The sequence below is a fragment of the Elephas maximus genome, chromosome X, assembly GCF_024166365.1.
Source record: "Elephas maximus indicus isolate mEleMax1 chromosome X, mEleMax1 primary haplotype, whole genome shotgun sequence".
Classification (NCBI taxonomy): domain Eukaryota; kingdom Metazoa; phylum Chordata; class Mammalia; order Proboscidea; family Elephantidae; genus Elephas; species Elephas maximus.
The window spans coordinates 110,237,528-110,309,616 of record NC_064846.1 but is presented as its reverse complement, the minus strand read 5'-3'; positions in this window follow the sequence as shown (position 1 = coordinate 110,309,616).

The following is a 72,089-nucleotide window of genomic DNA, read 5'->3' as shown; positions in this document are numbered from 1 at the left end:
CCATCTGGTGACAGGACGTTAGAGCTTCAAAGGCGAAAATAATCAACCTAGCTCACTCAAGCAGCATATTTGGGCATATCAAAACAAAACAAAGCAAGAATCTAGGACACAGTAAGAAACATAAAACAAACTAATACAATAACTCATAGGTGGATCAGAGACAGCAGTCAAAATCAAATCACATAAAGAAGCAGACCACAATTGCTTCAACAAACTCCCAAAACAAAGAATCAAGGAATCTTCCAGAAGAAGGTGTCTTCCTGGAACTACCAGATGTAGAATACAAAAGATTAATGTACAGAACTTTTCAAGACATCAGGAATGAGATCAGGCAAAACACAGAACAGGCCAAGGAACACACAGATAAAGCAGTTGAAGAAATTTAAAACGTTATTAAAGAACATAATGAAAAATTAAATAGGCTGCAAGAATCCATAGAGAGACAGCTACCAGAAATTAAAAAGATTAACAATAAAATTAAAAAATTTGACAACTCAATAAAAAGTCAGAGGAACAGAACTGAAGAAAAGGAAGGCAGAATTAGTGAGATAGAAGATAAAACACTTGGCACGAATACATTCAAAGAAAAATCAGGTAAAAGAACTTTTAAAAATGCAGAAAACCTAGAATCATGTGGAACTCTATCAAGAGAAATAACCTAGGAGTGATTGGAGTACCAGAAGAGGGAGGGATAACAGAAAATACAAATAGAATTGTTGAAGATTCTTTGGCAGAAAATTTCCCTGATATCATGAAAGATGAGAAGATATCTATCCAACATGCTCATCAAACACCCCATAAGGTAAATCTCAAAAGAAAGTCACCAACACATATTACAATTAAACTTGCCGAAACCAAAGATAAAGAGAGAATTTTAAGAGCAGCTAGGGTTAAAAGAAAAGTAACCTACAAAGGAGAGTCATAAGAATAAACTCAGACTACTCAGCAGAAACCATGCAGGCAAGCAGGCAATGGGATGACTTGCGTAAAGCATTGAAGGAAAAAAAAATGCCAGCCAAGAATCAAATATCCAGCAAAACTCTTTTTCAAATATGAAGTCAAAATTACAACATTTCCAGATAAACAGAAGTTTGAGGAATTTGTAAAAACCAAACCAATACTACAAGAAATAATAAAGGGAGTTCTCTGGTTAGAAAATCAATAATATCAGATATCAATCCAAGACTAGAACACAGGACAGAGCAACCAGATATCAACCCAGAAAGGGAAATCACAAAAATAAATCAAGATAAAAAAACACTCAAAACAGGGAACCAGTGATCTCATTATGTAAAAGATGACATTATAACAATAAAGAAGGACTAAGAAATGTAGTCATAGATCTTTCATCTGGAGAGGAAGTCAAGGTGATATAAAAAAATAACAGTTAGGTTTAAACTTAGAAGAAAACAAAAAAATACAAGAAAAAAACAAAGACTCAACAAAACAAAATCAACAACAATGAATAAGAGAAGACAATATATGAAGATAACTTACACAGCACAAAATATTAAGTGGAAAAAAGTAACTGTCAACTGCTCACAAAAAAAGACATCAAAATGACAGCACTAAACACACACCTATCCATAATTGCGCTGGATGTAAATGGACAAAGTGTACCAATAAAGAGACAGATAGTGGCAGAATGCATAAAAAAATGATTCGTCTGTATGCTGCCTACAAAAGACACACCTTACACTTAAAGACATAAACAAACTAAAACTCAGAGGATGGAAAAAATAATATCAAGCAAACAACAATAAAAAAAGCAGGAGTGGCAATATTAATTTCTGACAAAATAGACTTTAAAGTTAAATCCACCACAAAGGATAAGGAAGGACATTACATAATGATTAAAGGGACAATATACCAGGACAATATAGCCATATTAAATATATATGCACCCAATCGCAGGGCTTCAAGATATATAAAACAAACTCTAACAGCATTGAAAAGTCAGATAGACAGCTGTACAATAACAGTAGGAGACTTCAACACACCATTTTTGGCGCAGGACAGAACATCCAGAAGGAAGCTCAATAAAGATACTGGAGATCTAAAACCCACAATCAACCAACTTTATCTCATAGGCATATACAGAACACTCCACCGAACAGCAGCCAAGTATACTTCCTTTTTCAGCGCACATGGAAAATTCTCTAGAATAGGCCACATATTAGGTCATAAAGCAAGCGTTAACAGAATCCAAAACATGGAAATATCACAAAGCATCTTCTCTGACCATAAGGCCATAAAGCAGATATCAGTAACAGAAAAAGCAGGGAAAAGAAATCAAACAATTAGAAACTGAAAAAAAACCCGACTCAAATATGACTGGGTTATAGAAGACATTAAGGATGGAATAAAGTAATTTATAGAATCCCATCAGAATGAAAACAAGTCCTATCAGAACCTTTCAGACACAGTTAAAGCAGTGCTCAGAGGTCAATTTATATCAATAAATGCACACATCCAAAAAGAAGAAAGGGCCCAAATCAAAGAATTATCCATACAACTTGAACAAATAGAAAGAGAGCAAAGAAAGAAACCCTCAGGCACAAGAAGAAAGCAAATAATAAAAATTAGAGCAGGGTTAAATGAAATAGAGAACAGAAAAACAATCATAAGAGTTAACAAAACCAAAAAGCTGGTTCTTTGAAAAAATAACAAAATTGATAAACCACTGGCCAAACTGACAAAAGCAAATAACCCAAATAAAAAATGAGATGGGCAATATCACAACAGACTCAACTTAAATTAAAAGTATCATAGCAGATTACTATGAAAAATTGTACCCTAACAAATTTGAAAACCTAGAAGAAATGGATGAATCTCTAGAAACACACTACCTACCTAAACTAACACAAACAGAGGTAGAACAACTAAATAAACTCATAATGAAAGAAGAGATTGAAAAGGTAACTTAAAAATTCCCAACAGAAAAGCCCTGGCCAGGATGGCTTCACTGGAGAGTTCTACCAATCTTTCAGCAAAGAGTTAACACCACTACTAATAAAGGTATTTCAGAGCATAGAAAAGGATTGAATATCCCTAAACTCATTCTATGAATCCAGCATAGCCCCGATACCAAAACCAGGTAAAAAAAAAAAAAAATTTTTTTCCACCAGAAAAAAAGAAAATTACAGACCTATATCCCTCATGAAAGGAGATGCAAAAATCCTCAAAAATTTCTAGCCAATAGAATTCAACAACAAACCAAAAAAATAATTCACCATGACTAAGTGGGATTCATACCAAGTATGCAGGAATGGTTCAACATTAGAAAACAATCGACGTAATCCATCGTGTAAATAAAACAAAAGACAAGAACCACATGAACTTATCGATTGATGCAGAAAAGTCATTTGACAAAGTCCAACACTCATTCATGATAAAAACTCTCAGCAATATAGGAATACAGCAAAAATTCCTCAACATAATAAAGGGCATTTATACAAAGCCAACAGCCAACATCATCCTAAATGGAGAGAGTTTGAAAGTGTTTCTCTTGAAAACGGGAACCAGACAAGGATGCCCCTTATCACCACTCTTGTTCAACATTGTGCTGGAGGTCCTAGCCAGAGCAATTAGGCTAGATAAAGAAATAAAGGGCATCCACATTGGTAAGGAAGAAGTAAAGTATCTCTCTTTGCAGATGACATGATCTTATACACAGAAACCCCTAAAGAATCCTCAAGAAAACTATTGAAACTAATAGGAGAGTTCAGCAAAGTAGCAGGATAAAAGATAAACATGCAAAAATCATTTGGAATCCTCTACACCAACAAAAAGAACATAGAAGACGAAATCACCAAAACAATACCATTTTGAGTAGCCCTCAAGAAGATAAAGTATTTAGGAACAAATCTTACCAGAAACGTAAAAGACCTATACAAAGAAAACTACAAGACACTACTGCAAGAAACCAAAAGAGACCTATATAAGTGGAAAAACATACCTTGCTCATGGATAGGAAGAATCAACATTGTAAAAATGTCTATTCCACCAAAAGCGATCTATAGATACAATGCACTTCCAATCCAAATTCCAACAACATTTTTTAATGTGATGAAGAAACAAATCACCAACTTCATATGGAAGGGAAAGAAGCCCTGGATAAGTAAAGCATTACTGAAAAAGAAGAAAGTGGGAGGCCTCACTCTACCTGATTTTAGAACCTATTATACAGCCACAGTAGTCAAAACAGCCTGGTACTGGTACAACAACAGGCACATAGACCAATGGAACAGAATTGAGAACCCAGATATAAATCCATCCACATATGAGCAGCTGATATTTGACAAAGGCCCAGTGTCAGTTAATTGGGGAAAAGATAGCCTTTTTAACAAATGGTGCTGGCATAACTGGATATCCATCTGCAAAAAAAAAAAAAAGAAACAGGACCCATACCTCACACCATGCACAAAAACTAACTCCAAGTGGATCAAAGACCTAAACATAAAGACTAAAACGATAAAGATCATGGAAGAAAAAATAGGGAAAACTTTAGGAACCCTAATACAAGGCATGAACAGAATACAAAACATTATTAAAAATGACGAAGAGAAACCCGATAACTGGGAGCTCCTAAAAATCAAACACCTATGCTCATCTAAAGACTTCACCAAAAGAGTAAAAAGACCACCTACAGACTGGGAAAGAATTTTCAGCTATGACATCTCCGACCAGCGCCTGATCTCTAAAATCTATATGATTCCGGTAAAACTCAAGCACAAAAAGGCAAACAACCCAATTAAAAATTGGGCAAAGGATGTGAACACACACTTCACTAAAGAAGATATTCAGGTGGCTAACAGATTCATGAGAAAATGCTCGCGATCATTAGCCATTAGAGAAATGCAAATTAAAACTACGATGAGATTGCATCTCACTCCAACAAGGCTGGCATTAATCCAAAAAACACAAAAGAATAAATGTTGGAGAGGCTGCGGAGAGATTGGAACTCTTGTACACTGCTGGTGGGAATGTAAAATGGTACAACCACTATGGAAATATATCTGGCGTTTCCTTAAAAAGTTAGAAATAGAACTACCATACAACCCAGAAATTCCACTCCTCGGAATATATCCTAGAGAAATAAGAGCCTTTACACGAACGGATATATGCACACCCATGTTTATTGCAGCCCTGTTTACAATAGCAAAAAGTTGGAAGCAACCAAGGTGTCCATCAACAGATAAATGGATAAATAAATTATGGTATATTCACACAATGGAATACTATGCATCGACAAAGAACAATGATGAATCTGTGAAACATTTCATAATACGGAGGAACCTGGAAGGCATTATGCTGAGTGAAATTAGTCAGTTGCAAAAGGACAAATATTGTATAAGACCACTGTTATAAGATCTAGAGAAATAGTTCAAACTGAGAAGGACACATTCTTTTGTGGTTACTAGAAGGGGGAGGGAGAGAGAGTGGGAGAGGGCTATTTACTGATTAGACAGTAGGTAAGAACTACTTTAGGTGAAGGGAAGAACAACACTCAATACAGGGAAGGTCAGCTCAACTGGACTGGACCAAAAGCAAAGAAGTTTCCTGAATAAACTGAATGCTTCGAAGGCCAGCGGAGCAAGGGCGAGGGTTTGGGGACTGTGGCTTCAGGGGACATCTAAGTCAATTGGCAAAATAAATTCTATTGAAGAAAACATTCTGCATCCCACTTTGAAGTGTGGAGTCTGGGGTCTTAAATGCTAACAAGTGGCCATCTAAGACGCATCAATGAGTCTCAACCCACTTGGATCAAAGGAGAATGAAGAACACACTAAGGTCACAAGGTAATTATGAGTCCAAGAGACAGAAAGGGCCACATGAACTGAGACTTACATCATCCTGAGACCAGAAGAACTAGATGGTGCCTGGCCACAACCAATGACTGCCCTGACAGGGAGCACAAGAGAACCCCTGAGGGAGGAGGAGAACAGTGGGATGCAGACCCCAAATTCTCATAAAAAGACCAGACTAAGACTAGAAGAATCCCTGCGGTTATGGTCCCCAAACCTTCTCTTGGCCCAGGACAGGAACCATTTCCAAAGACAACTCATCAGACGTGGATTGGACTAGACAATGGGTTGGAGAGAGATGCTGATGAGGAGTGAGCTACTTGTACCAGGTGGACACTTGAGACCATGTTGGCATCTCCTGTCTGGAGGGGAGATGGGAGGGTAGAGGGGATTAGAAACTTGCAAAACGGTCACGAAAGGAGAGAGTGGAAGGAGGGAGCGGACTGACTCATTAGGGGGAGAGTTAAGTGGTAGTATGTAAAAAAGAAAAAAAAATTTTTTTGATGTAGTAAGGTGTATATAAGTTTATATGTGAGAGACTGTCTTGATTTGTAAACTTTCACTTAAAGCACAATAAAAATTATTTTACAAAAATAAAGAAGAAAAAAATTCCTAGAATCAAACGAGAAAGAAAGCACATCATACTTTTGGGACACAGCAAAGGAAGTTCTCAGAAGTCAATTTATAGCAGTAGATGCATAGATCAAAAAAGAAGAAAGGAACCAAATCAAAACATTAGCTGTATAACTCAAACAAATAGAAAGAGAATAGCAAAAGAAGCCCACAGCAACCAGAAGAAAGGAAATAAAGATCGGAGCAGAAATTAATGAAATAGACAACAAAAAAACAATAGAAAGAAACAGCGCTGAAAGTTGGTTCTTTGAAAGGATCAACAAAATGGACAAACCATTGACTGAACTGACAAAAGAAAAACAGGAGAGAATGCAAATAACTGAAATAAGAAACGAAGTGGGGGACATTACAACAGACCCAAATGAAATAATGAAGATCTTAACAAAGTACTGTGAAAAACTATACCCAACAAATTTGAAAAACAAGAGGAAATGGACGGATTTCTAGAAAGACACTATCTACCCATCTAACACAAACTGAAGTTGAAAATTTGAACACACCCATGATAAGAGTTTGAAAAGGTAATAATAACAAAACAAAACCCAACAAATGAAAGCCCTGGCCCAGATGGCTTCACTGGAGAATTCTAACAAACTTTCAGATAAAAGCTCACAACAGTACTACTCAAATTATTTCAGAACATAGAAATGGAAGGGATACTTCCAAATTCATTCTATAAAGCCAGCACAACCATGATACCAAAACCAGGCAAAGGCCCCACAAAAAAAAGAAAAGAAAATTACAGACCAGTATGTCTCATGAATATAGATGCGAAAATTCTCAACAAAATTCTAGCCAATGGAATTCAGCATCACAACAAAAAGAATACAACACTATCAAGTAGGACTCATTCCAGGTATGCCATTTTCTCTTGGCTCTCTAGAAGATTTGCACTGCTTTCTGCTAAATCCTGAAACCCCTGTTAATTTAATAGGAAGAGATATTTTATCTAAATAGAATTGCCATTTAAAATTTAATGAAAAAGGGGAGGTATTATTAACATTGTCTGATAATAAAAAATTAGGAATGTTGTTGTTGTTAGGTACTGTTGAGTCGGTTCCAACTCATAGCAACCCTATGGACAACGGAACAAAACACTGTCTGATTCAGCACCATCCTCACAGTCATTGCTATGTTGGGGCCAATTGTTGCAGCCACAGTGTCAATCCATCTCATTGAGGGTCTTCCCCTTTTTCAATGACCTCTACCTTATCAAACATGATGTCCTTCTCCAGGGACTGGTCCCTCTTGATAATATGTCCAAAGTATGTGAAACGAAGTCTCTCAATCCTTGCTTCTAAGGAGCATCTGGCTGTACTTAGTCCATAACAGACTTGTTTGTTCTTCTGACAGTCGATGGTATATTCAATATTCTTCACCAACTCCATAATTCAAAGGCGCCAATTCTTCTTTGGTTTTCTTTATTCATTTTCCAGCTTTCAAATGAATATGAGGCAATCGAAAACACCATGGCCTAGGTCAAGGGCACCTTAGTCCTTAAAGTGACATCTTTGCTTTTAAGCACGTTAAAGAGATCTTTTGCAACAATTTCAATTTTCCTAGAATCATACTTTGTATTTTACACATTACTATTATTAATGGATGTTTGCAGCTGTTTCTTTTCATTTTGAGTTATGTCACATCAGCAAATGAAGGTCCTGAAGCTTCACTCCAACCATGTCATTAAGGTTGACTTTACTTTGAGGAGGCACCTCTTCCTGTCATATTTTGAGTGCCTTCCAACCTGAAGGGTTCTTCTTCTGGCATTATACCAGACAATGTTCCACTGCTGTTCACAAGGTTTTAATTGGACAATTTTTTTCAGAAATAGACTGCCAGGTCCTTTTTCCTAGAATGTCTTAGTCTGGAAGTTCTATTGAATCCTGTCCACTGTGTGTGACCCTGCTGGTATTTGAAATACTGGTGGCACATCTTCCACCATCACAGCAACATGCAAGCCATCACAGTACAACAAACTCACAGACGTGTGGGAAAACTCAGGAACAGACAACATTCGAAAGGAAGAGATTATCTGCCACAGCAAGCCCTTGCTACACCTCTTCAAAATTTTGTTCCAACAGATCCTCTGCCCCGAAGTAATTTCTCGGGTTCCCAAAACTTTGTGGCCCATGACTTCTATAGATTTTAGCAAGGTTCTGTCTGCTTATCCTATCAAAATTCAAGTGGACACATCTAAGCCTTTGCTTAAGATTCTACAATACCCACTAAAACTGAGAAGCAAAAGAAGGAATAACTCCTATTATTCAAGATTTTCTTTCTAAATGGTTAAATGCCTGCTGCACTAGCCCTTGCAACACCCCTATCCTTCCAGTTAAGAAGGCTCATGGTAGAGGTTGACGTTTTGTTCAGGACTTATGTGCAATAAATTGCATTGTTATTTCTAAGTATCCCGTTGCCCGTAACCCATACCTGTTACTTTCCAATGTTCCCTCTGAAATAGGATGCTTTACTATTATAGACTTTTGTAGTGCATCTTTCAGCATTCCTGTGGAACTTGACGGTAGATATTTGTTTGCTTTTACTTGGGAAAACAACTGGCTTAGAATGTCATGACCCAGGGTTTTACAGAGGCTCCCAGTTTTTCTTCTCAATTTTGCGTGCAAATTTGCAACCTTTAAAATTTTCAGATAAATCAATATGTCAACAATCTGCTGGTGTGCTCAACCTCTCAACAGAGTTGTCTTAAGGACAGTATTGCATTGCTAAAACATTTAGCCTTTCACAAACATGAAAAGAAAAACTGCAATTAGTTCAGCCTTCCGTTAAATACATAAGTCATTTTATCTCTGCAGAAGGCATTTCTACTGACCCCAAGAGAAAAGAGGCTATTGCCACTTTTCCCTTTCCTGAAACAAAGAAATAATTAAGGGGATTTCTGGGTCTTTAGAGTTATTGCCAAGCCTGGCTTCCTAATTATTCTCTCATGGAACAGCCTTTATTCAAATATTTGAAAGCTTCTGATCCTGATCCATTCTATCTTACCCCAAAAGATCAAGGGGTGATAATTTAGTTAAGAGAAACTTTGATTTAAACTCCTGCTTTAGGATTTCCTAGCTATCATTTGGACTTGGCACTTTTTGTGCATGAAGTTTCTGGTAAATTCTGGTAAGAAATTAAGTGTTCTTACACAGAATTACGAGGCACAAAATAGGCTTGTGCGTTACTATAACCTGCAGCTGGACCCTGTCTGTGGTCAGGGCCTACCCCCTTGCCTTATGGCAGTGGCTGCTACAGCAAAATTCATAGAAAACACGGCTGATATAGTTTTGGTAAACCTTATATGTACCAGTGCTGTGTCTGCATTGTTTAATTCTGCTTTAACTCAACATTTATCTTCCAGGAGACTCACTTCTTATAAAGTGCTTCTTCTGGCAGTCACTAATACTAGGTTACCTATGGTGCTTTAAACCCAGCTACGCTTCTACTTACAGCTGATAAGGATGACTGTGCTTCCCGTGATTGTTTAGACTTAATCAAGCAGCTTCTGACTCCTCAGAGTGATTTAAAGGAAACTCCCTAGACAAATCCTGATACAATATTATTTATAGATGGCTCTTATTTGAAACCAATTCCTAGCTCTCACTACCAGGTTTTCCATGCTGTTAACAACTTCTATTGAAGTTCTTGAAAGCCATCCACTCCCCAAAGCTACACTAGCTCAGCAAGCTGAATTTACTGCTCTTACCAGAGCATGTAAACTGGCTAAAGGAGAATCCTTAGCTGTTTTTACAGGCTTGAAATATGCATTTGCGATTCTACGTGATTTTAGAATATTATGGAAACAAAGAGGTTTTTTAACCTCTTCTAGTTAGTAACACTATTAAAAATGGGGCTTTAAACTCTCCAGATAGGGATTGGACTGGACTATAAGATAGATAATGATACTGGTGAGGAGTGAACTTCTTTATTCAAGTAGACACATAAGAGTGTGGGCATCTCCTTTCTGGAGGCAAGATGGGAAGGAAGAGGGGGACAGGAGCCGGTTGAAGGGACGGGGGAACACAGGGTAGAGAGGAGGAATGTGCTGTCTCATTAGGAGTAGAGCACATAGCAAGGCGTATATAACTTTTTGTATGAGAGACTGACTTGATTTGTAAACTTTCACTTAAAGCACAATAAATAAATAAATAAATAAAATTGAATGGTTAGAAAAATAAACCCTTTAACATATTAAAAGGGGGGTGCTTTAGTAACAGATGTGTTGGATGCCTTACTGCTCCCTTCTGAAATTGTTGTAATTAAAATAGAAGCACACCAGCCAAAAGGAGTGCCCCAAACTGAGGAAATTAGAGGAAATAATCTCACTCATGCAGCTGCCAAAAAAGCTGCTTCCTAAATTATTGTTGCCCCTGTAATAGCAAAAGGGCATGTAGAGGGGCTTTTGAAAGAACCTACAGAAAGCTATTCTCACGAAACCACTGGTACATTCACACCCACCAAAGAAAAGCTTTTAAAACATCAGCAATTTGCTCAGTCTAAAGAAGCTGAATATTTTTTCTATAAAGAAGCTGAAGTATGGAAAAAGTCAGGCTGTTATCAAGAGACAGACACTAAACTATGGTTAGGACCTACTGCCAAAATTGTTGTTCTTAAGCTTTTATACGTCTCTATGAAATTTTTTTTTTTTTATGATGAAGAGTCTATGTGAGAATAATTGTCTAGGGAGAGATAAAATGGTTGAAGTTTTAAAGAAATACTAATGGGGAAATTTTTCTGAAGCAAGTGAGCATGTGGCCGTGCACTACTTTTTCTGCCCTTGTTATAATCCTATCATTATAACAAGGCATCCCTTTGGACAATATCCTTTGCCTTCTGGGCCTATGCTCGAATGACCTTTGGATTTTATCCAGATTCCACCTTCAAGTGTTTACAAATATGTCTTAGCAATAACTTGTAGATTTTCACATTGAGTAGAAGCTTTCATCTGTTGATGAGCCCTGCTTTTTTGTGGCAAAGAAGCTCCCTGAAAACATAACACCTACTTAGCGAGCACCCAAAATTCTTTGCAGTGATCAAGGAAGTCATTTTACTGGACAAAGTATTCAAAAATTGTGCCAAGTTTTCCCTATATACTAGAGATTAATTGCCCTTACCATCCATAATCCTCTGGGCTTGTAGAAAGGACTAATGGTATAATAAAAAACTCAACTTACCAAAGTTTCCTAATCCTTAAATTTGCCCTGGACTGAAGTTCTCCCTTTAGTCCTTCTGAACTTAAGAAACACTCTTTTCAGATCTCAAAAAATTACTCCTTATGAAATAATTACTGGAAGGCCTGCGATCCTTCCCTACATTGCCTCAATTGATCTTAACTTAGTACAACCTGAATTATTAAAATATTGTCAATCTTTAATGCAGTGCTCTAAGAATATTTTTCACAAGTTAAAGAGGCATTGGAGGAGCAGAAATACTACCCCAGTAAATTATGTTTATTGCAAAAGGACACCAACTAAAAGATTCTTTGGAACCCTGCTGAAAGGAGTCTTATCTTGTCCATTTAACCAGGCTTTGTACAGCTTTTTTTTTTTTTTTTGTACAGCTAAACTAGAAGTAATTAACCCTTGGATTTGTATATCACTATTGAAAAAGGCTAAAGCGCCCATTTGGACTTGCCAGCAAGCCGGAGAGTTGAAACTCAGACCGAAGCAGTGCCCTGATGACCAGAAGCAAGTCACTTCAAAGTCACAGAGCGAGATCACATGTGAGCTGCTGAAATCTACAGACTCTGCTCCTTACCTGTTGGTATTTTAATGGTTTTGACTATTTTTGCTCACCTGTGGAATTATTTCTTCTTAGTAACTCTAGAAATCATTGAATATCTTTAATCCCAGAAGTTTAACATTTTTATTCCTTATACTAGTAATTGGAAGAGTTTAATGCTTGTAACCTTTTTGAAATAGTTTTATTTTACCTACTTGTATCCATCTCTTAATGAATTACCAAAAAAATGTGTTCTATACTCATTAATTTCCTTTTGCTTTACAGTATTAAGTAACTTTTTTATTATGACATTTATAATAAATTTTTTCTTTGTGTTTGTTATAACCACCACTGATGTCTGGGAAGAAAATGCTTTTATCAGGTCAGGTCAACCAGTTGCCAGCACCAGCAATTTAACAGAATGTTGCGTGTGTCACCCTACCTGTGATCCACACAGGAACACACAGATCCTCTCACTCTGACAGTTTTAGATTATAAGTTCACATCTAATTTTACTATTGACTTTGAAAAACCATGTAAATATACCATCTGTGTCAAACTATGGCTAACCCCAGAATTGTCCACTTACTCATCAGCTCCCTGTTTCAATCTTTCCCTGCATGGATAGAATGCTCTACTCTGTCCACACTATGTGAAGTTTTTGTTAACGATACTCGATATTACCACTCAATAATAGGTAACAGTATCAGATTTGATCCAAATCTCCCTATTTGTGCTTCCTTCTGGAATCCCCTAAATTTTAGAGAATTGTCCATTTGTACTGACTCAATAACTGCAACCTGGCTTGAGAGGGCCAATCGGCCCACTCCGTTTCCAATATTCAAACTATATATATATATATATATAAAATATATATATATATATAAAATATACCAAATCTAGATGCATCTTTTTATACAAAAGACCAACTTATGCAAAAAAAGAGTCAAATGATTTACCTTATACTTGGGCTTTGCCATGTTTAGATGGTTGGGGTATGATAGGCCGATGTACTTTAGGAATATTAGGAATTCCCATGACTAACCATTCATACAATAACAGTTTACAAAAACCAAAAACAAACTCATTGCCATTGAGTTAATTCCTACTCATAGCAACGCTATAGGATGGAGTAGAACTGTCCCATAGGGATTCCAAGGAGTGGCTGGTAGATTCAAACTACTGACCTTTTGGTTAGCACCCAAGCTCTTAACCACTGTGCCACCAGGGCTACATTATTATTATAAACCTGTTGCTGTCGAGTCAATTCCGACTCATAGCGACCCTATAGGACAGAGTAGAACTGCCTCATAGAGTTTCCAAGGAGTACCTGGTGGATTCGAACTGCTAACCTTTTAGTTAACAGCTGTAGAATTTAACCACTATGCCACCAGGGTTTCTGGTTATTATTATAGGGCTTGTTAAATGTATAATGTGTTTTTCTCATTGCCACAGCCAACCCTTGAGATATGGCCATGTGACGAATTATATATTTAGAAGAAACTGATTTTCCTAAAGAGGATGAGGTTTAGTTCTGAAGTCAAAACTTTTTTGGGATTCCAGTTATTCTTCTAATGCAGCCCTGTTCACAACACTCATCCCAATCAGAGTTTGTCCAGCCTGAAGATGAGAACCATAACTATGGCAAGGTGAAGTTGCATGGTACCCGGCCAGCTGCTAAAAGTCAAGCGGTGTCCAAATGCTAAAAGGCAACATCCAAGGTCTTAAAAACTGCCAGAAGAACAGCCCAGCTGGAGCAAAACTCCCAGATCTAGAGTTTGGAGAAAAACATAGTAGATCCAGTTCCCTGCAAAAATCAGCCACCTGAAAACAGCAGCTTAAAGACTCACACAGAGCAACCATGCCAGAGACTCCAAGTCCTTGCCAAAAATGGATAATTCTTTTAGGGGTGATCTATCACCCTCTAGCAGTGGCTTAATCAAAAGGGGAGATGTATTATTGAAGTTTAGAATATAAGGTGCTGGCATAACTGAATTAGGTGACTTCACACCTAAATAATACTACTTAAAATTAAAAAAACTCCACTCTGAATTTAACTAAGATTTTCATTTATACTCTTCCAAGAAACCACTCAGCCTTTTGTCAAGGTTTTATTGCTTGAAAAACAAAAGTCCAGTATCTGTTAAGAATGTTTACGCAGCTGACCCCAGAGAAGGTGCATTACTAATATTGTTAAATGAAGTTAGAACCTGTAAATAACTTCATAGCCAAAATAGGTATATGTCTTAGTTATCCAGTGCTGCTATAATAGAAATACCACAAGTGGATAGATTTAACAAGGAAAAAATTTATTCTCTCACAGTCTGGGAGGGTAGAAGTCCAAATTCAGAGTGACCGCTCTAAGGGAAGGCTTTCTCTCTCTGTCGGTCCTGGGCGAAGGTGGTTCTGGAAGAAAGTCCTTGTCATCAATCTTCCCTTGGTCTAGGGGTTTCTTTGGCCAGGAACCGTAAGCCCAAATGATGCACTCTTCTCCCAGCACTGCTTTCTTGGTGGTATGAGGTCTCCTTGTCTCTCTGCTTGTTTCTCTTCTATATCTCAAAAGAGATCGGCTCAAGACACAATCCAGTCTTGTACATTGAGTCCTGCCTCATTAACATGACTGCTACTAATCCCATCTCATCAACATCATACCCACAGCTGTCGAGTCGATTCTGACTTATAGCGACCCTATAGGGCAGAGTAGAACTGCCCCACAGAGTTTCCAAGGAGCACCTCGTGGATTCGAAGAGATAGCATTTATAACACATAGGAAATTCACATCAGATGACAAAATAGTGGACAATCACACAACACTGGGAATCATGACCTAGCCAAATTGATATACATATTTTTTGGGGACACAATTCTGTCCATGACAGTATATATCAAGCCTTATCCCCATTATGAGTCCCCAACTAATCTTCACTCATTGGGTGTTTTCTACTGAAGTCTGCTAGTTCTTTGTAAATTGGCAACTAGGTAGAAACTAAATTTGTTAAAATAAGGAAACAGCAGGTGTAAAAGTCTTGACTACCTGCAACACAGAGTGCAGAGATTTGAGCTTTAACTTATGTAAATAAACTAGCTGTCTTAACTGCTTTTAGGTAACTCACCCAGTGAATTTCTGGGTCCTATTTCACTCCCTCTTTTTTAGATGGATGGACAATGTTCACTTTTCAAAAGACTTTAAATTTAAAGCTGATTTAATCTTCACTTTTTAGGTTGTAAGACTCCAGTTAAGATTGACTCAACTTACAAACCACCACTAAATTCCCATACCAAGGATATTTATACATCTCACTTTAAAAATACTGCCTTAGTCAAATTGTATCAGGAATAAGATGTTTTTGTTAGGCTAGAAATCGACGTTAAGAAAATTTGTAGTTTAACTACCGTTTGTAAATTTCCCTTCCTTCCTCTGCAATTGCTTTGATGTGAACTGGTTGGCATTTGTTTACTCTGCTTGTTAAATACCCCACTGTTCAGCCAGCAAAGCAGAACTCGAGCTGCAGTCTATTTGAATGCCACATGTTCAGTACCCCGTGCTAAATTTTGTTTTAATATCTATTAGAGTGTTGATTCAGTGTTTTCACTAGGAAAACACTGTTATGATGTTTTTATAATGCTTTTAAACACCTATGTATGTTGTTGCTATTGTTAGGTTCTATCGAGTTGTTTCCACCTCATGGTGACCCTATGAACAACAGAATGAAACACCACCTGGTCTGGGGGCATCCTCACAATCTTTGCTACTTTTGAGCCCTTTGTTACAGCCACTGTGTCAATCCATTCATCGAGGGTTTCCTCTTTTTTGATGACCCTCTACTTTACCAAGCATAATGTCTTTCTCCATGGACTGGTACCTCCTGATAACATGTCCAAGGTATATTTGACAGAGTCTCCCCATCCTCGCTTCCAAGGAGTACTCTGGTTGTACTTTCTCCAAGACAGACTTGCTCATTCTTCTGGCAGTCCATGGTATACTCAATATCCTCCCCAACACCATAATTCAAAGACATCAATTGTTTGGCCTTCCTTATTCACTGTCCAGCTTTTACATGCATATGAGGCAATTGAAAGTACCATGGCTTGGGTCAGGTGCACCTTAGTCCTCAAAGTAACATCCTTGCTTTTCAACATTTTAAAGAGGTCTTTTGCAGCAGATTTGCCCAATGCAATGAGTCATTTGTACAGATTCCTCACGAGCACAATCAAGTGTTCTGGGATTCCCATTCTTTGCAATGTTAACCATTAATTTGTTATGATCCACACAGTCAAATGCCTTTGCATAATCAATAAAACACAGGTAAACATCTTTCTGATATTTTCTGCTTTTGGCTAAGATTCGTCTGACATTAGCAAGGATATCCCTCATTCCATGTCCTCTTCTGAATCTGGATTGAATTTCTGGCAGTTCTCTGTTGATGTACTGCTGCAATCATTTTTTAATTATCTTCAGCAAAATTTTACTTGTATGATATTAATGATACTGCTTGATAATTTCTACATTCTGCTGGATCACCTTTCTTTGGATTGGGCACAAATATGGATCTCTTCTAGCCAATTGTCCAGGTACCTGTCTTCCAAATTTGTTGGCATAAACAAGTGAGCACCTCCAGTGCTGCATCTGTTTGTTGAAACATCTCAATTGGTATTCCGTCAATTCCTGGATCCTTGTTTTTCACCAATGCCTTCAGTGCAGCTTGGACTTCTTTCTTCAATACCATTAGTTCTGGATCATATGTTACCTCCTGAAATGGTTGAACGTTGACCAATTCTTTTTGGTACAGTGACTCTTTGTATTCCTTCCACCTTCTTTTGATTCTTCATGGATGGTTCAATATTTTGTCCATGTTGTTGTTGTTGTTAGGTGTCATCAAGTTGGTTCCAACCCTGTGTACAACAGAACGAAACACTGCCCCATCCTGAGCTATATTCACCATCGTAGTTATGCTTGAGCCCGTTGTTAAAGCCACTGTGTCAATTCATCTCATTGAGAGTCTTCCTCTTTTTCACTGACCCTCTACTTTACCACGCATGACGTCCTTCTCCAGGGACTAATGCCTCCTGATAACATGTCTGAAGTATATGAGACGAAGACTTGCCATCTTCGCTTCTAAGGAACATTCTGGGTGTACTTCTTCCAAGGCAGATTTTGTCTTCCAAGACAGATTCTGCCCATACAATACTTAAAACTTGCAACTTGAGGCTTGAATTTTTCCTATCATTTTTTCAGTTTGAGAAGTGTTCTTCCCTTTTGGTTTTCTAACTCCAGGCCTTTGCACATTTTTTTATAATACACTTTATTTTGTCTTTTCAAGCTGTCCTTCAAAATTTTCTGTTCAGCTCTTTTATTTCATCATTTCTTATATTCACTTCAGCTACTGTATGTTCAAGAGCAAGTTTCAGAGTCTCTTCTGTCATCCGTTTTGGTCTTTTCTTTCTTTCCTGTCGTTTTAATGACCTTTTGCTTTCATCATTTCCAATTTTCCTGGATTCATACTTCGTACATTCTAGGTTCTGACTATCGCTGGATGTTTGCTGTTGTTTCTTCTCATTTTGAGTCGTGCCACATCAACAAATGAAGGTCCTAAGAGCTTTATTCCATCAGCGTCCTTAAGGTAAACTCTACGTATAGGAGGCAGCTCTTTCCCAGTCATTTTTTGAGTGCCTTCCAAACAGGGGGCCTCATCTTCCAGCACTATATCAGACAATGCTCTGCTGTTATTCATAAGGTTTTCACTGGCTAATGCTTTACATATGTAGACTGCCAGGTCCTTCTTCCTAGTCTGTCTTAGTCTGGAAGCTCAGCTGAAACCCATCCTCCATGGGTGAGCCTGCTGGTATCTGAATACTGGTGGCATAGATTCCAGCATCACAGCAACATGCAAGTTCCCACGGTATGACAAACTGACAGACAACTGAATTTAGAGACCACCTGAAGAATAGATTTGATGCATTGAACACTAGTGACCAAAGACCTGATGAGCTGTGGAATAACATCAAGGTCATCATATATGAAGAAAGCAAGAGGTCATTGAAAAGACAGGAAAAAAAGAAAAGACCGGAAAAAAAGAAAAGACCAAGGTGGATGTCAGAGAAGACTCTGAAACTTGCTCTTAAGCTTTGAGCAGCTAAAGCAAAAGGAAGAATTGATGAAGGAAAAGAACTGAACAGAAGATTTCAAAGGGCCTCTCGAGAAGACAAAATAAAGTATTATAATGACATGTTCAAAGAGCTGGAGATGGAAAACCAAAAGGGAAGAACACCCCCCGGCATTTCTCAAGCTGAAAGAACTGAAGAAAAAATTCAAGCCTCAAGTTGCAATAGTGAAGGATTCCATGGGGAAAATATTAAACGACACAGGAAGCATCAAAAGAAGATGGAAGGAATACACAGAGTCATTATACCAAAAAGAATTAGTGGATGTTCAACCATTTCAAGAGGTAGCATATGATCAGGAACCAATGGTACTGAAGGAAGAAGTCCAAGCTGCTCTGAAGGCAGCTGGTGAAAAACAAGGCTCCAGGAATGGATAGAATATCAATTGAGATGTTTCAACAAACAGATGCAGCACTGGAGGTGCTCACTTGTCTATGCAAAGAAATATGGAAGACAGCATCCTGGCCAACTGACTGGAAGAGATCCATATTTATGCCTATTCCCAAGAAAGGTGATCCAACTGAATGTGGAAATTATAGAACAATATCATTAATATCACACAGAAGCAAAATTTTGCTGAAGATCATTCAAAAATGGCTGCAGCAGTATATCAACAGGGAACTGCCGGAAATTCAGCCCGGTTTTAAAGAGGACGTGGAACCAGGGATATCATTGCTGATGTCAGATGGATCCTGGCTGAAAACAGAGAATACCAGAAGGATGTTTACCTGTGTTTTATTCACTATGCAAAGGCATTCGACTATGTGGATCATAACAAATTATGGATAACATTGTGAAGAATGGGAATTTCAGAACACTTAATTGTGCTCATGAGGAACCTTTACATAGATCAAGAGGCAGTTGTTCGGACAGAACAAGGGGATACTGATTGGTTTAAAGTCAGGAAAGGTGTGTGTAAGGGCTGTATTCTTTCACCATACCTATTCAATCTGTATGCTGAGCAAATAATCCGAGAAGCTGGACTATATGAAGAAGAATGGGGTATCAGGATTGGAGGAAGACTCATTAACAACCTGCAGTATGCAGATGACACAACTTTGCTTGCTGAAAGGGAAGAGGACTTGAAGCACTTACTAATGAAGATCAAAGACCACAGCCTTCAGTATGAATTTCACCTCAACATAAAGAAAACAAAAATCCTCACAACTGGACCAATGAGCAACATCATGATAAACGGAGAAAAGATTGAAGTTGTCAAGGATTTCGTTTTACTTGGATCCACAATGAATAGCCATGGAAGCAGCTGCCAAGAAATCAAAAGACACACTGCATTGGGTAAATTTGGTGCTAAGGACCTCTTTAAAGTGTTGAAGAGCAAAGATGTCACCTTGAAGACTAAGGTGTGCCTGACCCAAGCCATGGTATTTTCAATTGCATCTTATGTATATGAAAGCTGGACAATGAATAAGGAAGACTGAAGAAGAACTGATGCCTTTGAATTGTGGTGTTGGAGAAGAATATTGAATATACCATGGACTGCCAAAAGAAGGAACAAATCTTGTCTTAGACGTGCAACTAGAATGCTCCTTAGAAGCAAGGATGGCGAGACTGGGTCTTACATACTTTGGACATGTTGTCAGGAGGGATCAGTCCCTGGAGAGGGACATCATGTTTGACAAAATACAGGGTGAGCGGAAAAGAGGAAGACCATCAACAAGGTGGATTGACATGGTGGCTGCAACAATGACCTCAAGCTTAACAATGATTGTAAAGATGGTGCAGGACCGGGCAGTGTTTCGTTCTGTTGGGTATAGGGTCTCTATGAGTCAGAACCTACTCGACTGCACCTAACAACAAGAAAAATAGTCAGGCCTTGGCCACAGCTCAGGTTCAAAGAAAAGGAACCCCAATTTGCTGGCAAACAACTTGTAATTCAGCCCACAGAGTTGATTATTTCCTACCAGTGTTTTTATGTCTGCTGGTAATTTCCTTTCAAATGCAAATCTCTTGCTTCAAAATTTCATCATTCTTTGTTGTGTAGGGTTCATAGGTTTTCTGCCTAAACCCCAATCTTTTCTCCATACAGGGCTAGCGTATTGAAATGAGCAATCTGTGGGTTCAGGCAAGTGTTACCAATTGTTCCCCTTTTAGTATATCAAATAAAATCTGGCCTAAGGCTGGACTTGCATGCCTTAGGATTTTACACAATATCAGGGAGGGTAAAATTTCCAGTTAGAAACAATATTCCTTCTCATTCCTTCCAATACATTCAGATAAAGTCAATCACTTCACATAAAACCTTTTAAACATTTCAGTTTTCATCCAAATCTCTTTTTTTTCTTATGCTCCTGATCACTTTATTCATTCGTATGTCTATGGCCTTGTTTAGGGGTCCCAGGCTAGCGTCACATCAGAGAACAGTGTCCCTTTTTCATCCATCTTCACTGACTTGTCAGGTCCTTGCCCTAAGCCATTCCAGGTAGGGCTTCTCATCTTTACCTCTGCCTACTGGTTTTTAAAATTCTTCTTGACTGGGGTAAATAAAACGAAATCGTTTAGGCCTTTTTTTTCTTTTTTTTTAACATTGAGGAACCAGCAAGAGTTTCTGTTGGTCCATCCAATCCCTGATAGTGCTGTATTTAGAACCTCTTTTCTAACTCCCTCAGTGTCCCCTTCATTCATTTCTTTCCTTAACAATTTTAAATATTTTCACCCTGGTGGAAATATTTTTTGACTCTCTCATCTGTCTTTTCTCACTATACTCCTGGGAATCAGCCTAGCCTTCTTGGTTATCTGCTGCTTTAGCATAACTTCTCCCTTTGGGGATGACTCTGAGGCACCAGCTTCTGGTGGGCCTGGATATAAACTCAGCCCTGCCTCAGAATTCTCTCCCACACATTCCTTTGGTAGAGGTCCCTCTCATGGGCTCCAGTCTGGACTGGCCATCCTCTACTCTTGGCTCATATCCTGCTTTCATTTTAACCATTACAGATAACCACAACAAGAGCAACCACCCAAGAATCAAACATTTCTCATCTTCCATCCATCTGTCCTGTTTCTTCCAAAACATCATGTCTCTGTGAATTAGGGTCATTCCAGAGAATTAATGAATCCACAGGGGGCAAATCACAGCCAGAAGGAGCTGGCATCTGCCTATTTGGCAGTCAAAAGAAAGGGTGAAATCCTTCTAACTTGTGAACTCTGACTTAGCTCAGAGTGGCTAATTCAGAGAAGGGCTGCACAGACAGTCAATCTGAAGGTACAGAGTCCTTCTTACTTAGCTCAGGATAGTTATATCAGACAAGGGCTGTGCAAGACCAGTATCCTTTAACTTGCAAGTTCTGACCTAACCTTGACTGGCTAGGGTCAGAGAGAGAAAGTACCACCTGTGTTACCCAAAGTAGGTCCTGCTTGCTGCAGCTTCTCATCAATAAAGACACTCTGAGGTGAGGAGGGAGGAAGGGCATTGGTTGCAAGCACACAGGCAAGGAGCAAGGATGTATGTACCTCAAATCAAGCTCCCTGAGCAAAGGGAGGCAGAACCTTTTATACTGTCTCTTGTGACTTTATGAACTACATAGGCTATCATGGTGCGCAGGCACAGTAAGACAAATTGCATTATTTTCTTTGTCATGTAGGCTAGTAAGTTGGGTTTGAGTGGCTTGAGCCGCCGGCAGTGCTTTGAGGACAGTGGACAGAAGGGGGTAAGTTCCACTTCTTCTGAGCAAATGCTAATTGAGCCACACCCAGTGCTATCATTTAAGGTTTTGATAATGGATGAGAGGAGCAGGCCTTGCTTGATATTGGCTAAGCAGCTGCTGGCTGCACTCACTGTCACTTGCATGGCTGGGGATTAGTAAAGAAATGTAGGAAGGTGAGGACTGGATCCATTTCTAGGTGGGAAATGGATTCATGCTGATTCTTACTACACAGCAGTAAAGGTGGGATTTGCCCACTCTGTTGGTTTTGGCTCCTTTAGTGATTCAATAAGAATAGAAAATACAATTGTAACGAATCCAAGATATTAAGATTTTGGTAAATAGTACGAAAATCTCTATGGACTTTTTTCTTAAAATGCTACGGATTTTAAACCATTTTCTTAAACATAACTGCCTGGAACAATAATAAAGATTCAGGATTGATAGATTTTTATTTGCCTGCTCAGTGTTCTTATCTCTATTTAGATTCCCTATAGATACTTCAGTCTCAGCCTGTCTTAAATGATCATGTCCCACTACAATATTTTAAACTGAATTTAATGTTATTTTTGTTACACCATTCTCATTCCACAAACATAGCCATCACCATTGCCTGACTCCCTCTCCATTGCCTCTTACAGACATTCTGTTACTAAATCTTTCAATTTTATTTTATAAATCTCACTTGAAATGGTCCACCTCTTTCCATTCCTAATGTCACATCCTTAGGTCAATCTACAATGTTTGTCCACTTGGATTCCTCCAACAGTTTCTCTACCAGTTTCTGTAAAAAACACTCCATTTTTTCACATGGCAGCCAGAGTGATCTTTGTGAAGCATGAATCTGATCTTGTCACTCCTCTGCTACCACCCCTCCGTGGCTCCCCACTGGTCTTAGAATACAGTCTAAATTCCTTTATACTGAGATGACCCATACTGAATCCATCTCTTTATCTCAGACCATTAGTAAATTTTAATATATTTTAATATGCAAAACATAGAACTCAGAGTCAAGTTAAGGTAGAGTTTCAAGCAGGTTTGCATCAGAATCCTGTTTTCTTGCTTGCCCTACAGCTTTACATTAGAATCCTATTTTCTTTGTTTGGCTTCCCCCCCGCCCTCCCCCCCACAGTTTTGCATTAGACTCCTGTTTTCTTTGATGGCTTAGTGATGCATGAAGTCATATGTAAACCCTATTGTGCCTGTGTAGTATGGTTAAGAATGTTGCTGATGTAACTTGTATGAACTTTCTACTTGTAAACCCCTTAAATATAACCTTTCACCTCACCCTCGCAGTGCAGTCTTGGCAGCAGCAGCTCCTGCTGATTCTTTTCCTTGCACAATGAAATAAATTTGCCTTTCTGCTTTCCCACCTCGATCTCTCATTTATTGGCCAATTCGAGTCAGGCTAAGCAGAACTTGGGGTTTCCACCGTTAACAAAGTCATAACCACGTAGGCATCACTGCCTTTCTGTGTGATTTGAGGATCAGACACTTACATTCTTTATGTTTCTTTTTTTTTCACAGATGGAAAAAAAAGGCTTCTGTTTTCCACATAACCTCTGGTAATAATATAAAGGGTAACAGGACAGAACCAAAAATGCATTTTAGGGATTCCTTGAAGAAAAACCCTGTTAACAAAACAAGTGATTGTGTTTTTATTTTTTCTGGTAATGATAGTAAGAATCGTAGGGTCTTGTTTTCACATATTCCAAAAGAAGATGTAGAAGTTCTGCCCATCTTAATGAGAGTTAGGAAGATACAAGATCGTACGGATTTTTGTGTGTGTGTGGAAACAGTTATAAGTGGGAAATGTTTTATATTTAAAATGTCACTGTGGATGGAAAATCTAGTGACTGTATACCTGAACACTAAAACAAATGACTGAAATAAAATTGACTCCTCAAACAGTATTAGATTGTTTTATTTTAAACTTCTATCAGGCATACACTATTTCCTTTTCTGTCTTAAGGGAATCAATAAAGTTTGGGGTAACATTTCTGAACTGGAATATAGAAGACCCGTGTTCTTGAACTGGTCCCATCAGCAGCTATCCATTTGTAAGAACTTGGGCAAGTTTACTCTTCTCTTTGCTCCTCTATTTTATCATTTGGATGATGTTAGATGATGTTTGAGGATGATGTCAGATAACCTTTAAACTGTTTTAAGAATTCAGAAGTTAATTTACTCATTTTTAACTGACCTTATCGTGTCTTTCAGTTTGTCACAGCATGGTGGCTTGCATGTTGCTGTGATGCTAGAAATTGTTCTACCAGTATTTCAAATACCAGCAGGGCCAACCATGGTGGACATTTTTTCAGCTAAGCTTCCAGACTAAGACAGACTAGGAAGAGGGACCTGGAAGTCTACTTCTGAAAAAATTGGCCACTGAAAACCTTATGTATAGCAGTGGAACATTGTCTGCCAGAATATGAGACCCTTAGGTTGGAAGGCACTCAAAATATGATTGGAGAAGAGATGCCTCCTCAAAGTAGAGTCAACCTTAATGACATGGATGGAGTGAACCTTTCAGGACCTTCGTTTGCTGAGGTGGCAAAACTCAAAATGAGAAGAAACAGCTACAAACATCCATTAATAATCAGAACGTGGACTATAAGAAGTATGAATCTAGGAAAATTGGAAGTGGTCAAAAATGAAATGGAACACATAAAGATCAATATCCTAGGCATTAATGAGCTGAAATGGACTGGTATTGGCCGTTTTGAATCAGACAATCATATGGTCTACTATGCTGGGAATGACAAATTGAAGAGGAATGACATTGCATTCATTGTAAAAAATAACATTTCAAGATGTATCCTGAAGTACAATGCCATCAGTGATGGGATAATACCCATATGCCTACAAGGAAGACTAGTTAATATGACTATTATTCAAATTTATGCACCAACCACTAAAGCCAAAGATGAGGAAATTGAAGATTTTTTATCATCTTGTGCAATCTGAAATTGATCAAACATGCAGTTGAGATGCATTGATAATTATTGGTGATTGGAATGCAAAAGTTGGAAACAAAGAAGAAGGATTGGTAGTTGAAAAATATGGCCTTTGTGATAGAAACAATGCCAGAGATTGCATCATAGAATTTTGCAAGACCATTGACTACTTCATTGCAAATACCTTTTTTCACCAACATAAACGGTGACTATACTTTTATACACATAGACCAAGCCAAATGGAATACATAGGAATCAAATCTACTACAGCTGTGGAAAGAGACAATGCAGAAGCTCAATAACATCAGTCTGAACAAGGCCAGGAGCCGACTGGGGCAGAACATCGATTGCTCACATGCAAGTTCAAGTTGAAGCTGAAGAGAATTAGAGCAAGTCCCCAAAAGCCAAAATATGACCTTGAGTATATCCCACCTGAACGTACAGGCCATCTCAAGAATAGATTTGACGCATTGAACATGAATGACTGAGCACCAGATGAGTTGTGGAATGACATCAAGGACATCATACATGCAGAAAGCAAAAGGTCATTAAAAACACAGAAAAGAAAGAGAAAAAGATAATATCAAAATGGATGTCAGAAGACTCTGAAACTTGCTCTTGAACATAGAGTGGCTAAAATGAAAAGAAGAAATGATGAAGTAAAAGAGCTGAAAAGAAGATCTCAAAGAGCATATGGAGAGGACAAAGTATTATAATGCAATGGGGTTGGAAAACCAAAGGGGAAAAACACACTCAGCAATTCTCAAGCTTAAAGAACTAAGGAAAAAATTCAAGCCTCGAGTTGCTTTTTGAAGGATTTTGAAGGATTCTACAGGAAAAATATACAGGACACATTTTCCATATTGGGAGAGACTGAGTGCTGGAGACTCAAGTCTCCAGAACCAGTGAAAAGCTGTACTGAACTGGCAAAAAGATAAGTACATGAGTCTAATCTACTGCACAATTCAAATCAACACACCGATTGGGGAGAATTTCCCTCCTCTGTCCCGGCTCTGCACTGGGTCCAGGGTGGCTTCAGTGATTGCCACTTAGCCTGGGCCAGAAGCAGTACCTATAACATGCCCTGAGCCATTCTCCTGTCCTTGGAGAGAGAACAAATTAGCAGACAAGAAAAAATAATCTGCCAGCTCCCTTAAGACAGGAATTCAGGGCAGGCACAGCTACTTTGCCTAGGCACAGGCAGAAGGACACCACAGACTTTGAATGATTTTCACCTGTGCATAGATCTGTGTGGGCCCATTTCAAAGGTGCATGCCCTCATTAGCACAGTACAACAGGGTATATACCTGAAGCCTAAATTCACTATATCAGCTATATGCTGGAGTGGCAGGCTTGTGACATTTGACACCGCTCTGCCCATTGACAGGGTCCTCACCTACCTGCATCAGGGGCCTGAGGACTGGTGGCTCCACCCATGCCACCTAGCTACCTGCAACAGGGGTCCAAGAATAAGTGGTGCCCCCCAGTCCTTTCAACCAACAACATTGGGTACCCATAGTCCAGCTGCAAAACCCACCCACCTATGCACTCTAGGGAACAGGGACATGCTTTCTTCACAGACACTCAGGGGCAGCTGTCAGCCCTCTGCCTTGCTCAACACGTGACCCAGTACTGCAGCCAGATGCCTTTGCCTACTCCAATCACCCTTGCCCATCTAGGACTGTAGGTGATAGCCTGGGCACCTGAGCTGAATCTATACAAGAAAATTAAGTGGACTCCTGGGCGCACATACCTAGTAACAAATCTAACCACCTGGTGACAGGATGTTAGAACTTCCAAGGCACCAATAATCAAACTAGCTTATGCGAGCAGCCTATTTGGGCATATCAAAACAAAACAAGAACCTAGGACACAGTAAGCAAACATAAAATAAATAAATATAATAACTTATTGATGGCCTGGAGACAACAGTCAATATCAAATTGCATAAAGAGTCAGACCATGGTGGTTTCAGCAAACTCCCAAAATAATCAAGAAATGTTCCAAAGGAAGAGAAATTATTGGAATTACAAGAGGTAGAATACAAATGATTAATATACGAAACTCTTCAAGAGATCTGGAAAAACACAGAACAAGCCAAGGAACACACAGACAAAGCTGAATAAAGACACAGAAGATCTTAAGAAGATTAGAGAAGAGCATAATGGCAAATTTAATAGGCTGCCAGGATCCATAGAGACATGGCAATCAGAAATACAGAAGATTAACAATAAAATTTCACAATTAGGCAACTCAATAGAAAGTCAGAGGAGCAGAATTGAGGCAACGGAATTCAAAAAGAGATTGAAGATAAAGCACTTGACACCAACTTATCTGAGGAAAAATCAGATAAAAGAATTAAAAAATGAAGAAACCCTAAGAATTATGTAGGACTCTATCAAGAGGAATAACCTACAAGTGATTGGAGTACTAGAACAGGGAGGGATAACAGAAAATACAGGCAGAATTGTTGAGCATTTGCTTGCAGAAAACTTCCCTGATATCGTGAAAGATGAGAAGATATTTATCCAAGAAGCTTATTAAAAACCACTCAAGGTAGGTCTGAAAAGAAAGTCACCAAGACATATTATAACCAAACTTGCCAAAATCAAATATAAAGAGAGAATTTAAAGAGCGGCTATGGATAAAAAAAAAAAAAATTTTTTTTATGGATAAACAAAAAGTCATTTACAAAGGAGAGCCAATAAGACTAAACTCGGACTACTTACAGAAACTATGCAGGCAAGAAGGCAATGGGATGACATATATAAAGTGTTGAGGGAAAAAAATTGCCAGCTAAGAATTATATGTCCAGCAAAACTGTATCTCAAATATGACAACGAAATTAGAACATTTCCAGATGAACATAAGTTTAGGGAATTTGTAAAAACCAAACCAAAATTACAAGAAATACTAAAGGGAGTCCTCCAATTAAAAAATCAATAACATCAGATAACAACCTAAGACTTGAAGAAAGGGCAGAGCAGCCAGGTATCAACCCAGATAGGGAAGTCGCAAAAATAAATCAAAACTAAAACACTGAAAATAGGGAAACAGAGAAAGCAATATGTAGAAGATGACAACATTAAAAAAAAAAAGTCCTAAAAAATGCAGTCATAGATCTTTCATATGGAGAGGGACTTGAGGTGATATAAAGAAAAAAACTGGTTTAAACATAAAATAGGGTAAATATTAAGATAACCACAAAGAAAACTAACAATCTTACACATCAAAATAAAAAACAAGAAAAACATAAAGGCTCAGTAAATACAAAACCAGCAACAATGAAAAAGATGAAAATACATAAAAAAGACTCACCAGAAAAAATTAAGTGGAATAAAGAAGCTGTAAACAACACACATACACACACACACACACACACAAGGCATCAAAATGACATACCTAGCAATAATTACGCTGAATGTAAATGGACTAAATGCACCCATAAAGAGACAGAGAGTGGCAGAATTGATTTAAAAAAAAACTGTCTATATGCTGCCTACAAGAGACATATCCTAAACTTAAAGACACAAACAAACTAAAACTAAAAGGATGGAAAATATATATATATATATATATCAAGCAAACAACAATCAAAAAAAGCAGAACTGGCAATATTAATCTCTGACAAAACAGACCTTAAAGTAAAATCCACCACAAAGAATAAAGAAGGACACTATATAGTGATTAAAGGGTCAATACACCAGGAGAACATAACCATAATAAATATTTACACACTCAAAGACAGGACTCCAAAATACATAAAACAACTCTAACAGTATTGAAAAGAGAGGTAGACAGCTCTGCAATAATAGTAGGAGACTTCAACACACAACTTTTGGTGAAGGACAGAACATCCAGAAAGAAGCTGAATAAAGACACAGAAGACCTAAAGGGCACAATCAATCAACTTGATCTCACAGACATATACAGAATATTCCAGCCAATTATGCTTTATTTTCCAATGCACACAGAACATTCACCAGAATAGACCCCATATTAGGCCATAAAGTAAGCTCTAACAGAACCCAAAGCACTGAAATATTACAAAGGATCTTTTCTGAACATAAAGCCATAAAGTAGAAATCAACAACAGTAACAAGGAAAAAAAAATCAAACACATGGAAACTAAACAACATCTTGCTCAAAAACTAATGGTTACAGAAGAAATTAAGGACGGAATAAAGAAATTCACAGAATCAAATGAGAATGAAAACACATTCCACCAGAACCTTTGGAACACAGCAAAAGCAGCGTTCAGGGGTCAATTTGTGATAATAAATGCACACAGCCAAAAAGAAGAAAGAGCCAAAATCAAAACATTTAACCCTACAACCTGAACAAATAGAAAAAGAGCATCAAAAGAAGCCCTTGTGCACCAGAAGAAACCAAAAAAAAAAAAAAAATTAGAGCAGGAATAAATGAAATAGAAAACAGAAAAAAAATTGAAAGAGTTAACAAGACCAAAAGCTGGTTCTTTGAAAAGATTAACAAAATGGATAAACCACTGGCCAAACAACGAAAGAAAAACAGGGCAGGAAGAAAATAACTCAAGTAAGAAATGAGATGAGTGATATCACAACAGACCCAATGGAAATTGAAACAATACTAACAAAATATTATGAAAAATTGACTCTAAAGAAAATTGAAAACCTAGAGGAAATGGACAAATTTTTAGAAACACACTATCTACCTAAACAAACACAAACAGAGGTAGAACAACTCAAGAGACCTATAACAAAAGAGGACATTGAAAAGGTAATCAAAAGACTCCCAACAAATAAAAGCCCTGGCCCGGGCAGCTTCACTGCAGAGTTCTACCAAATTTTCAGAGAAGAGTTAACACCACCACTACTAAAGGTATTTCAGAGCATGGAAAAAGCTGGAATACTCCCAAACTCATTCTATGAAGCAAGCATAACCCTGATAATAAAACCAGGTGAAGACATCACAAAAAAGGAAAATTGAAAACCTATATCCCTCATGAATATAGACGCAAATATCCTCAGCAAAATACTAGCCAATAGGATTCAACAACATATCAAAAAATAACTCACCATGACCAAGTGGGATTCATACCAGATATGCAGGGATGGTTCAACATTAGACAATTAATGTAATCCATCATATGAATAAAACAAAAGAAAAGAACCACATAATCTTATCAATCGATGCAGAAAAAGCATTTGACAAAGTCCAACATCCATTCATGATAAAATCTCTCAGCAAAATAAGAAAAAAAATAAGAAGAGAAGGAAAATTCCTCAACATACTAAAGGGCATTTATACAAAGCCAACAGCAAACATCATCCTAAATGCAGCGAGTCCGAAAGCATTCCCCTTGAGATCGGTAACCCAACAAGGATGCAGTTTATCACCACTCTTATTCAACGTTGTGCTGGAGGTCCAATTAGGCTAGAAAAAGAAATCAGGGCATCTAAATTGGTAAGAAAGAAGTAAAAGTATTTCTATTTGCAGATGACATGATCTTCTTTCTATACTTTTTATTGTGCTTTAAGTGAAAGTTTACAAGCCAGTCTCTCACACAAAAACCCATATACACCTTGATACACACTTCCAATTACACTCCCCCTAATGAGACAGCCCACTCCCTCCCTCCACTCGCTCTTTTCGTGTCCTTTTCACCAGCTTCTAACCACCTCCACGTTCTCATCTCCCTTCCAGGCAGGAGATGCCAACCTAGCCCCTTCTCCACCTGATCCAAGAAGCTCACTCCTCACCAGCATCCCTCTCCAACCCACTGTCCAGTCCAATCCATGTCTGAAGAGTTGGCTTCGGGAATGGTTCCTGTCCTGGGCCAAAAGAGGGTCTGGGGGCCATGACCACCATGGTCCTTCCAGTCTCAGTCAGGTCATTAAGTCTGGTCTTATGAGAATTTGGGGTCTGCATCCCTCTGCTCTCCTGCTCCCTCAGGGGTTCTCTGTTGTGTTCCCTGTCAGGGAAGTCATCGGTTGTAGCTAGGCACCATCTAGTTCTTCTGGTCTCAGGACGATATAGTCGCTGGTTCATGTGGCCCTTTTTGTCTATTGGGCTCGTAATAGCCTTGTGTCCTTGGTATTCTTCATTCTCCTTTGATCCAGGTGGGTTGAGACCAATTGATGCATCTTAGATGGCTGCTTGCTACGTTTAAGACCCCAGACGCCACTCTTCAAAGTTGGAAGCAGAATGTTTTGTCAATAGATTTTATTATGCCAATTGACTTAGATGTCCCCAGAAACCATGGTCCCCAAACCCCTGCCCCTGCTACACTGGCCTTTGAAGCATTCAGTTTATTCAGGAAACTTCTTTGCTTTTGGTTTACATCAATTGGGCTGACCTTCCCTGTACTGTGTGCTGTCTTTCCCTTCACCTAAAGTAGTTCTCATATGCTATCTAATTTTTTTAGGTCCCTCTCCCACCCTCCCTCCCTCCACCCTCTTGGAACCAAAAAAGAATGTTTTCTTCTCAGTTTAAACTATTTCTCAAGTTCTTATAATAGTGGTCTTATACAATACTTGTCCTTTTGCAACTGACTAATTTCACTCAGCATAATGCCTTCCAGGTTCCTCCATGTTATGAAATGTTTCACAGATTCCTCACTGTTTTTATCAATGTGTAGTATTCCATTGTGTGAATATACCATAATTTATTTATCCATTCATCTGTTGATGGGCACCTTGGTTGCTTCCACCTTTTTGCTATTGTAAAGAGTGCTACAATAAACATGGGTGTGCATATATCTGTTCTTGTAAATGCTCTTATTTCTCTAAGATATATTCCGAGGAGTGGGAATGCTGTATCGTATGATAGTTCTATTTCTACCTTTTTAAGAAAGCGCCAAACCGATTTCCAAAGTGGTTGTACCATTTTACATTTCCACAGCAGTGTAGAAGTATTCCAATCTCTCCACAGCCTCTCCAACATTTATTATTTTGTGATTTTTAGATTAATGCCAGCCTTGTTGGAATGAGATGAAATCTCATTGTAGTTTTGATCTGTATTTCTCTAATGGCTAATGATTGTGAACAATTCCTCATATATCTGTTAGCTACCTGAATGTCTTTTTTAGAGAAGTGTCTATTCATATGTTTTGCCCATTTTTAATTGGGTTATTTGTCTTTTTGCAGTTGACTTTTTGCAGTATCATGTAGATTTTAGAGATCAGGTGCTGATCAGAAATGGCATAGCTAAAAACTTTTTCCCAGTCCATAGGTAATCTTTTTACTCTTTTGGTGAAGTCTTTGGATGAGCGTAAGTGTTTGATTTTTAGGAGCTCCCAGTTGTCTAGTTTATCTTCTACATCCTTTATAATGTTTTGTACACTGTTAATGCCATGTATCAGGGCTCCTAACGTTGTCCCTATTTTTTCTTCCATGATCTTTATTGTATCAGATTTTATATTTAGGTCTTTGAGCCATTTTGAGTTAGTTTTTGTGCATGGGGTGAGGTACGGGAATTGTTTCATTTCTTTGCATATGGATATCCAGTTATGCCAGCACCATTTGCTACAAAGACAGTCTTCTCAACATTTAACTGTTTTGGGGCCTTTGTCAAATATCCAACTACTCATATGTAATGGATTTATGTCTGGATTCTGAATTCTGTTCCATTGGTCCATGTATCTGTTGTTGTACCAGTACCAGGCTGTTTTGACTACTGTGGTGATATAATAGGTTATAAAATCAGGTGAAGTAAAGCCTCTCATTTCATTCTTCTTTTCAGCAATGCCTTATTTATCCGGGGCCTCTTTCCCTTCCATATGAAGTTGGTGATTTGTTTCTCCATCTCATTAAAGAACACCGTTGGGGTTTGGATTGGAATTGCATTAAATGTATAGATCGCTTTTGGTAGAATAGGCATTTTTATAATGTTAATTCTTCCTATCCACGGGCAAGGTATGTTTTTCCACTTACGTGCGTCTCTTTTGGTTTCTTGCAGAAGCGTACTGTAGATTTCTTTGTATAAGTCTTTTACATCTCTGGTAAGATTTTTCCTAAGTATTTTATCTTCTTGGTGGCTACTGTAAATGGCATTGATTTGGTGATTTCCTCTTCGATGATCTTTTTGTTGGTGTAGAGGAATGCAACTGATTTTTGTATGTTTGTCTTGTATCCCGATTCTGTGCTGAACTCTTCTATTAGTTTCAATAGCTTTCTGGAGGATTACTTAAGGTTTTCTGCATATAAGATCATGTCATCTGCAAGTAGAGAAACTTTTATTTCTACCTTGCCAGTCTGGATGCCCTTTATTTCTTTATTTTGCATAATTGCTCTGGCTAGGTCTTCCAGCAAAATGTTGAATAAGAGTGTGATAAAGGGCATCCTTTTCTGGTTCCCAATCTCAGTTGGAATGCTTTCAGGCTTTCTCCATTTAGGGTGATGTTGGCTGTTGGCTTTGTATGAATGCCCTTTATTATGTTGAGGAATTTTCCTTCTATTCCTATTTAGCTGAGAGCATTTATCATGAATGAGTGTTGAACTTTGTCAAATGCCTTTTCTGCATCAATTGATAAGATCATGTGATTCTTGTCTTTTATTTATGTGGTGGATTACATTAATTGTTTTTCTAATGTTGAACCATCCCTGCATACCAGGTATGAATCCCACTTGGTCATGGTGAATTATTTTTTGGATATGTTCTTGAATTCTATTGGCTAGAATTTTGTTGAGGGTTTTTGCATCTACATTCATGAGGGATACAGGTCTAAAATTTTCTTGTGGTGTCGTTACCTGGTTTTGGTATCAGGGATATGGTGGCTTAAAAGAATGTGTTTGGTAGTATTCCATCCTTTTCTATGCTCTGAAATACCTTTAGTAGTAGTGGTGTTGACTCTTCTCTCAAAGTTTGGTAGAACTCTGCAGCGAAGCTGTCCAGACCAGGGCTTTTTTTTCTTGGGAGTTTTTTGATTACCTTTTCAATCTCTACTTTTGTTATGGGTCTATTTAGTTGTTCTACCTCTGTTTGTGTTAGTTTAGGTAGGTAGTGTGTTTCTAGGAATTCATCCATTTCTTCTAGGTTTTCAAATTTGTTCGAGTATAGTTTTTCATTTTAATCTGATATGATTCTTTTAATTTCAGTTGGATCTGTTGTAATATCGCCCATCTCATTTCTTATTTGGGTTATTTGTTTCCTCTCCCGTTTTTCTTTTGTCAGTCTGGCGAGTGGTTTATCAATTTTGTTGATTTTTTCAAAAAATCAACTTTTGGTCTTGTCAATTCTTTCAATTGTTTTTCTGTTTTCTAACTCATTTAATTCTGCTCTAATTTTTATTATTTGTTTTCTTCTGGTGTCTGTGGGTTTCTTTTGTTGCTCTCTTTCTATTTGCTCAAGTTGTAGGGATAATTCCGTGATTTTTGTCCTTTCTTCTTTTTGGATGTGTGCATTTATTGATATAAATTGGCCTCTGAGCACCGCTTTTGCCATGTAAGAAAGGTTCTGATAGGAAGTGTTTTCATTCTCATTGGATTCTCTGAGTTTCTTTATTCCATCCTTAATGTCTTTTCTAATCCAGTCTTTTTTGAGCAGGGTATTTTTCAGTTTCCAAGCGTTTGATTTCTTTTCCCTGCTTTTCCTGTTATTGAATTCCACTTTTATTGTCTCATTGTCAGAGAAGATGCTTTGTAATATTTCAGTGGTTTGGGTTCTGCTGAGGCTTGCTATATGACCTAATATGTAGTCTATTCCAGAGAATGTTCCATGTGCACTAGTAAAGAAAGTATATTTGGTTGCTCTTGGGTGGAGTGTTCTGTATATGTCTACGAGGTCAAGTTCGTTGATTGTGGCATTTAGATCTTCCGTGTCTTTATTGAGCTTCTTTCTGGATGTTCTGTCCTTCACCGAAAGTGGTGTGTTGAAGTCTCCTACTATTATTGTGGAGCTGTCTATCTCACTTTTCTATGCTGGTAGAGTTTGTTTTATGTATCTGGCTTCCCTGTCACTGGGTGCATAAATATTTAATATGGTTATATCTTCTTCGTGTATTGTCCCTTTAATCATTATATAGTGTCCTTCCTTATCCTTTCTCATGGATTTAACTTTCTAGCCTATTGTGTCAGAAATTAATATTGCCACTCCTGCTCTTTTTTGATTGTTGTTTGCTGGATGTATTTTTTCCATCCTTTGAGTTTTTGTTTGTGTCTCTAAGTCTAAGGTGTGTCTCTTGTAGACAGGATATAGACGGATCTTTTTTTTAATCCATTCTGCCACTCTCTGTCTCTTTATTGGTGCATTTAGTCCATTTCCACTCAGGGTAATTATGGATAGGTTTGAATTTAGTGCTATCATTTTGATGTCTTTTTAGTGTTGATGTCTTTTTGTTGACAGTTTCTTTTTCCCACTTGATTTTATGTGCTGAGTAGATTTTCTTTATATATTGTCCTTTCCTCATATATGTTGTTGTTGATTTTGTTTCTGCTGAGTCTGTATTTCTCCCTTGTATTTTATTTTGATGAGTAGGATAGTTTTTCTCCTTCGTGATTACCTTATTATTTACCCCTATTTTTCTAAATTTGTAACTAACTTTTATTTCTTTGTATCGCCGTAAATTCCTCTCCATATGGAAGGTGTATGATTACATTTCTTAGTCCCTCTTTATTATTTTAATGTTGTCTTCTTTTGTATAATAACATCTCTGTTGCCCTGTTTTGGGATGTTTTTTTTATAATCTTGCTTTGTTTGTTTGGATTTCCCTGTCTGGGTTGACTTCTGGTTGCTCTACCCTATGTTCTAGTCTTGGTTTGATACCTGATATTATTGATTTTCTAACCAAAGAACTCCTTTTAGTATTTGTTGTAGTTTTGGTTTGGTTTGGTTTTTACCAATTCCCTAAACTTGTGTTTATCTGGAAATGTCTTAATTTCACTTTCATATTTAAGAGACAGTTTTGATGGATATATGATTCTTGGCAGGCAATTTTTTCCTTCAATTTTTTACATATGTCATCCCATTGCCTTCTTGCCTGCAAGGTTTCTGCCAAGTAGTCCGAGCTTATTCTTATAGGCTCTCCTTTGTAGGTGACTTTTCATTTATCCCTCTCTGCTTTTATAATTCTCTCTTTATCTTTGGTTTTGGCAAGTTTGATTATAATATGTCTCGGTGACTTTCTCTTAACATCTACCTTATGTGGAGTTCGATGAGCACCTTAGATAGATATCTTCTCATCTTTCACAATATTAGGGAAGTTTTCTGCCAATAAATCTTCAACAATTTTCTCAGTATTTTCTGTTATCCCTCCCTTTTCTGGTACTCCAATCACTCGTAGTTTATTTCTCTTGATAGTGTCCCACATGATTCTTAAGATTTCTTCATTTTTTTAATCCTTTTATCTGATTTTTCTTCAGATATATTACTGCGAAGTGATTTATCTTCGAGTTCAGAAATTCTAGCTTCTACTTTCTCAATTCTGCTCCTCTGACTTTCTATTGAGTTGTCTAATTCTGTAATTATATTGTTAATCTTCTGAATTTCTGATTGTTGTCTGTCTATGGATTTTTCTAGCTTATTAAACTTTTCATTATGTTCCTGAATAATCTTTCTAATTTCTTCAGTTGCTTTATCTGTGTGTTCCTTGGCTTATTCTGCATATTGCCTCATTCCTTCCTGATATCTTGAAGGGTTCTCTATATTAAACTTTTTTACTCTGCATCTGGTAATTCCAGGAATGCAGTTTCATCTAGAAGATCCCTGGATTCTTTGTTTTGAGAGCCTGTTGAGGTGATCATGGTCCTTTTCTTTATGTGACTTGATATTTGCTGTTGTCTCCAAGCCATGTATAAGTTATTGTATTAGTTTATGCTTGCTTACTGTGTCATAGCTGCTTGCTTTGTTTTGTTTTGGTATACCCGTATGGGTTGCTTGAGTGAGCTAGCTTATTTTTGCCTTTGGAGCTCTGGTGTCCTGTCCCCTACAGGCTAGAGCTGTTATCAGGTATATCAGTCTAGGAGTCCATTCAGTTTTCTTGTATGAATTCAGCTCAGGTTTCCAGGTAGCTGATCACCAGGCATTTGGTACAGGCTCTGTCCTACAGTCTTAGAGGGGCAGGGGTGATAGGCGTATATACCGGTATCTGATTGCAGCAGGGGATTACACTCTGAACAAGGCAAGGGGCTGAGAACCAACCCCCAAGTGTCTCTGAGGAAAATGCATCTACGATCCCTAGAGCATGCTTGTGGGTGGGTTCTGCAGGAGGACCATGGCCACCCAATGTTTTTGGTTGTAAGGACTGGGAGGTACCAGTTTTCTTTGGACCCCTGTCGCGAGTGGCTGGGTGACCTGAGTGAAGCTACCAGTTCTTAGGTCCCTGATGTGGATAGGTGAGGTACTTGTTTAACAGGCAAAGCAATGTCAAACGTCAAACACCCACCTCTCCACTGCATAGCTGAAATGGTTGGAGTCTGCCAACAAGGGCCTATTCTCCCAAAATAGGCCCACACAGGTCCATGCAGAAGGGGTAGCTGCTCAAGGTCCACAGATGGTTTATGCCTGGACAGGAGCTGCTTCTGTCCTGAGCTCCCCTGGTTAATGGTGCTAGTAAATTATCTTTCCCCCCAGTTGCAAATTTTTTCCTTCCCCAAGGCTTGAAGGATGGTTCTAGGTGCTCCCCAGGGTCTATCATAGGTCCAGGGATTCAGCCACTGAAGCCAGCTTGGGGATGGGGGATGCGGTAAAATATACGCATGTACTCAGCTTTTGCCAGGAGCGCCATTCTCCTCGGGTTCCAGACTTTTGAGTAGGCTGTGTGGCTGGCTGCTTCTCCCTGAGGAAACTGCGGCCGAACACTAGTACCAGCCCACCACCACTGCCACTGCTCCTGCTCCGGAAATGGTGCCTGAGGGCTCCTCGCGATTCAGGTCTGGTAACTCCTCTCCACTTCTGAACTATCTCTTTTTCCCCCTGCTCCTCAGTTTCTTGTCTAAGCTTGTTTTTGATGCTCAGGGCTCCCAGCTTGTCACAAATATACTCGTTTCACGTGTTTTTTCGGGTCTTTGTTGTAAAGAGGGCTCCCCGGAAGTGTCTGTCTATTCTACCATCTTGGCTCTGCCTCCCAGATGATATGATCTTATACACAGAAAACACCAAAGAGTGCACAATTATACTACTGAAAGTAATAGAAGATTTCAGCAAAGTATCAGGATACAAGATAAACATAAAACTACTCAGTTGAATTCTTCTCCAATAAAAAGAACATTGAAGAGGAAATCACTAAATCAATACCATTTACAATAGCCTCTACGAACATAAAATACTTAGGAATAAATCGAACTAGTGACATAAAAGACCTATACAAGGAAAAATACAAGACGCTACTGTAGGAAACCAAAAGAGACCTACATAAGTGGAAAAACATACCTTGCACACACATAGGAAGACTCAACATTGAGAAAATACTTATTCTACCCAAAACAATCTATAGACACAAAGCAATCCCAATACACATTCCAATGGCATTTTTTAATGAGATAGAGAAACAAGTCATCAAATTCATATGGAAAAGGAAGAGGCCCCAGATAAGTAAAGCATTACTGAAGAATAAAGTGGGAGGCCTCACACTACCTGATTTTAGAATCTGTTATACTGCCATGGTAGTCAAAACAACCTGGTACTGGTACAACAGATATATGGACCAGTGGAACAGAACTGAGAATCCAGATGTAAATTCATCCACCTATGAGCAGCTGATATTTGACAAAGCTCTGAAGTCCATTAATTGGGGAAAAGACAGTCTCTCTAACAAACGGTGCTGCCATAACTGGATATCCATCTGCAAAAAAAATGAAACAAGACCCGTAGCTCACACCATGCACAAAAACTAACTAAAATGGATCAAAGACCTAAATATAAAATCTAAAATTATAAAGATCATGGAAGAAAAAATAGGGACAATACTAGTAGCCCTAATATGTGGCATAAACAGAATACAAAATGTTACTAACAATGTACAAACACCAGAAGAGAAACTAGATAACTGGGAGCTCCTAAAAATCAAACACGCTCATCCAAAGAGTTCACTGAAAGAGTAAGAAGGCAAGTTACAGACTGGGAAAAAAAATTTCACTATGAAAAAAAATTCAGTGTCTAATCTCTAAAATCTACAGACCTTGCAAAACATCAACAACAAAAAGAAAAATAACCCAATTAAAAAATGGGAAAAGGATATGAATAGGCACTTCACCTATGACGGCCTTCAGGTAGCTAAAAGATACTTGAGGAAATGCTCACAATCATTAGCCGTTAGAGAAATGGACATAAAAACTACAAAAAGATACCATCTCACTCCAACAATACTAGCATTAATCCAAAAAACACAAAATAATAAATGTTAGAGAGGCTGTGGAGAGACTGGAACACTTATACACTGCTGCTGGGAATGTAAAATGGTAAAAGTACTTTGGAAATCGATTTGGTGCTTCCTTAATAAGCTAAAAATAAAAGCGCCATATGATCCAGCAAACCCATTCCTTGAATATACCCTAGAGAAATAAGACCTGTCACACAAATAGATACATGCATGCCCATGTTCATTGCAGCACTGTTCACAACAGCAAAAAATGGAAACAACCTATTTGCCCATCAACGGAAAAATGTATAAACAAATTATGGTATATTCACACAATGGAATATTATTCAAGAATAAAGAACAGTGATGAATCTGAGAAACATCTCATATAACATGGGTGAATCTGGAAGGTGTCAAGCTGAGTGAAATTAGTCAGTTGCAAAAGGGCAAATACTGTATGAAGCCACTATTATAAGAAAAAGACAGGAAAAGTTTTAAACACAGAAGAAAACATTCTTTGATGGTTAAGAGGGTGTGGCAAGAAGGAGAGGGGTATTCACTAACTGGATAGTAGATAAGAATTATCTTAGGTGAAGGGAAGGACAATACAAAATACAAGGGAAGACAGCACAACTGGACTAAACCAAAAGCTGAGAAGTTTTCTGAAAATAATCAAACACATCGAGAGACAGAGTAGCAGAGGTGGGGGCCTGGGGACCATGGTTTCAGGGGACATCTAGGTCAACAGGCATAACAAAGTTTATTAACAAAATGGTCTTCATCCCATTTTGGTGAGTGGCGACTGGGGTCTTAAAAGCTAGCAAGCAGCCACCTAAGATGCATCAATTGGTCTCAACCCACCTGCAGCAAAGGTCAATGAAGAACACCAAAGACATAAGGAAAATATTAGCCCGAGAGACAGAAAGGGGCACATAAACCAGACACTCCATCAACCTGAGACCAGAAGAACTAGAGGGTGCCTGGCTACCACCAATGACCTCCCTGACAGAAAACACAGCAGAGTCCCTGACGGAGCAGAAGAATAGTGGGGTGCAGAACTCAAATTCTAGTAAAAAGACCAGGCAGTGTTCTGACTGAGACTGGAGGGACCCCAGAAGACATGGCTCCTAGACTCTGTTAGCCCAGCACTGAAACCATTCACAAAGCCAACTCTTCAGACAAAGATGAGAGTGGCCTATAAGACATAAGATGATACTCGTGAAGAGAGTGCTTCTTAGGTCAAGTAGATGCTTGAGACTAATTGAGCAGATCCTGCCCAGAGGCAAGATGAGAAGGTAAAAAGGGACAGGAGCTGGTTGAATGGACATGGGAAATCCGGGATGGAAAAGAGGAGTATGCTGTCACATTATAGGGAGAGCAACCAGGGTTACATAACACTGTGTGTATAAACCTTTGTATGAGAAACTAACTTGAAATGTAAACTTTCTCTTAAAGCATAATAAAAAAACAAAACCTACAGGATTGGCTGACCCTGGGTCTCTCTGTGATTTGTCCAAGTATGTCCTTTGAACCCATTTGATGATGTCACTTAATAAGGGCATATTTTTTAAATTGGCTGCCTCTTTTTTTAATTTATTTTAATTTTTCTTGTGCTTTAAGTGAAAGCTTATGAATAGAGTCAGTCTCTCATACGAAAACTTACATACACTTTGTTAAAAAAAATGATATACACTCCTAATTGCTCTTCCCCTAATGAGACAGCACACTCCTTCCCTCCACTCTCTCTTTTTGTGTCAATTCGGCCAGTTTCTGACCCTCTTCTGTCCTCTCATCTACCCTCCAGACAGGAGATGCAAACATAGGCTCATGTGTCTACTTGATCCAAGAAGCTCACTCTTCACCAGTATCATTTTCTATCCGATACTCCAGTCCAATCCCTGTCTGAAGAGTTGGCTTTGGGAATGGTTCCTTGATCTCTGGGGTCCTTCTACTCTCTCAGTCAGACCATTAAGTCTGGTCTTTTTACAGGAATCTGGGGTCTGCATCCCACTGCTCTCCTGTTCCCTCAGGGGTTCTATGTTGTGTGCCCTGTCAGGGCAGTCGTCGGTTGTAGCCAGGCACCATCTAGCTCTTCTGGTCTCAGGATGATGTAGTCTCTGGTTTATGTGGTCCTTTCTGTCTCTTGGGCTCATAATTACCTTGTGTCTTTGGTGTTCTTCATTCTCCTTTGCTCCAGGTGGGTCGAGATCCTAGATGGCCACTTGCTAGCGTTTAAGACCTCGGACGCCACTCTCCAAAGTGGTATGCAAAGTGTTTTGTTAATAGATTTTATTATGCCAATTGACTAAGACGTAGCCTGAAACCATGGTTGCCAAACCTGCACCCTGCTATACTGGCCTTGGGAGAGTTCAGTTTATTCAGGAAACTTCTTTGCTTTTAGTTTAGTCCAGTTGTGCTGACCTTGCCTGTATTGTGTTGTCTTTCCCTTCACCTAAAATAATTCTTTTTCCCAGTCTGTAGGTAATCTTTTTACTCTTTTGGTGAAGTCTTTGGATGAGCATAGGTGTTTGATTTTTTTAGGAGCTCCCAGTTATCTAGTTTCTCTTCTGCATTGTTAGTAACGTTTTGTATACTGTTTATGCCATGTATTAGGGCTCTTGGTGTTGTACCTATTTTTTCTTCCGTGATTTTTACCATTTTAGATTTTCTATTTTTTTTTTTTATTTAGGTCTTTGATCCATTTTGAGCTCATTTTTGTGCGTGCTGTGAGGTATGGTTCTTGTTTCAGTTTTCTGCAGATGGATATACAGTTATGCCAGCACCATTTGTTAAAAAGACTGTCTTTTCCCCCCATTTAACTGACTTTGGGCCTTTGTCAAATATCAGCTGCTCATATGTGGGCTCATTTATGTCTGAATTCTCAATTCTGTTCCGTTGGGCTGTGTACCTGTTGTTGTACAAGTACCAGGCTGTTTTCACTACTGTGGCAGCATAATATGTTCTAACATCAGGTAGTGTGAGGCCTCCCACTTTGTTCTTTTTTAATAATGCTTTCCTTAACCAAGGCCCCTTTCCCTTACATATGAAGTTGGGTCTGTGTTTCTCCACCTCATTAAAAAATGTCATTGGAATTTGGTTCGGGATTGCATTGTATCTAAATATAGCTTTGCATGGGATAGACATTTTTACAATGTTAAGTCTTCCTATCCATGAGCAAGGTATGTTTTTCCACTTATGTAGGTCTGTCTTTCTTTCTTGCGATAGTGTCTTGAAGTTGTCTTTGTATAGGTCTTTTACGTCTCTGGTTAGATTTATTCTTAAGTATTTTGTCTTCTTGGGAGCTATTGCAAATGCTATTGATTTGGTGATTTCCTCTTCGATGTTCTCTTTGTTGGTGTAGAGGAATCTAACTGATTTTTGTATGTTTATCTTGTACCCTGAAGCTCTGCTGAACTATTTTATTAGTTTCAGTAGTTTTATTGAGGATCTTTTATGGTTTTCTAACTATAAGAATGTCATCTGCAAATAGAAATACTTTTACTTCTTCCTTACCAATCTGGATGCCCTTTATTTATTTATCTAGTCTAATTGTTCTGACTAGGACCTCCACCACAATGCTGAATAAGAGTGGTGATAAAGGGCATCCTTGTCTGGTTCCTGATCTCAAGGGGAATGCTCTCAGACTCTCTCCATTTAGGATGATGTTTTCTGTTGGCTTTGTATAAATGCCTTTTATCATGTTGAGGAATTTTCCTTGTATTCCTATTTTGCTGAGAGCTTTTATCATGAATGGGTGTTGAACTTAGTCAAATGCCTTTCCTGCATCAATTGATAAAATCATGATGTTCTTGTCTTTTGTTTTATTCATATGATGGATTACATTAATTGTTTTTCTAATGTTTAACCACCCCTGCATACCTGGTATGAATCCCACTAGGTGGTGGTGAATTACTTTTTTGATATGTTGTTGAATTCTTTTGGCTAAAATTTTGTTGAGGATTTTTGCATCTCTGTTCATGAGGGATATAGGTCTGTAATTTTCTTTTTTGTGGTGTCTTTGCCTGGCTTTGATATCAGGGATATGGTGGCTTCATAGAATGAATTTGGTAGTATTCCATCCTTTTCTATGCTCTGAAATACATTTAGTAGTAGTGGTGTTAACTCTTCTCTGAAAGTTTGTTAGAACTCTGCAGTGAAGCCATTCAGGACAGGGATTTTTTTTTTGTTGGGAGTTTTTTGATTATCTTTTCCATCTCTTCTTTTGTCATGGGTCTATTTAGTTGTTCTACCTCTGTTTGTGTTAGTTTAGGTAGGTAGTGTGTTTCTAGGAATTCATCCATTACTTCTAGGTTTTCAAATTTGTTAGAGTACAATTTTTCATAGTAATCTGATATGACTCTTTTAATTTCAGTTGGGTCAGTTGTAATATTGCCCATCTCATTACTTATTTGGATTAATTGCTTCCTCACGTGTTTTTCTTTTGTCAGTTTGGCCAATGGTTTATCAATTTTGTTAATTTGTTCCAAGAACCAGCCTTTGGTCTTGTTACCTCTTTCAATTGTTTTTCTCTCTTCTATTTCATTTAATTCTGCCCTAATTTTTATTATTTGCTTTCTTCTGGTGCCTGGCAGTTTCTTTTATTGCTCTCTTTCTATTTGTTCAAGCTGTAGGGATAATTCTTTGATTTTGGCACTTTCTTCTTTTTATATGTGTGCATTTATTGATATAAATTGGCCTCTGAGCACCGCTTTTGCTGTGTTCCAAAGGTTCTGATAGGAAGTGTTTTCATTCTCTTCAGATTTATGAATTTCTTTATTCCATCTTTAATGTCTTCTATGACACAGTCATTTTTGAGCAGGGTATTGTTCAGTTTCCAAATGTTTTCTTTCTTTTGCCTGCTTTTCCTGTTATTGACTTCCACTTTTATGGACTTATGATTAGAGAAGATGCTTTGTAATATTTCAATGTTTTGGATTCTGCTAACACTTGCTTTATGACTTAATATGTGGTCTATTCTAGAGAATGTTCCATGTGCACTAGAAAAGAAAGTACATTTGGTTGCTATTGGATGGAGCGTTCTGTATATGTCTATGAGGTCAAGTTGGTTGATTTCAGCATTTAGATCTTCCATGTCTTTATTGAGCTTCTTTCTGGATGTCCTGTCCTTCACCGAAAGTGGTGTGTTGAAGTCTCCTACTATAATTGTGGAGCTATCTCACTTTTCAATTCTATTAGAGTTTGTTTTATGTATTTTGCAGCCCTGTCATTGGGTGCATAAATATTTAATATGGTTATATCTTCCTGGTATATTGTCCCTTTAATCATTTTGTAGTGTACTTCCTTGCCCTTTGTGGTAGATTTAAATTTAAAGGCTATTTTGTCTGAAATTAATACTGCCACTCCTGCTGTTTTTTATTTATTGTTTGCTTGATATATTTTTTTCCATCCTTTGAGTTTTAGTTTGTTTTTGTCTCTAAGTCTAAGGTGTGTTTCTTGTAGGCAGCATATAGATGGATCATGTTTTTTAATCCATTCTGGCACTCTCTGTCTCTTAATTGGTGCATTTAGTCCAATTACATTCAGCATAATTATAGATAGGTGTGAGCTTAGTGCTGTCATTTTGATGTCTTTTTTTGTGCGTGTTGTTGACAGTTTCTTTTTCCCACTTAATTTTTTGTGCTGGGCAGTTTATCTTTATATATTGTCTTTTCCTCTTATTCGTTTTTGTTGACTTTTTTTCTGCTGAGTCTCTATTTTTTTCTTGTATTTTATTTTCATGAGTAGGATAGTATGCTTTGGGGTTACCTTAATATTTACCCCTCTTTTTCTAAGTTTAAACCCAGCTTTTATTTCTTTATATCTCCTTGTCTTCCTCTCCGTATGAATGATCTAAGACTACATTTCTTAGTCCCTCTTTATTTTTTTAATGTTGTCTTCTGTTTCATAGTAACATCAGTGTTTTCCTGTTGTGAGCGTTTTTTTATCTTGATTTATTTTTGTGATTTCCTATCCGGGTTGACATCTGATTGCTCTGTCCAATGTTCTAGCCTTGGGTTTATACCTGATATTAGTGATCTTCTAACCAAAGAACTCCCTTCAGTATTTCTTGTTGTTTTGATTTTTACAAATTCCCTAAACTTCTGTTTATCTGTAAATGTCCTAATTTCACCTTCATATTTGAGAGACAGTTTTGCTGGATATATGATTCTTGGCCCTGCAGTTTTTTTCCTTCAGTGCTTTATATAAGTCATCCCACTACCTTCTTGCCTGCACCGTTTCTGACAAGTAGTCTGAGCTTATTCTTATTGAGTCTCCTTTGTAGGTGACTTTTTGTTTATGCCTAGCTGCTCTTAAAAGTCTATCTTTGGTTTTGGCAAGTTTGATTAAAATATGCCTTGGTGTCTTTCTTTTAGAATCTAACTTATGTGGAGTTCGATGAGCATCTTGGAAAGATATCTTCCCATCTTTCACCATATCAGGGAGTTATCTGCCAACAAATCTTCGACAATTCTCTCTGTATTTTCTGTTATCCCTCCCCGTTCTTGTACTCCAATCACTCATAATTATTTCTCTTGTTAGAGCCTCACATGATTCTTAGGTTTCTTTATTTTTCTAAATTCTTTTACCTGATTTCTCTTCAAATAAGTTGGCCCTAAGTGCTTTATCTTTAAGCTCTCCAGTTCTGCCTTCCACTTGCTCAATTCTGCTCCTCTGACTTTCTCTCGAGTTGTCTAATTCTGTAATTTTATTGTTAATCTTCTGAATTTCTGATTGTTGTCCCTCTGTGGGTTCTTGCAGCTTATTAAATTTTTCGTTATGTTCTTGAATAACCTTTTTAATTTCTTCAACTACTTTATCTGTGTGTTCCTTGGCTTGTTCTGCATATTGCCTGATCTCCTTCCTAATTTCGTTCCTGGTGTCTTCAAGAGTTCTGTATATTAATCTTTGAAATTCTGCATCCAGTAATTCCAGGAAGGCACCTTCATCCAGAATATCCCTTGATCCTTTGTTTTGAGAGATTTTGAGGTGTTCATGGTCTGTTGCTTTATGTGCCTTGATATTGACTGTTGTCCCCAAGCCATCTATCAGTTATTGTATTAGTTTATTTTATGTTTGCTTACTGTATCCTAGCTTCTTGCTTTGTTTTGTTTTGATATGCCCAAATGGGTTTCTTGAGTGAGCTAGCTTGATTATTTTCACCTTTGAGGCTCTGTCGTCCTGTCACTGGAGCGCTAGAGCTGTTATCAGGTATATGAGTCTTGGAGCCCCTTCACTTTTCTTTTACGGATTCAGCTCAGGTGTCCAGGTAGCTGTTCATCATGTGTGTGGTACAGGCTCTGTCCTAAAGTCTTAAAGGGGCAGGGGTGATTGGTGTAGGTATCAGTATCTGGTTGCAGCAGGGAGTCATGCTCTGAAAAAGGCAGGATCCTGACAACCATCCCCTGAGTGTCTTTGAGGAAAGCATGTCCATGTTCCCTAGAGCACACAGGTTTGTGGGTTCTGAAGACGGACCATGGGCACCCAATGATTTTGTTTGTAAGGACTGGGAGGTACCAGTTTTCCTTCGACCCCTGTCACGGGTGGTGGGGTGACCTGAGTGAAGCCACCTTTCCTTAGGCCCCTGATGTGGGTAGGTGAGGACCCTGTTTAATAGGTAAAGCAGTGTCAAATATCAAACACCCACCTCTTCACCACACAGCTGAAATGGTTGCAGTCTGGCAACAAGGGTCTAGTCTCCTGAAATAGGCCCACACAAGTCCATGCAGGGGGGATAGGTATTTAAAGTGAATGGACCCTTTATTTCTGGACTGGAGCCACTTCTGTCGTGAGCTCCCCAGATTGGTGGAGCTGGCATATTATCTTTTCCCCCAATTGTGAGTTTATTCCTCCTCCAAGGCTGGGAGGATGGCTCCAGGCCTCAACATGGCCTATATCAGGCCCAGGGGAATCAACAGCCACTGAAGCCAGCTTGGAGGTTGGTGGTGTGGTAAAATATTCGCAAGTACTTAGCTTTTGTTCAGAGAGCCATACTTTTCTGGTTCTGGAGGTGTGAGTAGGCTGTGTGGCTGGCTGTTTCTCCCTGAGAAAACTGCGTCTGAACACTACCACCAGCCTGCCGCAGCCACTCCCCGGAATGGTGCCTGAGGGATCCCAGCAATTCACGTCTGGTAACTCCTCTCTGTTACTAAATTGTCTCTCCCTCCCCCGGCCACTCAGTCTGTTTTCTAACTTTGCATTTGATGTTCAGGGCTCTTAGCTTGTCATAAATATAATTGTTTCACTTGTTTTTTGGGGGTCTTTGTTGTAAGAGGGTTCACAGGCGTGTCTGGCTATTCCACCATCTTTGCCCCACCTCTTGGCTGTCTCTTTTTGACCCACAGTAATTTCAGCCATTTCTACAGCTCCAGGCTCCACCATGTTTTCTATTATTACATGTACCTTTCACAGTGATTCTAAAGCTGACCTTGAATGAAGAGACAATTTTTTTTTATCTGTTTGCATGATCGTACTTCTCATTATACTGCTCCAAGTCAAGATTTTTCTTTTGGGTTGCAAAATATTAAGTGCTTTATCTCCAATGTCACTCCGGTGCTTTTTTAATGTCTCTGAGTGTAAAAAAAAAGAAAAGAAGGAATACAGCAGAGAGAAGCGAGAAGCAAAGAGTAACAAAGGATCCCCAATAAGATTAAGTACTGATTTTTCATTAGCAATATTGGAGGTCAAAAGACAATTCAATAATATAAAGTGCTGAAAAAAAATCTGTCAACCAAGAAATTGTCCGTCAAGAATGAGACTGATATTAAACATTCCCAGATAAACAGAAGGTGAGAGAGTTCACATCCACCATACCAGCCCTACAATAAATACTAATGGGAGTTCTGTAGATAGAAAAGATACTAGAAAGTGATTGAAACTATATATAAAAAGAAGGCTCCTTAATAAAGGGAAACACACGGACAAGTATAAGGCCTAGTGATAAGGTATTCAAGCTTGATAATTCCAAATATTTAGTCCTTCGCGTTTTTAATAATGAACATATAAATGGCAAGGATAAAATTTTACAGGGCACATGAAATATAAAGACACAATCAGTGATAACAACAACAAAATAGGGGCAGAGGAATGGTATAGACATAGAATATCTTATACAAGATTGAAGTTAATTTGGTACCAACTTTTCCTAGACCGTCTTTTTTTAAAAAGCTCTTAAATGTAATATTCATGGTAATCACCAAGAAAATATATTTAAAAACATACACAAAAAGAAAGGAGAAGAGGACAAAAAGCCTCACTACAATAAACTAACAGAAGACAATAGAAAGGAGTATTAATGGACAAAGACAAAGGACGTTTAACACACACACACAAAAAAAAAAAAACAACGAAATGGCACAGGTAAGTCCCTTCTTAGTAATTACAGTGAATGTAAGTGGACTAAATGCTCCAATCAAGAGTGAGAGAGTGGCAGAATGGATAAGAAAAAGAAAACATGATCCAACTATATGCTGTTTACAAGAGAAGCACCTTATACCCAAGGACACATATAGGTTGAAAGTGGAAGAATGGAAAAATATTCCATGCAAATAATAACCAAAAGACAGCTGCCATGGCAGTCTTAATATCAGATAAAGTAAACTTTAAGACAAAATCTTTCAGAAGAGATAAAATTGGACATCATATAGTGAGAAAAGTATCAATTAATCAAGATTGGACAATCATAAATGTATATGCACCTAACATCAGGAGACCTAAATATATACTGTAAACACTAATAGAATAAAAATAGGAGGGACAAATAGATAGTACAGCAATAACAGTTGGACACTTCAATACACCACTTTCAATACTGGACGGAACATCTAGAATGAAGATCAACAAGGAAACAGAGGACCTGAATGGCACTATACGCCAACTAGAGTTAGTAGATACATAAAGAACACTCCACCCCAAAACAGAACAATATACATTCTACTCCTGTGCACATGGATCATCTTCCAGGATAAACCACATTTCAACTCTCAAAGGAAGTGCTGATAAATTTTAAAATATTGAAGTTATACAACATATTCTTTCTGATGAACTAGAAACCAATAACAGGAAAAAACCTGGAAAATACTCAAGCATATGGAAATTAAACAACACATCACTAAACTACCAATGGGTCAAGGAAGAAATCAAAAGAGAAATCACAAATTTCTTAGCATCAAATGAAAATGAAAGCACAACATACCATATGAGATGCAGTGAAGGCAGTACTCAGAGAAAAACTTAAAGCAATATCGCCTACTTGAAAAAAGAATAAAAATCTCAAATCAACAGCATAACATCACAACTTGAGGAACTAGAGAGAAAAGATGAAACTAAGCCTAAACCAAACAGAAGAAAGGAAATAACAAAGATCATGGCAGAAAAAAATAAAATAAAATAAATACAGAGAATCAATAAAACCAGGAGTTGGTTCTTGGAAAAGATCAACAAAATTGTAAACCTTTAGCTAGGCTGGTGAAGTAAAGAAGAAAAAAGATGCCAATAATGAAAATAAAATATGAAAGAGGGGACATTACAACTCACTACAAAGAAATAAAGAGATATATGACAGAATATTATGAACAACTATATGGCAACAAACTGGAAAACCTAAATGAAATGGACAAAGATCTTAGAAGCACACAGGTACAGAAACTGATTCAAAAAGAAATAGGAAGACTTCAGGCCAACATGGTGCCACAGACAGAACTACCACACCATCCCTCCACAGCAAAGACCCGGAAAACTATGTAAAACAGAGACAAATGTCAGTCCTGGAAACCGAAGAGTCGAATGAAGAGATAAAGAACTCAGCCAAGCACCGAATAGAATAAGAAACTGACAGAGAACAGAGAGCAAGGAGAGGTACGTGCGGAGGTCCCCTATCAGCTAATGCAGCACGGATTCACCAACTTGGACCCCTGTCAGAGACTGGCAGACAGGGAGCACGGGAAAGCAGCTTCACGGAGCTTCCAGTAGGAGATAGAGCACCTGGTAATGAGTGATATGCACTTTCCCAACCCCCATCCTCTCACCGCTGCTGTACCTCCGGGCCTCCTGGCTGGCTGTGGTGGCTCGGTAAGCCAGTAAGTGCAGCATTCATGCTGCTTGGATTTGCCCAAAACACGTCGGAGATCTGAGGACAACGGTGTGTGGCAAAGCAGCTTCATGAAGTTCCCAGCAGGAGACAGTGCACCCGGTAACCACCAATATGCACTTTCCTAACCACCACTCTACTTCCCCCCCAGGCCTCCTCTGCTTCCCGCTTACCACAGACGTTGGCCTGGAGGCAACTGTTTTGGCCCAGGGCCACTTGCATTCACCCCACCCATACTGGCTGTTGTTGATGTTGCTTTTTTCTGTTTCTTTTGGTTACTTTCATGCCTTCCACAACCTCCCCCTCCTTTTTCTCAAACACCTGGCTCCATGTGCCACCTTTGCTTCCTCTTGAAAGGCTGTGAAGCACCGCTTGACTGGGGAACCACTCCCCCAGCCCACAACATCATGATGGTGGGATCCCAGGGCTTTTTTTTTTTTTTTTTTTTTGCTTTGTTCTGTTTTATGACGTTTATTTGTTTGTTTTATTTTTCTTTTCACAGCTTGGGAGCCCCTTCTAGCAGAGCTTCACCCCACGGCTTAGGAGTCACTCCCCCAATCTGTGCAGGTGTGTAGGTGGGATACCAGGGAGCATTTCTTTTTTCTTCTTTTTTTTTAATTCTCTTTTTTTCCTTTCTGTCTTTCTTCTTTTCTCAGTTCTCGTCTCTCTGTACTTACCTTCTTTTCATGTCTACTGAATACCTGGCACTGTGTGACATCTATACCCCCTGTAGCCAGATTATACTGCTTAGTCTGGGAGCCACTTCCCTGGTCTTTGCAGCCACATTGGTGGGACCATGGGGGCTTTTCTCTTTCTTTTTTCTTCCAAGTTTTTATTTACTTATTTTTTTCTTTTTCCCCTTTTCTTTTTTCCATTTTGTTTTTCCCCATTTCTTGGTTTCTCATCTCTCCACTCCAGCAGCAAGCTCCCTTAGCACTCTTTTTTTTTTGTCTGTTTGCTTTTGGCTCCTGTTTCTCTCTCCTCTCTCTCCTCTTTTCCATATCCATATTAGCTCCACATATCATAACCTCCCCCCTCCTTCTTGTCTTCTTGCACTTTGCACTGAACATCACACCCCCAAGCAGCACAGGTACGGGCTACCAGAACTTTCACCCCAGCACTGATTTTTGGCCCACCATTTCTGCCCTAGTACATGCTACAAACAACCCATCACAGTCCCTTCTTTTCAGCTGGACCTGCCCTGCAGCACCATAGCTGAGCAACTGACCCTGCCCATTGGACAAGGAGGTGAAAAATTGTGAAGACAGATGAGTAAACAACAACGAACGCACAGCCTGCCTGCTCAGACATAACCAAATAAGACAAAAAATCAAGATGAAACAAACAGATCTACAACCAATAAATGAAGAAAATAACTACCAAATGTCCCAAAGACAGCAGACAATATCAAAACTTAAAAACAGGACAGGATGGTTCTAGTAGGCATGCAAAATAAAACACCAGATGACCTTCCAGTAGAAAAAAAGGCACTAGAACTACCTGATAGGGAATTCCAAACTGTAACATTCAGGTCTAGCCAAGAGTTGAAGCAAAAAGCAGACAAAAATGAAGAAAAAATAGATAAGTTCATGTAAAAGGCAGACAAATTCATGGAAAATACAGACCCAAAAATGGAGTAATTCAGGAAAATAATACAGGAAAAATTTTCAAAATAAGTTCTCAACTAGAAAATCATACAAAAACAATTAGAAATTCAAAAGATAAACAACAAGATTTCAGAAATGAACAGTGTCTCAGAAGGGCCAAGGAGCAGGTTTGAAATGATGGAAGACGAGATCAACAAAATTAAAGACAAACACTTGGATATAACTCTGTTTGAGGAAAAATCAGAAAAAAGAAAGAAAGAAAAAAAAAACAACGAAGAAACCCTGAGAATTATGTGGGATGCAATCAAAAGCAAAAATCTGCAAGTTATTAGAGTTCCAGAATAGGGGGAGAAAATGGAAAACACGGAGAGGATCAGTGAAGAATTGCTGACAGAAAACTTCCCTAATGTCATGACAGATGAAAAGCTGACCATCCAAGAAGTTCAATGGACCCCATATAGGACAGACCCCAAAAGAAATTCACCAAGGCATGTCATAATCACACTTGCTAAAACCAAAGACAAAGAAAAAATCCTGAGAGAAGCTTGAGAAAAACAAAAGTCACATACAGAGGGGAAACAGTGAGACTAAGCTCAAATTATTTGGCAGAAACTGTGCCGGCAAAACGTCAAAGGGATGTCATATAAAAAACTTTGAAAGAAAAAAATTACCAACTGAGAATAATATAACCTGTCAAACTCTCATCCAAACAGTATGGTGAAATTAGGACATTTCCTGATAAACAGAAATTAAGAGAATAGGCAAAAACCAAACCAAACTTATAAGAACTATTAAATAGAGTCCTTCAGTCTGAGAACAAACAATATCAGACCACCGTCTGAATCTAGGATGCAAGATTGTGCTATCCAAATACCATCCTAAGAAATGAACTCTCGAGGACTATCCAAAACCAAAAGAATTACAACAGGGAACTGAGAGGTTAATCTGTAAATGACAACAGCATCAGAACAATAAAAGAGGGAATGAACAGTGTAGGAATAGAACTTTCTAATGGAGAGGAAGGTACGGTGATACCAAATAGTAATAGATTGGTTCAAACCTAGGAAGGTATGGGTAAATTTCAGGTAAACGCAAAGAAAGTTAACAAATCTACTCATCAAAATAAAGAAGAAAACATAAAGTCTCAATAAAAACAAAATCTACAAAAAAAAATCCACAACAAAAGGAATACAGGAAAGTAAGAGGAACAAAAAAAATATCAGCACCACAAAAAAGCACTGCAAAATGACAGCAATAAACTCACACCTGTCAATAATTACACTGAATGTAAATGACCTAAATGCACCCATAAAGAGACAGAGAGGGACAGAATGGATGAAAAAACAGGATCCATCAATATGCAGTCTACAAGAGACACACCTTCAAAAGAAAGATGTAAATTTATTTAAAAATCCAAAGGATGGAAAAAGTATATCAAGCAAATAACTTCCAAAAAAGAGCAGGAGTGGCAATCCCAATCTCAGATAAAATAGGCTTTGAAAAAAATCCACCATAAAAGACAAACAAGGGCACTATATAATGATAAAAGGGATGATCCATCATGAAGACTTAACCATAATAAACATTACATACCCAATTACAGGGCGCCAAAATACATAAAACACACTCTAACAGAACTGAAAAGAGAAATAGACAGATCCGCAATGATAGCAGAAGACTTCAATACACCGCTCTTGGTAAAGGACAGATCATCTAGAAAGAAACTCAACAAAGATACAGAGAAGCTAAAGGGCACAATCAGCCAACTTGACCTCATAGACATATATAGAACACTCCACCCAAGAGAGGGAAAGTACACATTCTTTTCCAACGCACATGGAATATTCTCCAGAATACTCTTAGGCCACAGAGCAACCCTCAACAAAATCTAAAACATTGAGATAACACAAATTATGTTCTCTGACCTCAACGCCATCAAAGTAGAAATTAACAACAGGAAGAACAAGGAAAAAAAAATCAATTACATGTACACTGAATAACGCCCTGCTTAAAAACCACTGGGTAATAGAAAAAAATCAAAGATGGAAAAAAAAATTCCTAGAATCAAAACACATCATTATAAAACCTTTAGGAAACAGCAAAGGCAGTGCTCAGAGGTAAATTTACAGCAACAAATGCATACATCAAAAAGAAGAAAGGGACAAAATCTAAACATTATTACACAACTCAAAAAAATAGAAAGAGAACAGCAAAAAAAGCCCACAGCCACCAGAAGAAAGGGAACAATAAAGATCAGAACTGAAATAAATGAAAAACAGAATAGAAAAAGAATCAACAAAACCAAAAGTTAGTTCTTTGAAAGGATCAACAAACCACTGGTCAAACTGACAAAAGACAAACATGAAAGGATGCAAATAGCGCACATAAGAAATGAAATGGAGGACATTACAACAGACCCAACTGAAATAGAAAGGAAGACAACAGAGTATTATGAAACACTATCCTCCAACAAATTTGAAAACCTAGAGGAAATGGATGAATTTCTAGAAATTCAATACCTACCCAAACTAACACAAAATGATGTTGAAAATCTGAACAGACCTATAACAAGAGAAGAGATTGGAAAGGTAAAAAAAAAAAAAAAAACCCAAAAAGTCCTGGCCAAGATGGCTTCACTGGAGAATTCTACCAAACATTCACAGGAGAGCTTACGCCAGTACTACTCACACTATTTCAGAATGTAGGAAAGGAAGCAATACTTCCAAATTCATTCTATGAAGCTAGCATAACCCCGATACCAAAACCAGGCAAAGGCACCACAAAAATTGAAAATTACAGACCAATATCTCTCATAAATACTCGTAAGAAAATCTCAACAAAATTCTAGCCAATAGAATTCAGCATCGTATCAAAAATATAATACACCACAATGAAGTAGGATTCATACCAGGCATGCAAGGATGGTTCAACATTAAAAAATCAATCAACATAATCCACCAAATAAATAAAAAGAAAGAAAAGAATCACGTGATCATCTTGTTCAATGCAGAAAAGGCATTGGACAAAATCCAGCACCCATTCCTAATAAAAAAAAAAGTCTCAATAAAACAGGTATAGAAGGGAAATTTCTCAACATCATAGGCATCTTTGCAAAACCAATGGCCAACATCATTCTTAATGGAGAGAGGCTGAGAAGTTTCCCCTTGAGAACAGGAACAAGACAAGGTTGCTCTTTATCACCATTCCTATTTAACACCGTGGTGGAAGTTCTAGCTAGAATAATAAGGCAAGGAAAAGAGATAAAAGGCATCCAAATTGGTAATAAAGAAGTTAAACTGTCCCTATTTGCAGATGATATGATACTATACACAGAAAACCGAAAAGACTCCACAAGAAAACCACTGGATCTAATAGAAACACTCAGCAGATTAGCAGGATACAAGATAAACACACAAAAATCAGTTGAATTCCTATACACCAATAAAGAGAACAATAAAAAGGAAATCACCAAAACAATACCGTTTATAATCCCATTGCTGTTGAGTCAATTCTGACTCATAGCGACCCTATAGGACAGAATAGAACTGCTCATTTATAATAGTCCCTAAAAAATAAAATGCTTAGGAATAAATCTAACCCGGCATGTAAAGGTCCTATAAAAAGAAAACTATAAAACACTACTGCAAAAAACCAAAAGAGATCTACATAAAAGGAAAAATATACCATGCTCATGGATGTTGTTGTTGTTAGGTGCTGTCCAGTTGGTTAAAACTCATAGCAACCATATGCACAACAGAATGAAATACTGCCCGGTCCTGCGCCATCCTTACAATCCTTGTTATGCTTAAGCCCATTGTTGCAGCCACTGTGTCAATCCACCTCCTTGAGGGTCTTCCTCTTTTCCACTGACCCTGTACTCTGCCAAGCATGATGTCCTTCTCCAGGGATTGATCCCTCCTGACAACATGCCCAAAGAATGTAAGATGCAGTCTCACCATCCTTGCTTCTAAGGAACATTCTGATTGTACTTCTCCCAAGACAGATTTTTTCGTTCTTTTGGCAGTCCATGGTATATTCAATACTCTTCGCCAACACCACAATTAAAAGCTGTCAATTCTTCTTTGATCTTCCTTATTCATTGTCCAGCTTTCACATGCATATGGTGCGGTCGAAAATACCATGGCTTGGATCAGGAGCACCTTAGTCTTCAAGGTGACATCTTTGCTTTTCAACACTTTAAAGAGGTCCATTGCAGCAGATTTGCCCAATGCAATGTTTTGCCTGATTTCTTGACTGCTGCTTCCATGGATGTAGATTGTGGATCCAAGTCAAATGAAATCTTTGACAACTTCAATCTTTTTTCTGTTTATCATGATGTTGCTCATTGGTCCAGTTGTGAGGATTTTTGTTTTCTTTATGTTGAGGTGAAATCCATACTGAAGGCTGTGGTCTTTGATCTTCATTAGTATGCTCATAGATAGGTAGACTCAGCATTGTGAAAATGACAATTCTACCCAAAGCAATTTACTAATACAATGCAATCCCAATCCAAATACCAAAACATTCTTTAAAGAGATGGAAAAACTTATCATTAACTTTATATGGAAAGGGAAGAAGCTCTGGATAAGTAAAACACTATAGAAGAAGAAGAATAAAGTAGGAGAACTCGCACTACCTGACCTCAGAACCTACTACACGGCGATGGTAGTCAAAACAGCCTGGTAATGGTACAAAACAGAAACATTGGACAATGGAACAAAATTGAGAGCCCAGATATAAATCCATCCACCTAGGGTCACCTGATCTTCCACAAGGGACCAAAGTCCATCAAATGGGGAAAAGACAATTTTTTAACCAATGGTGCTGGCAAAACTGGATGTCCATCTGCAAAAAAAAATAAAACAGAACCCATACCTCACACCATACACAAAAAATAATTCAAAATGGTTCAAAGACCAAAATATAAAACCAAAAACTATGAAATTCATAGAAGAAATAATAGGATCAATGCCTGAGGCCCTAATACACAGCATTAACAAGATACAAACAACACATAAACTCCAGAAGAAAACCTAGATAACTGGGATCTTCTAAAAATTAAACACGCTCATCAAAAGACTTCACCAAAAGAGTAAAAAGAGAACCTACAGACTGGGAAACTACTTTTGACAATTACAAATCAGACAAAGTTCTGATCTCCATAATCTATAAAGAAATCCAACACTTCTACAACAAAAAGACAAATAACCTAATTAAAACATGGGCAAAGGAAATGAACAGACACTTCACCAAGAAGACATTCAGGCAGCTAAAAGACACATAAGGAAATGCTCTCAATCACTAGCCATTATAGAAATGCAAATCAAAACCACAATGAGATATCATCTCACCCTGGCATTACTGGCATGAATCAAAAACAAATGTTGGAGAGGCTGAGGGGACATTGGAACTCTTATGCACTGCTAGTGGGAATGCAGAATGATACAACCATTCTGGAAAGTGATATGGCACTTCCTTAGAAAGCTAGGAATAGAAATACCATATGATCCAGGGATCCCACTCCTAGGAATATATCCTAGAGAAATAAGAGTCATTACACGAATAGACATATGCACACCCATATTCATTACAGCATTGTTCACAATAGCAAAAATGGAAGCAACCTAGATGCTTATCAACAATGACTGGCTAAACAAACTGTGGTACATACACACAATGGAGTATTATTACACAACAATAAAGAAAAACGATCAGTCTGTGAAGCATCTCATAACATGAATGAATCTGGAGGGCATTATGCTGAGTGACATAAGTCAATCACAAAAGGACAAATATTGTATGAGACCACTACTGTAAAAACTCATAAATAGGTTTACACACAAAAAGAAACAATCTTCGATAGTTATCGGCGGGGGGGGGGGAGAGATAGGGATAGAAAAACACTAAATAGACAATAGATAAGTGTTAACTTTGGTGAAGGGCAAGACAGTATACAATACTGGGGAAGCCAACACGACTTGTACAAGGCAAGGTCATGGGAGCTCCATAAACACATCCAAACTCCCTGAAGAATGGAATTGCTGGACTGAGTACGGTGGGGACCATGGTCTCAGGGAACATCTAGCTTAATTGGCATAACACAGTTTATAAAGAAAATGTTCTACATTCTACTTTGGTGAGTAGTGTCTGGGGTCTTAAAAGCCTGTGAGCAGCCATCTAGGACACGCCACTGGCAAGGAAAAATGAAAAAAACTAAAGATACAAGAGAAAGATTAGTCCAAAGGACTAATGTATCACATCTACCACGGCCTCTACCACACTGAGTCCAGTATAACCACTGAGCGCTCTGACAGGGATCACAATAGAGGGTCCTGGAAAGAGATGGAGGAAAATGTAGAACAAAATTCTAACTCAAAAAGAAAGACCGGAGTTGCTGGACTGACAGGTACTGGTGAAACCCTGAGAATATGGTCCCCTGACACCATTTCAGCTCAGTAATGAAGTCACTCCTGAGGTTCACCCTTCAGCCAAAGAGTGGATAGGCCCATAAAACAAAACAAGACTAAAGGGGCACATAGCCCAGGGTCAAGGACTAGAAGGCAGGAGGGAACAGGAAAGCTGGTAATAGGGAACTCAAGTTTGAGAATGGAGAGTGTTGACATGTTGTGTTGTTAACCAATGTCATAAAACAATATGTGTAGTAACTATTTAATAAGAAACTAGTTTGTTCTGTAAATCTTTATCTAAAGTACAACAAAAAAAGTAAATCAGAACTGCAAAGAACAAAAAAAAGAGGAAATAGAAACTATCAACAGACCCATAACAAGTGAATAGATCAAATCAGTGATCAAAAACCTTCCAACAATTAAAAAAAAATCCTGGACTATCATGGATTACGTCCCCTCAAAAATGTGTGTATTAACTTGGTTAGGCCATGTGTGGTTGTCCTCCATTTTGTGATTTTCCTATGTGTTATAACAAGACCTCACAAAAATCTGCCAGAAGGCTACATAGTTACTTTCAATACCTCCCATGACTGTTCCCTCTTTCTATGATATTTTTAACGGGTTGATAAATAGCACTGGGTTATAGATTGGATCTACATTGCTCACTATGTTAATAATTCTTATCCTTGTTTTCTGGGTTGTTATCCTTGTTTTAACCATTACAGGTGTAATCAAATGTTTTCTGAGATATATGTGAAATGCCTTCACCCTGCCACAAATGTTATGGCTATGAAGATAATTATGTGTATTAACACTACCTTTTCAAATAAAATTGACTTCATGCCCCAGAGGGGCCTATTTTGGTTATGTCAAGTTTTTCTCCTGAATTTCACCAGCTCAAAACCCCAATAAAAGAAAAGCCTAAACATCTTGTCCCTGCTGAAGAAGGATTACTCTTTTGTAGGTGCCATTTTTTTTTTAAGGGTATAAAATTGGAGCCATTGTTTAAGCTTTTGGCTGCTAACCAAGAGGTCAGCAGTTCAAATTCACCAACTGCTTCTTGGAAACTCTATGGGACAGTTCTGTTCTGTCCTATAGGGTCTCTATGAGTTGGAATCAACTCGACGGCAACATGTTTTTTGGTTTTTAAGGCTATAAAATTGTCTAACAACACACCCTGAAGATAAGACTCTCAGCCAATCCAAGAGTCATCAAAGAATTTTCTTAGAAATTCTTGATCAAAAGAATGTTGTCAGTTTGTTCCCAAGGAGCCTTGATACAGTGTATCTAACCTCTATGTTCCCAGTCATCAAGTAGTAACTAATCAACAACGGACCCTTAACAAATCATGCTAAGATTCCTGCATCAAGATATCCTACCCACCCCCCTTCTCTAAAGGAAACCCTGGTGGCTTAGTCGTTAAGTGCTATGGATGCTAACCAAAGGGTCAGCAGTTTGAATCCGCCAGGCGCTCCTTGGAAACTCTATGGGGCAGTTCTACTCTGTCCTATAGGGTCGCTATGAGTCGGAATCGACTCGACGGCACTGGGTTTTTGGGTTTTCCTTCCCTAAATCACTGCGCATCTATCAGAAATTTTGTATTGTTAATTCCTGGTTTTACTGTGTAAATATATCTGTGTGACTCCAGCACAGCGGAGCACTGCAGTTTCACTTTGTGGACTGTGCATTTCCCCGGTTTAAACTGTATCTTGCCTTCAATAATAGGCTTTTGCTTTAACAGAGTATGTGGTATTACTCTTGGACAGATCTAATAAACTTTGGTAGAGCATTCCACCCAACAAATGTAGAATATACATTCTTTTAAAGCATCCAAAGAAAATGTATCAAGAACGACGATATCCCATGCAGTAAAGAAAACGTCAACTAATTTACGAGAACTGAATAAAGGGAAAAATACAAAATGTCAAAATTTGTATGGGATGCAGCTAAAGTAGTGTTTAGAATGAACAGTATAACACTGAATGCTTACATTAAGAAAAAGAGGTAAGTATAAAATCAATAAGATTTAAGAAACAAGGATAAGATTCTGGGAACTGCAGATGGACATGAGGCAACAAGTCAGCAATGAGTCATATATGGTAGGATTACCACTTCTCCCTCTGTCCCCACCCCTCACCCCAGCCAGCCATACTTCTGACTGCTGTAAACAAAGTCACCCCAGTAAAAGATTCTACTTTCCCAGTCAACACACTCCTTGTCTATGCAAAAGGAAAGCTTCTACTGTAAAATCAACAACACAGACCTCCCTAGAGGTCCTTTGGGAGCATGCTGGGCTCTCCCCCTCCTGGTAACAGTTGGCTGTTAACTACTACTACTATGGCAACAGAAATTACTACAGAAGACCCCTTGCAGTGAAGCCTACTCATACAGCCAACACATTGTCTGCTTGTGCACAGGCAAGGCCCTGTAGCTCAGGCTCTGAAAATAACAGGACAGACCTCTCTGGGGATCTGTTCTGGTATGCTTGCTCTCCATCACTGGGTGGTGGTGAGAACTGATGACTGCAGTTGCTGTGAGCTAGAAATCCAGTGATTTAAGTGGAGTTTTTTTCAGAACCCTCAGCCAATGCACTGTGGCTCAGGATCTGAAATCAACAGAGATCTCCCTGGGAGTCTACTCAGGTCTGTTTACCCCTCCCCCTCTGGTCGGCTCTGAGAATTACTGACTGCATCTGCTGTGAGCTATAGAAGTGGGTGCCTTAAGTGGAGCCCACCGCCCAGCCAACACATTCGAGGCTCTGAAATCAAATTCTGAAATCAGCAAGACAGCTCTCTGTCACAGAAAGAGAGCAGGGGAGGGAATGATAACAAAAGACAGAAGACTGCACCCCCTGGTGGAAAGATTGATTAGTGTGTGATATCTCTTCTGAGTGGTAGAACTCTCTGCTGGACTGATTGATAGTGCATGTTCTCCATTCTGTTTGGGAGACACTGAAAGTTGAAAACTGAGATCTGGAACTTTCGGAACTCTATTAAAACAAAGGGGGAGAAGGAGCTATCGCAGAGAGGGAGATAGAGTGATAAGCAAGCTCCAAATGCTCTCCATACCTAAAAGTTTCTTGCAGAAAGTAGTGCTGACAAAAACACCAAATACTGGGGGAACTGAAAAAGTTAACACCCTGTAAAATTCCAAGGACCCTACCAAAAAAATCACAAGGCACAAAAGAAAATGGAAACAATGGCGCATCAAAATAAACAAGATGAAGGATGTGAAATCTCATCTATGAAGGTACAAATAATGAACAGAATTGAAGAATATAATGCAACATTATTAAACACACTCTAAGAACTAAAGGAAAACATAGATAAAGATCTAAAAGAAATCAGGAAAATGATGTAGAACAAAATGAGGCATTAAAAAAAGAGATAGGCACTCTAAAATAAAACCAATCAGACATACTGAAACTGAAAGAGACAATAACTGAAATTAGAAACACAATAATAGGATTTAACAACAGATTTGATCAGGCAGAAGAAAGAATCAACAAACTGGAGGATAAGATAGTCAAAATTACAGAGGCTAAAGAACAATAAGAAAGGAGGCTCATGACAACATCAAGAGAACCAACATACACAACATGGGAATCCCAGAAGGACATGAGAGAAACAAATGGACTGAAAGAATATTTGAGGAAATAATGGCAGAAAATTTCCCAAATCTGAAAAAGGACATAAACCTGTAAATATAAGCTCACTGAACTCTAAGCAGGATAAAACCAAAGAGATCTACACTAAGATACATTGTAATCAAACTCTCAAAAACAAAATATAAACAGAGAATTCTGAAAGCAGCAAGAGAGAAGTGAACAGTCACATACAAATGATCTCCAATAAGATTAAGTGCCAATTTCTCCTCAGAAATCTTGGAGGCCTGAAGGCAGTGGAATGACATAATTATAGTTCTGAAAGGAAAATAAATAAACAAAAAATGTTCAACTAAGAATAATTTGCCCAACCAAACTGTCCTGCAAGAAGGAGGGTGAAGTTAAAACATTTCCAGAAAAACAGAAGCTGAGAAAGTTCATATATACCAGACCAGCCCTACAAATAAAATGGAAAAGAACACTAGAAAGTAACTTGAAGCCATGCATAGAAGGAAAGATCTACAGTAAAGATAATAGCATGGGCAAATATACAGACTAGTATTAAGGTATCTTGCCTTGAATATTCTAATTGTTATAGCCTTCATGCTTTAGAAAGGTAAATGTATAAAAAACAGGTATAAAGTTAAGTTACAGGGCATATGATGGATAAAACTGTGTAACTGATGATAACAACAACAAAACCTGGAGGTGGAGGACTGGTATAAATATAGAGTTTTTGCATGCTGCTGAAGTTAAGTTGGTATCACTGTATTCTAGGATGTTATAAGTGTAAGATATTAAGTGTAATATTTATGGTAACTACTAAGAAAGTATCTTTAAAAAATACACACAAAAGGAAAGAAGAAAATAAAAACAGCTCACTAAAAAAAAGAGACAAAACACAAAAGCTGGCAGTATTAGAGGAAATTAACAAAAGCCTAAGACAAACAAATAACAAAATTGAAGAAGTATGTCCTTCCTCATTGATAATTAAAGTGTATGTAAATGGAGTAAACAATTCAATCAAAAGGAAGAGAGTGGTAGAATGGATTTTTTGAAAAAAGGTTCCAACTTTATGCAATTTATAAGAGACACATCATAGGCGTAAAAATACAAACAGGTTGAAAGAAATGATGAAAAAATTCAATGCAAATAATCAACAAAAGAGAGCTGGGGTGGCATTAAAAAAAGTTTATTGTGGTGAAAATAAGCACAACAAAACATATCCCATCTCAATAATTTCTACATGTACAATTCAGTGACATTGATTACATTCTTAAGTTGTGCAACCATTATTGCTATCCTTTCCCCATCATTTACTCACCATTAGCAACTGTTGCCTTCTTAACTATTTTAACCCCAGTTCTTAAAGAGAGAAGAAAAGAATAGAAAGAAAACAAGAGAGAGTGATTACTCTCTCTCTCTCCTTTTCTTTCTCTCACTCAATCTCAATGGAAAATTTCAAAATATACAAAAGTAGAGAGAGTAATATAACGAACCTCAGGTATATCGTTCACCTTCCATAAAAATTAGTTCATGATCAGTCTTGTGTCAACTCTACCCTCCAGCCTCCTCCCACCCCAGATTTTTTGAGGCAACCCTCAGATAATGTATTATTTCTTACATTAGTATTTCAATATGCAGCCGTTCAAGGTAAAGACTCCTTTAAAAATCATAACCATAATACCATTATCACACCTAAACAAATGAAGTATTCAATTGGTGTTCAAATTTCCCCTATTGTCCCATAAATTTTGTTTTACCATTTGTGTTTTAAATCAGGATCTAAAGAAGATCCATGCATTTTGATTAGTTGATAAATCTCTTTTTTTCTAAATTTTATTTATTTTATTGTTGTTATTGAGAATATATACAGCAGAACACAAATTTAACAATTTCTACATGCACAATTTAGTTACACTGACTACATTGTTCAAGTTGTGTAACCATTATAACCCTCTTTTTCTGAGTTGTTCCACTCCTATTGACATAAATTCACTACCCGCTAAGGTTCTTAACTAATCTTTCAAGTTGCTGTTATCACTTTGATCCTATACTTTTAAGGACATAGTTCTTCAAAGAGCATAATGCTCAAGACAGACTTTTTTTTTCACTAGTTAAGCTAAACTATTATTTACTTTTAAGAAGGCTTCAGGGGATATTTCTCATTTAAGGTTTAAAAATTATCTCAGGGCAATAGATTCAGGGGTTCATCCAACCTTTATGGCTCCTGGAGATTTGGAGTTTGTGAGAATTTCAAATTCTGTTCTGCATTTTCCCCCTTTTAATCAGGATCCTTCTATAGACTCTGATCAAAATGTTCAGTAAAGGTAGCCAACTACCATCCCGTTCTTCTGGTCTCATGGCAAATGAGGCAATTGTTCATGGAGGTAATTAGCCACACATTCCATATCCTCCTTCTATTACTAATGCTCTTTTTTCCTCTGTTGCTCCAGGAGAATAGAGACCAATGGTTGAGCCTTGGATGGCTGTTTGCAAGCTTTAAAGGCCCCAGGCACTATGCAATGAGCTAGGTGGTAGAACAGAAGCACTAAACACATCATTAGGCCAATTAACTGGAATGTCCCATGAAAACATGACCCTAAACCTCCAAACCAAGAAAGCAAATCTCATGAGGATTTGGGTTGTACATAAGCAGCCTCAGCAGATATGTTTTATTTTATTTTTATCATTATTGTAAATATAGCTATTGCGCAACTTTTACGAATTTAACTTTTTACAGCACAATAATTGGTTGTGCAACCCTATCCTTAATCAACACGATATCTTCATCACCATTAATCCCCCTTTCCCCCTCCCTCCCACCCCTGGTAACCACTAACAAACTTTGTTCTCTATACATTTGCCTTTTCTTGATGTTTTTATATAAGTGAGATTATACAATATTTCTCCTTTTGAGATGGACTTATTTCACTCAGCATAATGTCTTCCAGTTCCATCCGTATTGTAGCAAGTATCATGACTTCATTTTTCCTACTGGCTGAGTAGTACTCCATTGTATGTACCGCATCTTGCTTATCCATTTAACTGTTGATGAGCATTTAAGTTGTTTTCACCTTTTGGCTATTGTGAATAGTGCGCCAATGAACACTGGTGTACAAATCTGTTTGAGTTCTCTGATTTCAAGTCCTTTGGGTATATATCTAGGAGTAGAACTGCTGGATTATACGGTAGTTCTATTTATAGTTTTTTTGAGAAACCAACACAGTTTTCTACAACAGCCGTACCATTTTGCATTCCCACCAGCAAAGGGTAACAGTTCCAATTTCCCCACATCTTCACCAACATTTGTTATTTTCTGACTTTTTTTTTTAAGTCTTACCCATTCTAGTGGGGTTGAAGTAGTATCACATTGCGGTTTTGATTTGCATCTCTCTGATGGCTAATAATGCTGAGCATTTTTTCATGTGTTTGTTGGCCATTTGAATGTCCTTTTTGGTGAAATGTCTATTCATTTCCTCTGCCCATTTTATGATTGGGTTGTCTTTTTGTTGTTAATTTGTTGAAGTTTTATGCATATTTTGGTTATTAGATTCTAGTCAGATATATGGTTTCCAAAGTTATTCTCCCAATCAGTAGCTTGTCTTTTCACTTTAATCTCAGACAAAATATATTTTAAATAAAAATCTGTTAGAAGAGATGAGGGACATTATATAATGATAAAAGTATGAATTCATCAAGAAGATATATCTGTTATGAATATATATGCACTTAACATCAGAGCACCTAAATATATAAAGCAAAAACTGATAGAATTGAAAGGAGAAGTAGATAGCTCTGCAATAACAGATGAAGACTTCAATGCACCACTTTAAATAATGGAAATAATATCTAGAAAGAATATAAACAAGGAAACAGAGGATCTGAATGACATACAATGACACCACAAGAAAAGGAAACTAGAGGCCATTATCCCTTATGAATATAGATGCAAATATTCTCAACAAAATACTATCAAAGAGAATCTAACAGCGTATCAAAAGAATTATCCACCACAACCAAGTGAGATCTATCCCAGGAATGCAAGAGTGGTTCAATATCAGAAATATCAATAAATGTAATACAAAATATCAATAGAACAAAGGAAAAGAAATACATGATCATCTCAAATGATGGAGGAAAACATCTGAAAAAATACAAATCTGGAGGCGGAGCCAAGATGGCAGAATAGACAGATGCTTCCTGCGAGCCCTCCTTACAACAAAGACCCCAAAAACCAAGTGAAACAAGTATATTTGTGAAAAGCTGGGAGCCCTGAGCATCAAAGGCAAGCTTAGACAATGAACTGAGGGGCAGTGGGAAGAAGAGGCCGTTCAGAAGTGGAGAGGAGTTACTGGACCTGAATCGCGGGGAGCCCTCAGGCACCATTCTCAGAGTGGCCGCTGCAGCAGAGGCAGTGGGCTGGTACCAGCGTTCGGCCGCAGTTCCCTCAGGGAGAAGCAGCCAGCCATACAGCCTACTCACACCTCTGGAAACTGAGGAGAATGGCACTCTCGGGAAAAGATAAGTACTTGGGTATATTTTACCTCACCCCCCACCCCCAAGCTGGCCTCAGCAGCTAAATCCGTGGGCCTGATATAGACCCTGGTGAGCACCTAGAGCCATCCTCCCAGCCTTGGGGAAGGAAAAAATTTGCAATTGGGGGAAAAGAAAATTAGCTAGCTCCATTAATCAGGGGAGCTCAGGACAGAAGCAGCTCCTGTCCAGGCATAAACCATCTGTGGACCTTGAGCAGCTTTCCCTTCTGCATGAACCTGTGTGGGCCTATTTCAGAAGAATAGGACCTTGTTGGCAAACTACAACCATTTCAGCTGTGCGGTGGAAAGGTGAGTGTTTGACGTTTGACATTGCTTTGCTTATTAAACAAGGTCCTCACCTACTCACATCAGGGACCTAAGGACTGGTAGCTCCACTCAGGTCACCCAGCCAACCATGACAGGGGTCCAAAGATAAATGGTACCTCCCAGTCCTTACAACCAAAAACTTTGGGTGCCCATGGTCCATCTGCAGAACCCACCCATCAGCATGCTCTAGGGAACAGAGATGCATTTTCCTCAGAGACACTTGGAGGTCAGTTCTCAGTGCCCTGCCTTGTTCAGAGCGTGACCCCCTGCTGCAATCAGATACCGGTATATATGCCAATCACCCCTGCCCCTCTAAGACTGTAGGACAGAGCCTGTACCACACACTTGATATCAACTACCTGGAAACCTGAGTTGAATTCATACAAGAAAAATGAATGGACTCCTAGACTGATATACCTGAGAACAGCTCTAGCCAGCTGGGGACAGGACACCAGAGCTCCGAAGGAGAAAATAATCAAGCTAGCTCACTCGAGCAACCCATAGGGGTACACCAAAACAAAACAAAGCAAGCAGCTATGACACAGTAAACAAGCATAAACTGATACAATATCTTATAGATGGCTCAAAGAGAACAGTCAATATCAAGTCACATAAAGAAACAGACCATGATCACCTCAACGGGCCCTCAAAACAAAGAATCCAGGGATCTTCTAGATGAAAGTGTATTCCTGGCATTACCAGAGGCAGAATAAAAAGTTTAATATACAGAACCCTTCTGGTTTTCAAGACATCAGGAAGGAAATGAGGCAATACACAGAACAAGCCAAGGAACACACAGATAAAGCAACTGAAGAAATTAGAAAGATTATTCAGGAACATAATGAAAAGTTTAATAAGCTGGAAAAATCCATAGACAGACAGCAATCAGAAATTCAGAAGATTAACAATAAAATTACAGAATTAGACAACTTGATAGAAAGTCAGAGGAGCAGAATTGAGCAAGTAAAAGCTAGAATTTCTGAACTCGAAGATAAACCACTTGGCACAAATATATTTGAAGAAAAATCAGATAAAAAGAATTTTAAAACATGAAGAAACCTTAAGAATCATGTAGGACTCTATCAAGAGATATAACCTACGAGTGATTGGAGTACTAGAACAGGGAGGGATAACAGAAAATACAGAGAGAATTGTTGAACATTTGTTGGCAGAAAACTTCCCTGATATTCTGAAAGATGAGAAGATATCTATCCAAATGCTCATCGAAATCCACATAAGGTAGATGCTAAAAGAAAGTCACCAAGACATATTATAATCAAACTTGCCAAAACTAAATAAAGACAGAATTATAAGAGCAGTGAGGGAAAAATGAAAAGTCACATACAAAGGAGAGCTAGTAAGAACAGGCTTGGACTACTTGGCAGAAACCACGTAGGCAAGAAGACAATGGGATGATATATTTTAAAAATTGAAGGAAAAAAATTGCCTGCCAAGAATCATATATCCAGCAAAACTGTCTCTGAAATATGAAGGTAAAATTAAGACATTTGCAGATAAACACAAGTTTAGGGAATTCGTAAAAACCCAACCAAAACTACAAGAAATACTAAAGGGAGTTCTTTGGTTAGAAAATCAATAATATCAGGTGTTGACCCAAGACTAGAACACTGGGCAGAGCAACCAGAAGCCAACCCAGACAGGGAAATCCAAAAAAACAAAGCAAGACTCTAAAAAAAAAAGCCCAAAACAGGTAACAGCAATGTTATTATATAAAAGAAGACAACATTAAAATAATAAAGAGGGACTAAGAAATGTAATCATACACCTTCCATATGGAGAGGAAGATACAGCGACACAAATAAACAAAAGTTAGTTATAAATTTAGAAAAATAGGGGTAAATAATAAGGTAACCACGAAGGAGACAAACTATCCTACTCATCAAAATAAAATACAAGGGAGAAATACAGACTCAGCAGAAACAAAATCAACAACAACATGTATGAGGAAAGGACAATATATAAAGAAAATCTACTCAGCACATAAAATCAAGTGGGAAAAAGAAACTGTCAACAACACACTAAAAAGACATCAAAATAATAGCACTAAATTCATACCTATCCATAATTACCCTGAATGGAAATGGAGTAAATGTACCAATAAAGAGACAGAGAGTGGCAGAGTGGATTAAAAAACAAGATCCGTCTACATGCTGCCTACAACAGACACACCTTAAACTTAGAGACACAAACAAACTAAAACTCAAAGGATGGAAAAAAATATATCCAGCAAACAACAATCAAAAAAGAGCAGGAGTGGCAATATTAATTTCTGAAAAATCGACTTGAAATTTAAATCCATCAGAAAGGATAAGGAAGGACACTATATAATGATTGAAGAGACAATACACGAAGAAGATATAACCATATTAAATATTTATGCATCCAATGACAGGGCTGCAAGATACATAAAACAAACTCTATCAGCATTGACAAGGGAGATAGACAGCTCCAAATTAATAGTAGGAGACTTCAACACACCACTTTCGGTGAAGGACAAGACATCCAGAAAGAAGCTCAATAAAGACACGGAAGATCTAAATGCCACAATCAACCAACTTGACCTCATAGACACATACAGAAAACTCCACCCAAGAGCAGCCAAGTATACTTTCTTTTCTAGTGCACATGGAACATTCTCTAGAATAGACCACATATTAGGTCATAAAGCAAGCCTTAATCAGAATCCAAAACACTGAAATATTACAAAGCATCTTCTCTGACCATAAGGCCATAAAACTGGAAATCAATAACAGGAAAAGCAGAGAAAAGAAATCAAACACTTGGAAACTGCAAAATACCCTGCTCAAAAAAGACTGGATTATAGAAAACATTAAGGATGGAATAATGAAATTCATAGAATCCATTGAGAATGAAAACACTTCCTATCAGAACCTTTGTTACACGGCAAAAGCAGTGCTCAGAGGCCAATTTATATCAATAAATGCACACATCCAAAAAGAAGAAAGGGACAAAATCAAAGAATTATCCCTACAATTTGAACAAATAGAGAGCAACAAAAGAAAGCCACAGGGACCACAAGAAATCAAATAATAAAAATTATAGCTGAACTAAATGAAGTAGAAAACAGAAAAACAATTGAAAGAATTAACAAAATTGAAGCTGGTTTTTTGAAAAAATCAACAAAATTGATGAACCACTGGCCAAACTGACAAAAGAAAAACAGGAGGGGAAGCAAATAACCCAAATAAGAAATGAGATGGGCGATATCCCGATAGACCCAACTGAAATTAAACCAATCATATCAGATTACTATGAAAAATAGTACTCAAACAAACTTAAAAACCTAGAAGAAATGCATGAATTCCTAGAAATACACTACCTACCTAAACTAACACAAACAGAGTAGAACAACTAAATAGACCCATAACAAAAGAAGACATTGAAAAGGAAATCAAAAAACTAGCGACAAACAAAAGCCCTGGTCTGGACGGCTTCACTGCAGAGTTCTACCAAACTTTCAGAGAAGAGTTAACACCACTACTACTAAAAGTGTTTCAGAGCATAGAAAAGGATGGAAGACTACTAAATTCATTCTTTTAAGCCACCATATCCCTGATACCAAATCCAGCTAAAGACACCACGAGAAAAGAAAATTATAGGTCTATATCTCTCATGCATGTAGATGCGAAAATCTTCAACAAAATTCTAGTCAATAGAATTCAAGAACATATCCAAAAAATAATTAGCCATGACCAAGTGGGATTCATACCTGGTATGCAGGGATGGTTCAACCTTAGAAAAACAATTAATGTAATCCACCACATAAATAAAACGAAAGACAAGAATCACATGATTTTATCAATTGATGCAGAAAAGGCATTTGACAAAGTTCAACACTCATTCATGATAAAAACTCTCAGCAAAATAGGAATACAAGGAAAATTCCTCAACATAATAAAAGGCATTTATACGAAGCCAACAGCCAGCATCACCCTAAATGGAGAAAGCCTGAAAGCATTCCAACTGAGATTGGGAACCAGACAAGGATGCCCTTTATCACCACTCTTATTCAACATTGTGTTGGAAGTCCTAGCAAGAGCAATTAGGCTAGATAAAGAAATAAACGGCATCCAGATTGTCAAGGAAGAAGTAAAAGTATCTCTATTTACAGGTGATATGATCTTATACAGAGAAAACCTTAAGGAATCCTTAAGAAAACTATTAAAACTAATAGAAAATTTCAGCAGAGTATCCGAATACAAGATAAACATACAAAAATCAGTTGGATTCCTCTACACCAACAAAAAGAACATCAAAGAGGAAATCACCAAATCAATGCCATTTAAAGTAGCCCCCAAGAAGATAAAATACTTAGAAATAAATCTTACCAGAGATGTAAAAGACTTATACACAGAAAACTACAATACACTTCTGGAAGAAACCAAAAGAGGGTTTCATAAGTGGAAAAACATACCTTGCTCGTGGATAGGAAGACTTAACAGTATAAAAATGTCTATTCTACCAAAAGCGATCTATACATTTAATGCAATTCCAATCCAAATCCCAATGACACTCTTTAATGAGATGGAGAAACAAATCACCAACTTCATATGGAAGGGAAAGAGGCCCCGGATAAATAAGGCATTACTGAAAAAGAAGAACAAAGTGGGAGGCCCTACTTTACCTGATTTTAGAACCTATTATACAGCCACAGTATCAAAACAGCGTGGTACTGGTACAACAACAGATACATAGAGCAATGGAACACAATTGAGAATCCAGACATAAATCCATCCACACATGAGCAGTTGATATTTGACAAAGGCCCCCAAAACACTTAAATGGGAAAAAGACAGTCTTTTTAAAAATGGTGCTGGCATAACTCACTCCATGCACAAAAACTAACTCAAAATGGATCAAAGGCCTAAATATAAAATCTGAAACAATGAAGATCATGGAAGAAAAAACAGCGACAACGTTAGGAGCCCTATTACATGGCATAAACAGTACACAAAACATTATTAAGAATGCAGAAGAAAAACTAGTTAACTGGGAGCTCCTAAAAATCAAACACCTATGCTCATCCAAAGACTTCACCAAGAGAGTAAAGAGACTACCTACAGACTGGGAAAAAGTTTTTAGCTATGACATTTCTGATCAGTGCCTGATCTCTAAAATCTACATGATACTGCAAAAACTCAACTGCAAAAGACAAATAACCCAATTAAAAACTGGCAAAAGATATGAATAGACACTTCACTAAAGAAGACATCCAGGTAGCTAACAGATACATGAGGCAATGTTCACAATCATTAGCCATTAGA